Source organism: Muntiacus reevesi, chromosome 1 (genome assembly GCF_963930625.1).
Source record: "Muntiacus reevesi chromosome 1, mMunRee1.1, whole genome shotgun sequence".
Classification (NCBI taxonomy): domain Eukaryota; kingdom Metazoa; phylum Chordata; class Mammalia; order Artiodactyla; family Cervidae; genus Muntiacus; species Muntiacus reevesi.
The window spans coordinates 237,868,318-237,940,406 of record NC_089249.1 but is presented as its reverse complement, the minus strand read 5'-3'; positions in this window follow the sequence as shown (position 1 = coordinate 237,940,406).

Here is a 72,089-nt window from a genome sequence, read left to right as displayed (position 1 = left end):
TTTGTTCTCCTGGCCTCTGAATCATTAGGTTAAGTTCTATCAGCTTACCTTACCTGGAGCTGGGGAGGGAGAGACCCTGGATTTCAAATCTAGATGGGGCTGCAGCCAAGCCAGGTCCCGTCCCTGGTGTGTGACCATGAGTGTAACCTCTTCCTCCCTGGGCTGCCTAGCTGATGGGGCCGTTAGGAAGAGAACATGAGGCTAAGTATTTGGAGCTTGAAATGCCTGCCACTGAAGGGGCTGTTATGACCATTCATGCCCTCCCTATCAGTAGCAATGAGGCACGTGAGCAGTGACCATCAACCATCCCGGCCAACTGACTCCAGAGCACTACCCAGAGCTGACCCTGCTCTGATACGCTGACATTTACTCAACAACCAGACTGCTTTCTAGGGACTCCCTCATGGCTTAGACGGTAAAGAATCTGGCTGCAATGCGGGAGACCTGGGTTTGATCCCTGGGTCAGGAAGATCCCCTGGAGAAGGGAATGGCTATCCACTCCAGTATTCTTGCCTGGAGAATTTCATATACAGAGGAGCCTGGTGGGCTACAGTTCATGGGGTCACATGGACTCGAAGTCACATGGGGTCTCGAACACAACAGAATGACTAACACACGGGCTGCTTTCTGAGAGAGAAAATCTGCTCTTCATGAAATAGTGTCACAAATAGGATTTCATGTTGATTTCTGCAGTCACCCTCAGGTTAATCATTATCACTACTGTTGTGGTAAGGAGGAAACTAAAGTCGGGACCTGTGAAAGGATCTGTCCCAGGTGACCAGGCTGGTGAGTGGTGACCTTGGGCCCAGCCCACGGAATTTCTGGCTGCCGGACAGGGGCTCTTTCTTCAGCACCTGCACTGACAGTCCCTCTCCCCACACTGAGCTTGGGGGGCAGGGGAGAAGGCAAAGGAAGGACCTGACCTTTCAGTGGGCTTGCCTGTTCATTTCTGCAGTCGTCATTTTATTGATGGAAAAGAGGCCTGGAGGGAGGAGAGAATGAGAAGAGTTACCATTAATCTCTAATTAATTTCTAACCAAATTAGAAAAACCAGCTTTTCACATAAGTGGAGACGATTGTGACTATTGTAGGCTGTATTCTTCATTAGGAGCTAGATTTCTAGAAGAATTTGGGCAGTTTGAATTCTTTGCCTCTCATATAGACCTTTCCAGATTGTATCTGCTTATCTGATTATTTCATTATTTTATATATCTCTGGGCTTCTCTGGTGGCTGAGATGAAGAATCTGCCTGCAATGCAGGACACCCGGGTTCAATCCCTGGGTCAGGAAGATCCCCCAGAGAAGGAAATGGGAATCCCCTCCAGTATAGTAGTCAAAATTTCTCCAGAGAAATAGAAACAGTAGTATATACATCATGGATATATATATATATATATATATATAGACAAATATTGATTGATTTTAAGGGATTAGCTCATGTGATTGTGGAGGTTGCCAAGTCCAAAATCTTCAGGATAGGTCAGCAGGATGAAGACCTAGGGAAGAGTTGACATTGCAGCTTGAGTCTGAACTCTGTCTGGAGGTAGAATTTGCTCTTCCTTTGGGGAGGACAGTCTTTTTCCTTCACGTTCTTCAAGTGATTAGATGAAGCCCATCCACATTATGGGGGGTCGTTAATCTGCTTTACTCAAAGTGAACAGATTTATATGTTAACTTAATCTAGAAATGCCTTCACAGCAATATCCAGCTGTGTCTGGTCAAATATCTGGGCACTGTGGCTTTGCCAAGTTGACACATAAAATTAACCATCACAGTGTATAAACATATAATATGTAGGATAACATAAGCTAATATTTACTGACCATTTATTATGAACCAGGCAACATTATCTCCTTGAATGATTTTTTTCTGATGATTACAGTACAGTACCTCACACATAGACAGAAATAAATGGTGGTTTTAACAATCAGAAGACAATTCAGAGTAGAGGTGAAGAAAGACGATTTTAGCACTGGGCAGACCTGAGTTCAAGTTCTAATATCCAACTTGGATAATTTTTTCAAGTCTCTTTTTCCTCATCTGTAAAAGAGAATTAACGAGTACTTACTTCCTCAACATAAGCAGTGACTTGAGAAACAGTTATTTACAAAATGAAGGTTGAAGTTACCTCCCGAGTTATTAAGAGAATTAAAGGAGATAATTTATCTAAAGCCCCTGCCTCACACCTGGCAAATGGCAAGAACATGATGGATTTCATTGCCTTATACTATGATTATTTTTCTTCTTGACATCGGCAGCTGTTGGGATCCACCTCACAGGACTCAGTAAGGTGTGGCTTCCAGGAAGGTCTTGCCTGTAAAGGCCAGGTCAGAACAGAACAGAAATCTCCCTGGCCTGACTCAGAAGCTGGTTTCTCTTACTTTCTTGGCATAGTCCTTGGGGCAGTCAGTTTTCAGCTGCTCCCAAAACTCCTTTCTCGGAGCTCTGGCTGTGACTGGGTTTGGCAGGGAGCGTCCTCCAGGTAACGTGGTCTGGAGCCCAGTGAGCTTCCCACGTCTCTGCCAGCACACCCTTCTCCTTGTCTGCAGCCCAACCATCAGACCTGTCTCATGAAGCTTGAATTACTGCCTCTTAATGGAAAACAGCTGCCTGTCCTCTTAACGTCTACGACCTCCCTGCACATACTCACTCTATTGATTAGGCTAATCATTCTCATTTATTCTAAGGCAAATTGCACTACTTGTACTTGGAATATAAGGACATCAGGAAGACCACAAACCATTATCGTGTTAACGAATGCATTCATCATTCAATAAAATATTTGTGGTGCACTAAAGAACAGAATCTCAGCTCTGACACTTACCAGCTGTGTGAACTTAGTCAAATTTCTTAATCTCGCTTATGTCTCAGTTTCTTCACCTGTAAAATGAGGGCAATGTTAATGCCTACTCAAAATGATTATTAGAACATTTAAATGAGTTAGTACGTGTAAAACGTGTAAATATATGCCTGATGTATAGTAAGTGCTCAATAAATAGTAGCTATTATGATTATTATTATTACATTGCTACTTCTAACTCTGCTTTGTGCCAGCAACTCCACTGGGTGTTGAGGGAACAGTAGTGAACACAAACACTCTGTCCTTGCCTTGTGAAGTTTATATACTTGGGAGTAGAGGAGAAAAAGAATAAACACGTAATACAAACAGAACTCCCCATTGATGTGATTACAAACTGTGATGTGTCCTAAAGAAAACCAACAGGCTGCTTTGACAAACACACAGTGGACTGGGGGAAACAACTTAGAGAGGCAGGTATGGTAGATGTTACTGAATTGCTACTATTTAGGCAGAACTCCCTGGTAGCTCAGCTGGCAAAGAATCTACCTGCAATGCAGGAGACCCCAGTTTGATTCTTGGGTGGGGAAAATTCCCTGGAAAAGGAGAGGCTACCCACTCCTGTATTCTTGTCTGGAGAGTCCCATGGACAGAGGAGCCTGGCGGGCTACAGTCCTTAGGGTTGCAAAGACTCGGACGTGACTGAGTGACTAACACTTTTCACTAGAGAGTATATGAAAATGTAGAAAATACATAGAATAGTTTTGTGTTTTAATAAATAGGACAATCTGTTGAATTTGTTTCATTGAATGCTTGAATCATTCCTCCGCAGTCCATTGGCCAGAACCACCAGGAGGCTCCACCCACATCAGGGGACTGAAGGATGGGGAGGTGCTGGGATTACCATCTTCCTGCAGGCCTGCAAAGAGGAGCAGTGAAAAGGGTGAGTTCCGGAGGGTTTTACCACAGAGAGTGATTTTTTAAATGTCCTTTAAAAAGTAAATTTCCTGAAGGAAAAAAAGAAGTCATTTTAAAAAATTAAAGAATGGTATAGAAGACATAGACTTACAGCAAAAATGGAGAATGTGGTGTGAGAACGGACCTTGCAGCCTGGAAGGTCTGTCATCCCCGTGCTCCTGTGGAACTGTCAGATTTAGTGACAAGGCTACAGGCATCATCCTGCGGAGATCTTCAAGCCCACTGCAGCTGCCAGGTGCCCCAACCAAGCTTTCCAGAATGCCCGGCCTGGAAGGATGCTGGCCTCATGTCCCTTCCCCTCTCTGCTCAGAAACCTCAGTAGCCCAGCACCCTGCCTGCAGCCCTCCTCCAGTTATTCATCTTAAGACCCACCACTCCTCTCTAAAATGTCTGGAGACCTTGGCCCCAGAAAATGGCCTCTTGCTAGTCACCAACATCGTCCACACGTGCTGACTCCTTCTCACGTAGATCCCTACGGTTCCTGAAAACAGCGTATGGGACCATGCTCTGAGGAGGACTATGTGTTGTTTGGCAGGGTTCTGTTTTAAGAAGTTTTGGGATGTAGCCAGAATGTGGAACAGCTGCAGGTGAAGGGGAGAGAGAGAAAGCAGAAGGTAGGGGGTGGGGAATAGGGGATGGCAAAGGTGGGGTCGTGGTGGTGACAGAACCCCTGCCTCTCACTCTCAATTCTTCATATTTCTTTTCATTCTTCATCTTTTAAAATAAGTGGCCACTTTGGACTGATGTCTGTCAAGCAGCACAAACAAGTCAGTTTTGCAGGGACTAAAGGTGTGAGGACCAAAGCATTGATTTTAGCACCCAGCTTCCAATAAAAGCTATCCTTTAGTATGATTTAGAATATAATGTCATACTTGATTCTCATAAGACCCTGTGAGCAGAACGTGTCAGGTACTCTCATGGACATTTTACAGGCATGGAAACTGAAGCTGAGAGAGTTAAAATGACTAGAGTGTGGTCCTTTAGCGAGTCTGTGATGGTAGCTAGGCTCAGGAACAAGGTCTTTAGACTTCACATCCTACGCTCTTTAAGCTGATACCCTACTACTATGCTTTGTTGTTGTTTAGTTGCTAAGTTGTATCCGATTCTTTTGCAATCTCGTGGACTGTAGCCCGCCAGGCACCCTCTGTCCATGGGATTTCCCAGGCGAGAACACTGAAGTGGATTTCCATTTCATCCTCCAGGGGATCTTCCCAACCCAGGCATTGAACCTGTGTCTCCTGCATTGCGGGCGGATTCTTTATTGCTGAGCCACCAGGGAAGCCCACCACGCTGCTTACCTTTTAGTCATTGATCGGAAAAAGATGCTCATCTGATTTTGTTGCTTGTTTTTGCACATACTTTAGAGGAATAGACACTTTAACCTTTTTAGAAAGTTCTGTGGTCCTCACACTCAGAATATTTGGCCAAATTCCTAACACAAAATACTCTGAAGTTTTCATTGGCTTGTCCCTTATGTAAGTATGCTGTGGCTCACCACTAAGGCAATATTATGCAATTGGAAGCAGAATTTAAATTGAAGCTTCTGTCCATCATCCCTGGTGTGTGCAGGTGGAGCCCTCCACTGACTTATACCATCACAATTCCTCTTGGTGGCAATGTATCTTTTAGGTAGATTAAAATGCATTTATTTGATCATTTATTTACTTTACATGGCAGTTATTGATATTCTTTGAGTGCCGAGAAACTAATACATTTTAAACCTTTGGATTAGGAGTGTTGGCGTATTTTAGAGGGCTTGGAAAATAGCATCCCTCTTCCCTGCCTGAGCTGAGAACTGTCAGGAAGATGAAGATTGCGATGTCAGCATTATTACTGACTGAAGCTGGGTTGGGGGTTCTCCTTAGCTGTGGAGTCAAATAGGTGTGCTGTTGTGTCTCACCAGTGCCTGGCAGGATAGGACCACCAAAGGCTTTCCAGCAGGTGCAGAACTGGCCCCAAGCTTCCTGCATGGCATCAGGCACAGACTGATAGCAGTCTCCTTTCTGCTAGAACCTGTCCCAGAAGTAAGGGTGTACCCAGAACCCTGAATCTCTTCTACACTGAGCAGTCAGATAAATCCCCTTTTCCTTCTGTAAGGAGGGCTGTGGGAAGAAAGATGGCAGAAGTGTTTTCAAGATGAAGTTCTTTTACATGGAAATATGAGTGACGAGGGCTTCCCAGGTGGCACTAGTGGTACAGAACCTGCCTCTCAGTGCAGGAGACATAAGAGACGCAGGTTCCATCCCTGGGTCAGGAAGATCCTCTGGAGAGGGGGATGGCAGCCCACTCCAGTATTCTCACCTGAAGAATCCCATGGACAGAGGAGCCTGGTGGACTATAGTCCATACGGTTGTGCTGCAAAGAGTTGGACATGACTGAGTTGAATTAGCATGCATGCATGCATGGGTGATGAGGAAGATTTCCACCTTAACAGTGAGAAAGGAGTGAAGGAATTTATAACTAGTTCCAGCCAATTCTCCGGGAATTCTTCACAAGTTATGAACCAGGTATCCTATATACAGTGAAGAATGTTAGAATCTGTGTAAACCTCTACCTGGATTGTCTGTGTTTCAAAGGAAAAATGATTGAATGCTATGGTGGTGGAATATTGTCCAATCTCTAGTTTGTCATTGTAGGCTAAAGCAGGCTGTGTTTCCTGGAACCAGATGTGGGGATGGAGTTTGGGGTGTGAGATGTTGATACAGGATCAATACCTGTGAAAAGAAAGGGGAGGACGTAGGAGTGGGCAGAGGAAGAAGTCAAAGCAGGCCTGACAAAACCTGAGACAACTGGGTAGGGAGCTTGGGAGTGAAAGTCACCCTTCAGTGTCACCCCACAGTGGGCCAAAACGCTCCTGCCTCCCTCTGTTGCTGGCTGGGACTCAGGCGTCATGGCTCTCTGTGACCATGGAGGCAGACCCTGCAGGAGCTGTGGACTGGGAAGCAGGATCTGGGCAGCTTGTGTGCATGTCCACCACGAGGGCCCTTCATTTCCCAGTCCTGACTCTGAGTGCTGTCTCATTCTCTCCTGCTGCTGCTGCTAAGTCGCTTCAGTCGTCTCCGACTCTGTGTGACCCCATAGACGGGCCCACTAGGCTCCTCTGTCCCTGGGATTCTCCAGGCAAGAATACTGGAGTGGGTTGCCATTTCCTTCGCCAATGCATGAAAGTGAAAAGTGAAAGTGAAGTCACCCGACTCTTAGCGATCCCATGGACTGCAGCCTACGTCCATGGGATTTTCCAGGCAAGAGTACTGGATTGGGTCGCCATTGCCTTCTCTGCTACTACCTGCCTTTTTTCTTGACACTTTAGTGAAGCCCAGTTGCTTTACTTCCCACCAGCCCTCATGCCTCTGGTTGTCATCTAAAATATCTATTCTGTTCTATCATTTTCATTTCTCATGACTCAGTTTGGGTATCATTTCCTCCAGGAAGGTTTCTCTGACCCCCAGTCTTGGCCAAGCACTACTCCTCCAGTATTCGTAGCCTTCTCCTTTGCTGTTGTTCATCACTCGATCATGTCTGACTCTTTGTGACCTCATGAACTACAGCATGCCAGGCTTCCCTGTCCTTTACTACCTCCTGGAGTTTGCTGAAATTCATATCCATTAAATCAATGATGCCATCCAACTGTCTCATCCTCTGTTGCCCCCTCCTCCTGCTGCCCTCAATCTTACCCAGCATCAGTCTTTTCTAGCGAGTCGGCTCTTTGCATCAGGTGGCCAAAGTATTGGAGCTTCAGCTTCAGCATCAGCCTTTCCAATGAAAATTCAGGGTTGATTTCCTTTAGGATTGACTGATTTGATCTCCTTGCTGTCCAAGAGACTGTCACGAGTCTTCTCCAGCCCTAGCACTTACCAAATGATATTACATTTGCTGTGGACCGACCTGTCTCTGGCAGGTCTAAGTTTGTTTCCAGGATTGTCTCTTGTCTGCCTTCGGAGCAAGAGTGCCCAGAAAGGCCCTGGTATATGGCAGGTGTGTCACGAGTCTTCTCCAGCCCTAGCACTTACCAAATGATATTACATTTGCTGTGGACCAACCTGTCTCTGGCAGGTCTAAGTTTGTTTCCAGGATTGTCTCTTGTCTGCCTTCGGAGCAAGAGTGCCCAGAAAGGCCCTGGTATATGGCAGGTGTTCAACAGGCACCCGTCCTCTTATCCCCGCTGCCCCCTTGAGAGAGCCACGCCCTCACCCAACGAACATTCATTGAGCACTTTTGTGCAGCCATAACAGGGCATCGCAGAGCGCTGGGCTGAACTCATTGCTGTAACCACCACAGTGCTCAGAATAGAATCTTGTATATTATCGTTTTTCGGGAAACACTGTTTTTTTTTTTTTAATCAGGCCCTATTTTCTCTTGCCAAAATTGCTTCAACACAGGATCTGGAAGCTGTGAAGGACTTGAGCAAGCATTGCCAAGCACAGGGACAAGCAAGGCCTCGGAGCATATTTGAAATAATTTCTTAGGGGATGAAACTGCTAAGATAAATGCACTTGTTTTTCTTTTGTTGTTATTGGAGCATAACTGCTTTATAATGTTGTGTTGATTTCTACTGTGCAAACAAGTGAATCAGCTATACGTATCCATCTATCCCCTCGTTCTTGGACCTCCCTCCCACCTCCACTCCCATCCCACACCTGTAGGTCACCACAGAGCGCTGAGCTGAGCTCTCTTTGTTATGCAGCAGCTTCCCACTGCCTATCTGTTTTACACATGGTAGCGTATATATGTCAATCCCAATCTCCCAATTCATCTCACTCCCTTCTCCCCTCTTCATATCCGCCTGTCCGTTCTCTGTCTGTGTCTCATTGCTGCCTTGCAAATACGATCATCTGTACTATTTTTCTAGATTCCCCACGTATGCATTAATATATGATATTTGCTTTTCTTTTTCTGACTTACTTCACTCTGTAAATGCCCTTCTTGATTTGCTTTTATCTATGTCAAGGAGGAGGGCTTCCCTGATGATTCAGTGGTAAAGAATCCTCCTGCCAATGCAGGAGATGTGGGTTCCATCCCTGGGTTGGGAAGGTCCCCTGGAGGAGGGCATGGCACCCCACTCCAGTATTCTTGCCTGGAGAATCCCGTGAACAGAGGAGCTTGGCATGCTACGGTCCATGGGGTCGCAAAGAGTTGGACACGACTGAGTGACTAACACTATGAAGATGAATGAATCCTGGATAATTAGATCTGTAAAGAGTTTCAGGATGATGAGGTGAGGATGGGTGTGAAGTTTGCACAAAGTGCCTGCAATCACACATTCCCCAACAAACAGGAAGAATGAGGAAGCTGAAGAAAGTTTGACCTTGTCCCTCCCCTCAAGTCCAGTTCTGTGAAATACTCAAGAAGAGCTGGAGAGGCCACAAGATGCCAGCCCGTTCACCCCAGATTGGCATGGAAGTCTGAAAACAAATGCTTTTCAGTCTGGCTGAGCCTCAAATCCTGCGCAGAGGCAAGATCTGACATGCAGAAATATATCAGGGGCTTCAAACCAGCCAAACGGGAAAAGGAAAGGGCCCCTTCAATTGTTTGAGGGAGAAGAGGAAGACCAGAGGCAATATTATCTTTCATCAGCCACTCCCCATGAGGGAATGAGCTTTCCAAAGTGTACAAACTACACTTAGCAGGGCAGGGAGGAGCCGCCTCTTTCTTCACTTAAAAAGCCTGATTCTGACCAGATATCAAATCATCGAGAAATGGGACTACCGGGGGTCCAATCAGAGCCAGTCACTGGGTTGGCATTGATTATCTCTTCTGTCCTATGTATGTGGGTGGGTGGGAGGGGGGACTGTGAGATTTATGATCCAGAGGTTCACCAGGTTTGTCAGGAGTCCTGACTTCTGACCTGTGGGCTGGGGACACAGACAGGGTTGTGAGCCAATTCCTGTCCCCCAGGGGCCAGAGGCCAGTCGGAGAGACACACACGCAATGTTAGTGATGGCAGGAGCAACTGCTACGTTACTGAGGGCTTTCTGTGGACTGTTAACCTCATTTCTTGCTCATAAAGGTGCTAAGAGACGTCACTCCTCACAGCAACTCTCCATTACATGCACAAGGAAACAGACTCACCGAGCTTAGTTACCTATCCCAAGTAACCGTGGCAAATAGATGGTAGAAGAAAGACTCAAAGACTCAAGCCTGCGTGACTCATACGTTAAGCCCCGGTTCTCAGCTGGGAGTAATTTTGGTCCCTTTCTTCCGCTCCCCAGGGGAGCGGCAATGTCTGGGGGGGGGGGGGCATTTTTGTGGTCACAATGTGAGAGATGGCTACTGGCATCTAGTGGGTAGAGGCCACCAACGCTGTTTTTAAGCATCCCACGGTGCTCAGGTCAGCCTCACCCCCACCCCAACAAGGACGTATTGGGCCCAAAATTGTTAATAGCGCTGAGGCTGAGAACTGCTGCCCTAGACCGTCTCTGTCCACTTCATTAAAACAGGGCTTGCCTGATGGTTCAGATGGTAAAGAATCCACCTGCGTTGCGGGAGACCTGGGTTGGAAAGATCCCCTGGAGGAGGGCATGGCAACCCACTCCAGTATTCTTGCCTGGAGAATGCCCATGGACAGAAGTGCCTGGCAGACTATATTCCACGGGGTTGCAAAGAGTCGGACACGACTGAGCGACTAAGCACACCACCCTTCCCACCCAGTTATGTTTCGCTTAGTTCCTCAATGTTTTATTTATGGGACTCATCCCAGTGTGTTATTTTTACTGTTGGTGATTTCTGTTGCATCTGTCTCTCTCACTGTGGGCTGCTTGAAGGCAAAGACTGCCTTCCTCCTTCAGTCCTCTGTCTCCAACATCTGGTACAGTGCCTGGGACATAGTAGGTGCTCAATGAATATTTGTTGAATGAGTAAATGAGCAAATAGAGAATTTAACACTCGGTACAAGGTCATAAGAACAAACTGGCAAACATGGTGTTAAATCCTAGGTCTGTCCGATTCCAAATGTGCTCCTCACCCACATGCACAAGACTAAAACAATTTAGTGTCACAGGACAGAGGATTGTGCTCTAGGAGCTCTGAGTCTCATAGAGGAGAGAGGACAAGTCAGCAGGTGTCAGAGTCTGATGCCAAATTCAAACTGGGAGATAAATAAGGGGTGGAAGGAGATGGGAAGAGGCGCAGGGCTCAGCCAAGGGCCCTGGCATTTACAGATGGAGAGAGGACTTAGTGGAGAGTTTCCCAGATATTAAAAGAATGGTTTAAAATGACCAGAATCATTCATTCTCCCCTTTAAGCAAAGATGGGTGATACAACATTTCTCTTCTCCCAGGCTTCAGGGACTCTGGTCCTCTTTCAGTCCCCCCAGATAATGGCTGGTGGCACCACAGATGCTTGTGCACGTCCTAGAATGTCCCTAAAGTCAAGTTCCAGGCTGGCTCCACCTGGCGAATGCGAGCCTGGCAGCAGTTGTCTCCTGCCCCAGGCTTGTGTCTCCTCTGCAGCCTGCCAGTGACAGCCTCTTGGGAGCCAGTGTGGGGCAAACTCCCATGACTCATGGCTGGGGAAGCTGTCAGGGTGAGGGGAGGCAAGGACACTCGGGGCAAGGGCAGGCAGACGGGGAAGGCAGGAGGACGTGGGGAGTGCAGGGGGAGGAGGGACCCAAGTTAGTGACAGAACAGGGAAGAAGGAGGCAAGAGAGGGATGGAAGGAGGGAAGGAAACACTACCAGTAATAGTAATGATAGCAAACACTTTGAGTATTGACAGGAGTCTCAAACTGTGTAAAATCCTCACAATGCATGATCGCCTTTAATCCTGAAAACAATTCATGGGGTAGTATTCCTTTATCTGTCCTTTTTATGGATAAAAAACAACAACCAAAAAACCCCTAAAAATCATAGAGACCTTAACCAGTGTAAGAACACACAGGTTGTTTTTTGGTAGATTCAGATGGGACAAAAAGAGTTGATATTGTAGATGGTGACGAATAAACTCAAGGTTGCATGGTGTGTGTGGGGGCAGATAGCAGAGTCCTGGAAGCTGTACTCTGGCTCAGAATCTTAATGAACGTCTGTCTTTAACAGTCCTACTTGTGTAGTATTTTAGGATCAGCCTCAGAAGGTTCTTTGCTTGAATGGGCTTCACTGACAGATCATATTGGAGAATGCTTGGTGACATGTGAGCCCAAGACAATTTCAATGCCATTGTTAGATAATGATTCTTCCTTCCTAACACAAAGCAATCAGGGGTCACAAAAATAATCTGATCTTATGATGCTTGTGGCAAGGAAAACAAAGGAAGTTAAAGTAAAATAAATACAAATAGCTTTTATATGCTTTAACATCTATGGGTCACTTTCACATCTGTTATCTCTTGTGTTATTTTCATTCTGTGGTAGCTGTCAGGCTCCACATTTCACCAAAGAGGAAATAGGTTCAGAGAGAAGAATTCAATTAGTAAAAATTGAGGATTCAAATTTGGGTCTTCTTCAGATTTCTAGCTCCTTCCTGAATACAAATCTTGGGCACTGCATTGAAAGTCATGCTCAATGTCTCTTAAATGAAGTTATTTACTTTCTTTTCAAACTAACTTCCCAGAATGAAAAGTTCTGTGAAACAAGACCTTAGCCAATTTCTCATGAAAACAAGACTAATGCTAGGTTCTAATTAAAATCATATTTCTTGTATCAAATGTCCTTTCAATAATTGTTTATAAAAGAGCTCATTTAAAATAAAAACGTTAGTTCCCCCAAAACTAATATGTGTCCTTCTAGGAACAAATTAATAGAAGCAAACAGTAGTGTTCTTGGAAATTCCTTGGATAAATAATTTTGTACACACTCTTCCCTTTAGCCCCGCCTTATCTGGGGCTACACCCTTGCTCCTCTCTTGAATCAACGCAGCCAAAGTCCTCTTCTTCTCTGCACTCAGGTTGCCTTTCCTTCCCTCCATGCCACCTCCCACACCCTATGGCTCTTTCTTTCCATGTAATTTCTTAGCCCTTGCTATCCACACCCCTTAGAAATGAAAACCCCACAGGGCTGAGTCCTGATTTTTCGTCACTGTCACTGTGTCCTCAGCGTGCTGCTTGGCTTATAGTAGTTGCACAATAAATATTTGTTGGGTGAATGAATGCATGGGTCACAAGCCATTTGACACAGCCTGGCTAGCATTGTTAATGTGATTCTCTCTTTCTTTACCTGTCTCTTCTATCTATATCCCTAATACCAATCCTGGCACATGAAATGGGAGCTTTGTAAATGTTTGTCAAATGAATCAAGGAATGAAAGAAATATTGAAATATTGTTTTATAAAAGCTACTTTCAATAGAAACAGAATTTATCCATTTTGTGAAATAATATCATATCTCTCCTATGTCTTGAAAAGAGTGGAGATTGTAGGTTGGGTGGTGGCAGCCAACTCACTTCAGTATTCTTGCCTGGAGAATCCTATGGACAGAGCAGCCTGGTAGGCTACAGTCCATGGGGTTGCAAAGAGTCGGATATAACTGAAGTGACTTAGCATGCACGAATAGGTATGTGAGTGCATGTTTATGGTGCATCTGCATGATCACAGATTCCTAATGCTTCTGGTTGATGGAGACCTTAATCAAGTGGCAGTAATGATAATACTGATGTTTAACAGTTACTGGATACTTTAGTCCAGGCTCTGTGCCAAGACTTTTTTGTATTAACTTACTTAGAAAAGGCAGAGGAACAAGAGGTCAAATTGCCAACATCTGCTGGATCATTGAAAAAGCAAGAGAGTTCCAGAAAAACATCTATTTCTGCTTTATCAACTATGCCACAGCCTTTGACTATGTGGATCACAATAAACTGTGGAAAATTCTGAAAGAGATGGGAATACCAGACCACCTGACCTGCCTCTTGAGAAACCTGTATGCAGGTCAGGAAGCAACAGTTAGAACTGGACATGGAACAAGAGACTGGTTCCAAATAGGAAAAGGAGTACATCAAGGCTGTATATTGTCACCCTGCTTATTTAACTTATATGCAGAGTACATCATGAGAAACACTGGGCTAGAGGAAGCACAAGCTGGAATCAAGATTGCCAGGTGAAATATCAATAACTACAGATATGCAGATGACACCACCCTTATGGCAGAAAGTGAAGAAGAACTAAAGAGCCTCTTGATGAAAGTGAAAAAGGAGAATGAAAAAGTTGACTTAGAGCTCAACATTCAGAAAACGAAGATCATGGCATCCAGCCCCATCACTTCATAGCAAATAGATGGGGAAACAGTGGAAACAGTGGCTGAGTTTATTTTTCTGGGCTCCAAAAGCACTGCAGATGGTGATTGCAGCCATGAAATTAAAAGATGCTTACTCCTTGGAAGGAAAGTTATGACCAACCTCGGCAGCATATTAAAAAGTAGAGACATTACTTTGTCAACAAAATTCCGTCTGGTCAAGGCTATGGTTTTTCCAGTGGTTATGTATAGATGTGAGAGTTGGACTATAAAGAAAGCTGAGTGCCCAAGAATTGATGCTTTTTAACTGTGTTGTTGGAGAAGACTCTTGAGAGTCCCTTGGACTGCAAGGAGATCCAACCAGTCCATCCTAAAGGAGATCAGTCCTGGGTGTTCATTGGAAGGACTGATGTTGACGCTGAAACTCCAACACTTTGGCCACCTGATGCAAAGAGCTGACTCATTTGAAAAGACCCTGATGCTGGGAAGGATTGAGGGCAGGAGGAGAAGGGGATGACAGAGGATGAGATGGTTGGATGGCATCAGCAACTCAATGGACATGGGTTTGGGTGGACTCCAGGAGTTGGTGATGGACAGGGAGGCCTGGAGTGCTGCAGTTCATGGGGTCACAAAGAGTCAGATATCACTGAGTGACTGAACTGAACTGAATTGAACTAAATTCTTATAACCTATGCTGTGGGGGTATTTATTATTCCCATTCAACAGCTGAGGAAACTGAGGTACAAATAGCTACATCAATAGGGCTCTCTGAAGCCTTCTGGGTATATACATGGGTGCTTCAAGGCTGCTCTGGGAATGAGGGAAGGTGCAAGACCATGTGAAGGCAAGGAAGGTCATCAGGCAAGAGCCCGCCCTCCCCTCCTGTATCCAGAGCTGTTGTTCTGTTAAATGTTTTACATATCAGGCTTCTGCAAAAATGTTTCTTAGAGAAACAAGCTTTTATATAGCTAGGGGAAAAAGATAGATATTTTAGTTTTACAGATAGAATACAAAGATTTTAGGGATGTTAAATCCCTTGGCATTTGTCATCAGTGGCTAAGCCTGGTCTAAAAATCTCAACTCCAAACAGCCTAGAATCTAATTCCTAGGCCAAGTTACTTGGGTGGCTGGGTGTTTCCACAATGGCCCTTAAATTTGGTATAACTCATTGACCACGACTTCTTTGTCCAAACTTTCCAGATGTATGTTCTGAGCAATACTGAGTAAAATAAGGTCAGTTACAAGGTAAATTCAGAAGTATTTGTCTTGAAAAGTTGTTAGAGGAAAACAGGTAGGACGAGGCAAAACTAGACAAGGCAGGAAGTAGAAAGAGTACTCAGGACATTTGGAGAAGACGAATGTGTGTGTGGGTGTGCATAGGTGTCTGTGGGTGGGTGGAGTACTGTGTATACCAAAGTAGGCAGGCTTCTGACCCTGGAATAAAAATGGCAACAGCAATAACAATAGCAACAATGCTATATTTTGAATGGCCAACATGTGACATGTTCACAAGCTCAATGCTTTACATGTGGCATCATTTTTAATATTGAGGTCAATCAGCTCTTCTCATTTCCTTGAAGAGGAAACAGAAACTTATAGAGCTGGTAAGTGGCAGAGAGGAAACCAGTGTCTGTTAGGCATCAAAGTGCATGCTCTGAATCCTTCAGCTACACTGTGACTTCAGAGTCCCCAGAATCACTGAGACTCAGGCATTTCTGTACCCACTGACAGCTTTTGGGGCTGGGTCTGCCTCAGAGTAAGGGCCCCTGACCTCGACTCAGGGACACCACAAGAAGCTTGAATTAGATCTCCCTTTACAGCAAGCTAAGCCAGTTCAGGGTGATTCAACCACCTGCTACTTGGGTGCCTGAGATTCTTTGACCTGGGGACCAAGTCTTCCAATCCCCAGTTAGAGATAAAATACTGAGATTCTTGGTGGCTGCCTTTTAGTCAATGAGTAAGTCAGAAAAAAATGGCCAAAAGTAATCCCTGAATTTTTATAGCCTTTCAAGATTTTCAAAGCATTTCCCCGCTGTGTGTTTTAAAGGTCGTTAGGACCTTGTGTCAACTCCTATTTGACAGAACAGATCAGAATGAAGGAAAAATTTATGGAGAGTTAAACACATCTCAGAAGTGGTTGACCAAGAACTCAATCCCTTATCTTTTTAGGTCCCTTCCTCTTTGCCAGGAACTAGAACAGTGAAGGTCCTAGAAGGAGTGAGAAGCCTTAAGTTCGGGAGAGAAGCTCTGCTTAGGGGCCCAGTGTGGAAAAAACCCGGTAAGTGACTCTTCAGAGGGTACAGCGCTGGCTGGCCCTGCTTCCCTTTAGCTGGGTGGGGGCCCAGAAGAGCTGTGCCCGGAGGTATTTTTGTCTTGTTGCTTCAGCTCAGAAAGCTCCACTTGGAATGATTTATGATGATTTCTTGGGTTTGTTTTGTAAACACAGCCCATACCACAGGAGGAAGTTACATTCCCAGGGTCTTCCTTCATGAGTGGTATTGCTCTAAAATTATTTTGCTTTGGGCTGATGTTCTCAAGTTTTTGAATCTAGAACATAAGGATGGTGAGAAGCCTCAGAGGTTATTCAGCCCATCTGTCTTACTTTATTGTTGGTGAAACTGAGGCCTAGAGATGGGGAGGGAGTTTCCTGAAGCATACAGCCAGCTATAGGCAACAGCTGGGCTAGAACACCTGCATACCTTTAGATGTTTCTTCCATGATTACTGTGGCTCTGGGGGGAGAAATGTGAGCACAACGGATACAGTCTCCTGCTTCATGGAGCTCAGACTTTATAGGGGATATCGACTAAACAGGTCATTAAAAACCACTTTTGTATATCACTTCACATTTGTCAGAATGACTGTTATCAAAAAGACAAAAAATAAAATGTTGGAGGGGTATGGAGAAAAGGGAATCCTTGTACATTGTTGGTAGGAATGTAAATTGGTACAACCACTATGGAAAACAGTATGGAGGTTCCTCAAAAAATTTAAACTATAATTACCATATGACTTAGAAATTTTATTTCTGGGTATTGTCTGAATACCCAGAAACTAGAAAAGATATGTGCACTCAGTGTTCATTGCAACATTATCTACAATAGGCAAGATATAGAAGCAACCTAAGTGTCCCTCAATAGATGAATGGATAAAGAAGATGTGGGACATATAACTAGTGGAATATTACTTAATCATAAAGAAGAATGAAATCCTGCTATTATGACAAAATTAAAGGACCTAGAGAGTATTATGCTAAGTAGAAATAAGTCACAGAAAGACAAATACCAAATGATTTCCCTTATATGTGAAATTAAAAAAAAAAAGAAATTGAACAAACATAAAAAAACAGAAATAGACTTCCAGATACAGAAAACAGACGGTGGTTGCCAAAGTAGAGGAAATAGGGGGATGGGTGAAACAGATTGTGAAGGGGATTAAAAAGTACAAACTTCTAGTTATAAAATAAACAAAGTCACAGGGATGTAATATAGGGAATACAACCAATAATATTATAATAATTTTCTATGGTGACAGATGGTAACTAGACTTGTTATGGTGATCATAATGTATAAAGATACTGAATCACTATGTTGTACCCCTGGAACTGATATAATCCTTTTAGCTAATTATACTACAAACACACACACACACACACACACAAGATAATTAAAAGTGTTGCAGGAAAGGAGTATAGGTACTCTGAGGCCTTATAACAAGAGGGCCTAACCTGGCCTAGGGTTGAGTGATGGTTACCTTGAGGGCATGAGATTTAGAAGGAGAAGGAAGAGTTGATCTATGAGACAGTAGGAGTGAATTCGTTCTGGGAAGAGGGAACAGCACGAACTCTAGGCAGGTGGAAACATGAATCTGAGGCTCTGAAAACTGGTTAGTGCCTGAGCCAGGGGCCACAAGGCAAGGTTAGGAACAGGGGCAGGGGAATCTAGCGGGTCTTATGGGAATTTAATTTGTACTCTAAACACAGTGGAGAGCCACAGGAGTTTCAAGCAAAGGAGCAGGAAAGTGATGAGGTTTGGCTTGATTTTCCAGTCAGGCTGCATTGAGAGGAATGGACTGGGGAGCGCTGATACAAAGACTGGCTCCTTCCCCTGTGCACAGTGGCTCTTAAGCCTCAGAATTCCCCATCAGCCTATGCTCTGCTAGGAGAGTGGACTTCAGTTGTGTGGTTGGTTTTTTTTTTTATTTTTTTTTTTTTAGGGCAGGTGTTAAGCACAAAACTGGGCACAGGACACATTCCTTGTAAAACCTTTGTGGCCTGAGTTGGGGCAAAAGCCAGATAATGGGGTTTTTGCTGGCATTTGAGGGACACAGTAGAAGCTGGCAGGGCCTGGAGGAAATGCCTGGGGTAGAGGAAGTGATGCCAAGGGGCCAGGGTGCAAGCTGATGGACCTTGATGGCAGGCCTGGCCTCAGCCTCTTGACTTGGATGGGACCCAAGCCATTCTTGCCAACTTGCAGCTAGAGAAGGAAATGCATGTCTTCAAGGGTCTGTGAATGCAGGGAGCTCCAGAGCTATGGAAACAGCCCCACAACAGCCTCTGCATGCCAGGCAGGGCCATCAGAATTTGGAATTTTCCACCTCTGATTTCCAGTTTAGAAAAACCTGGATATGATGGATCTAGAAAGCAACCTTCTCTCACACATGTCTCAAAGCTCCCTCTTACAGAGAGTTTTATAGTTCAAAAGCTAATTTCAATGCTCTTCCCTTTTCCTGTCTCTCTGTTGTTCTGCTTCTCCATCTTTCTTTCATTTTTGTCTTAGGAGGGTATTAGGTGGTTAAAAGCAACAGGCTTTAGAGATCAGCAGGTCTGGGTTTGAACTGTGGCTTTTCCACTTGCTGGGTGAGTCACTTTGGGTACGTTTCTTAACCTCTTGGATTCTCAGTTTCCTCATTAGCCAAATGGGTATATTACTTTATTAAAATGGAGTTGCAAGTTTGAATCAGGTAATATACATAATATACATAAGAACTCAGCACATGGTAGGTGCATAATAATCTGCATTTGTTCGGTGTTTATCTGATAGTTACTGTGGGCCAGGCCCTGGGCTAGGCACCAGGATCATAATGCTGATCCCTAAAATGCCCCTTTTAAGTGTTGGGCAGAGATCAGTGTTCCCAAAGCCCAGTGGCAGCGTGTGAAGAAAATGAACTCCCTAGGCAGGAGCTGGAAAATGGCCCCAGATCTAGAAATGGATCTATCTGTTGTCTGAATGACGCTGTCAAGGACCTAGGCTCTCACTTTTTACCATATTTTCCCTTTGCAGTTTCCTTGTTCCGTTTTGTTCAAATTAAAAATCACATTGTGTCTACTACCATCTGGCAGGCTCTGGGCTAGGTACTGCAAAGGACTCCAAGGTGAGTAAGCTGTGGCCTCAGTCAGTCTGATAGTGCCCACAGGATGGCAACTGGGATGGTCGTGGCACTAGAATTGCCCCATGAGGAATGTCTGCAGGGACCAGTCTCTTTAGCTTGATGGTGAAGGACTCAGTGAACCTTCTAATTTCTGAAAGCTATCATAGGAAAGGGAGGTGGGTACATGTTATTTTGGAGTCCCTCAGAGGCAGAACCAGGGCCCATGGCAGAAATCACCATAAGACATATTTTGTCTCATTAGAAGGCATGGGTTTTCTAATATCTTTGGGTGTCTAGCAATTGGAAAAGGCGGCCTGGTAAGCAGAGCAAGCTCCATCTCTAGGAATGCTTGGCATAAACACCCACCAGGTTGTTGTAAAGGCAACGCCTGATTTGGGTGGGAGCTTTGGCAGGGTGACCTCTAAGCTGCCTAGTAGCTCTTCTCCACGCAAGGATTCTAAGTTTCCATTGTCTAACTCACACTACCTTCCCCTGGATGCCTGCCAGCTTCCTCCCTCTGGGGCTCACCCTGCAGCTTACCTCACTCCTTCCTGAACCTAGCTCCGGAACCTTGCCATGGCAACTCATCAACCCGGGTCCAACGTGTCAGGCCACTGGGGCATATGTGAAATAGATTTCAGTCTGTGTTTTGGCTGGAAATTTTAGTTTTGTTATCATATCAGCCCCTTTTAGAAATCTTCCCCCTTTAGATATTTGGGTTTTATTTCCTAGATTTCTATTTTACACACATTTCACATAGAAAGATACACCAGCATCTGTTACTACATTTTTAAGCTTGATATTTTGGAAAAATCAACATCATAGTCACTCTAGAGTCAAGATGCTGAATTCAAATGTTATCTCTACTACTTACTATCAGTGTTATCCTGGCCAAGGCTTTTAATGTCTGTAAAAGATTAATATCTTAATATCTGTAAAACAAGGTAATGATGGCATATAACTCATAGGAATGTTATAAGTCTAAATATATAATAACATGCAAAAATAATAATAAAATAAAATAAATAAATATATAATAACATGCAAAAAACTTGGAACAATGCTAGTACATTGTTTTCAATAAATGTTTATGGTAAATAAATAATCATTCAATAATAATGTCGTCCATATACTTCAATTATTGTTTATGTATTATTTTTAGAACTATTTCCTGTGCATTCCAGAAGTCAGAATAATATCAGCTTTGAAAGTATTCTAGAAGTTACCGAATTCAACCCACCTTTTTACTGCTAAGGAAATTGAGCCTCAGAGGAGTGAAGCTACTTGCTTATCTAAGGCAGAGGCAGGAGGAGGGTGCAAAGGTCTTCACTCTTTTCTGACGTTTTTTCACATATCACTATCCCTTAATGAGAATTAATTAAGGGTTACCATATTTTCCTGGTAGTTGCTTTAAGAAAACAACATGTCCCAAGCATGTAGCTAACTAAATAGATATTAAAACTCTTCCAGGGAAATTTATAGTTTTAAGAACTGGAAACAGGAAAATGGGATTTATATACTACTTTCTGTCTCTGTGTTTGGGAGGACCTTGGACCCTACCTCCCAGGGATCCAGCAGCCCGGCATCCCCCCTCCAACCGCCCACGCCTCTTGAGGAGCGAGTGTTATCCTCGAGATAACCTTGCACAAATTCCTCTTTGCAACAGTCCTTCTAGTCTCTTCTTGGAATACCAGTTCCAGGGCTGGTGCTTTTGGCCTGTGTGGTTTAAATTATTTATGGATATGCTGCCAAACTTTTTTCAATGTGTGTAAAATTTATTTTTGCTTCAGCTGCACATCACACTGTTGCAAGGGTGCCTGCTGAGCTAAGTAGATGGAGTGATGTGCTGCAGAGCCAGGTCAACTGGCTGTAAAGAGGTGTTGTGAAAAGCTGAGGCATTCCAAGGAAGACTTTCGAAGACTTTACTGGAATAGGTGGCAACTTGGTTTTGGAGTTCATGAGAAAGCATGATCAGGGCAAAGCAAAGTTCAAGTCAGCCTTCAACTCAGGACTGAGGGGCACTGAGTGAACCATGCATTTCTGATGTCCCTGTGGAGACCTTAAACATTGGACCTGCGCCTGCCCATTGCCTGCATTACTGATTTCAAGTGTGCTGCCCCGAATTCCAGAATTTGAAAGTGTACTATGAACAAAACATCTGAAAACTATTGCCCTAAGCCTATTATGGAACAAAGTGTCCCCTGGTGACATAATTTTGTGCAATACTGGGTTGAACAAAATTCAACCTTATTCCTCACTACAGGATTTCTCAGTAACTTTGAGGTGCTAATGTATGGGGTCGCAAAGAGTCTGACATGATTGAGCACACACAGACGGAGTCCCTTATACACAACTCAGCAACCCACTTGGACACCTAACTCTACTTAAGGTACTTTTTAAACACATCTGAGGAGGTTTGAAGGACTGCTTACTCTCCTTGGAGGGAGATGGGTTCACTTCTTAATGCAAAAATGAAAGATGGTAACTTGGATACTCTACCTTAGGGGTAGAGTATCTTTGGAGGATCTGGCCTCCTTAGTCAGATACTCCTATAAATCACTTCTGTTTACAAGGCTGCTTCCATGAGGTGGCTGCCAGGCTGCCCCTGCTCAGGACACACTGTGTGTTGGAGCTGCTTTCTCTCCATCTTGCTGCACCCTGTAGAAAGCCTTCATGTTTTGGCCTGAATGCTACAGGCTGGAGCTAATCCTTTGGCCAGCATGTCATTAGCCTGCTCAAGTTAATAGCTTGGAATGTCTTTCCAGTTTTTTTGGACTCATTTTTTTCTCACCAATAAAAGCAGCAAGCACACACAAACGTTCGCTGAATCTACCTCAGGGTAGATACCATGGTTTGGCAATGCCACAGTGAATACAACAGGGTTTTTTGGATAGATGCATGACAATATATTAAAAATACAGCATGCATCGCTTCTCGGCCTTTTGGCTAAGATCAAGTGTAGTAAAAATACAGCATGCTACCTGCAAGAAGCACTGTAGAGACCTAGAGGAGGAAGTGATCACTTCTGTCTGGATGATCTTTAAGGTTCCTCCCAGCTTTTAAGGTACTCTTAGATACCATCTTCTTAGATATGGTATACCATATGGTATACCATATCTTAGATACCATATCTATCTCTGCTGCAGTTGGCCCAGAGCCTTCTGATCCTCAACACAGCAGAGGAGGTTGAGGAACTCTGTTGCTGAGTGCTAGATGACTGTTAGCTGATCTCCTCTGGACTAAACCTCACCTGGCACAGACCCTCACTCAGCCCAGGCCGGCAGGATCATCCTGTCCCACTCCCCCAAGCAGGGGTGTATGCCTGTCCTGAACCCAGTCTACCTTAGACATTTGGGCTAGAGTGGAGCAGGAACTGTGTGCATCTCATTCAGTCTCTGGAACAGCCTCCTAGTTTGAGAGGGGGAGGATGGGTTCCCACATGGAACAGCCCAAAGAAAACATCTAAAATTCTTCACCCAAGACCCCAAACCTCTCGGTTCAGTTGCAGGGCACCCATTTATCACCAACCCCTTTTTACTTCTTTCTGAGACATGGAGACTCACATTTTTCCCTGTTCCCATTTCTTTTCTCCTACTATTTTTCCTCTTTCTTCTCTCCTTCCACATTTCCAAGTACCATGAGCCGGGGGTGATTTCAGCAATAGTGAAATCGTCAGTGCTAATGAGTTGCTGGTTATAGTTTCAAGTAGAAAAATCAGGACACATGTCTGCTAATCCCCAGGTGACCCAGGGTGTGAGGAAAGACTTTGGCTCTGAGCACCTTCAGGCACTTCTAATATACTCTAGAGAGCTTGTCCCAGTCTCCTTTCCTTAACAACAACAACAAAAGTTTTATTCCACTAGGGACAAAATACCTGGAAGCAGCATTGTTAGTAGTTGTAGTCACAGGCCACCCACCCTCTGCCCTTCCTCATTATATCCCCAGGGGCACTACAGCAAACAAAGAGTTGTGTCTGGAGAAAGCCAACGGTGGGCTGGCACAAGGAAGCCTGGAAACCTGGAATGGGGAGTCCGGGAATGGAAATGCCTTAGCTGGGAGTAATGAGGAGGAGTTCCATCCCATCCCCTCTGAGTAGTCAGAAATCAGGTCCACTAATCTCAAGAGCTGACTCATTGGGAAAGAGTCTGATGCTGGGAAAGATAGAAGGCAGGAGGAGAAGGGGATGACAGAGCACGAGATGGTTGGATGGCATCACTAACTCAATGGACATGAGTTTGAACAAACTCCAGAAGATGGTGAAGGACAGGAAAGGACAGGTGTGCTGCAGTCCATGGGGTTGAAAAGGGTTTGACACAACTGAGCTACTGAACAGCAATCTCCTAAAGCCTCTAACCTAAGGTCACCGTCTCACCACCCCACCTACCTAATCAAGAAACCACCTCCCACCTACCTTACTGATAAGCCTGAGACTACCCTCCATTTTCTTGGAACTCAGGATTGTCAACCACCATCTCCCTCCCTCCAACCTTCCTTCTTTTCTTCCCCACTAAATGTATTCCTGTCACCTGTTTCATCTTATTCTTCCCTGGTCCCACTCTGGACCTTCCTTCAAGACTTCTGCAGCACCCCTACTTTCAGCTCTTCTCTGGCTGTTTGTCCTCTGTCTGACATGTGGGCAAAGAAGAGCTGCCACTACTGATTCCACTTTTCAACCCACTCCTCTGTTAATCTCTGTGTCACTACTCCACCACTGAACCTGCTTTTTGATGGGTAACAAATGACCTCTGAATAAATCCTTTTTTAAAAAAAAAATCTATTCAACTCTTTCAAGGTATTAAAATTTATATTAAAACATTTATTATAAAAATACCCCAAATAATGCTCATTTTATAAAGAATTCAAATACTGAAGAAGTATGTAGAGTAGAAAACGAACATCACCTTGGGAATTCCCTGGTAGTCCAGTGGTTAGGACTCTATGGCTAAGCCAACACTCCCCCACTCCCAACTCCAAGCCATTCCCCAGAAGCAACCATTATAAAATAGTTTGGTAAAACTTCCTCTATGCTATTGCTTACAAATTTGGGATTATTTTAGTACCCTTCTACAATTGGTATTTTCATTTAATGCTATGCTGGAGATGTCTTTCCATGGAAGTATATACAGACATATATAATTTTTAAAATGTACAAAGAGTGTTCCATTTCATAACTATATGAGACTTCATTTAGCCAATCTTCTTGTGATAAATACTGAGGTTTAGAAATACCATTTATTTATTTATTCATTCATTCATTCGTCTATTCACCAGTCTTCCTTTGATGGCTGTTGAGGTTGTTTCAGTTTATTTGTTTACTTATGTATTTGTGTATATTTGTGTGTTTACTCATCCATAATCCTGTTACAAAAAATTCCTTGTACCTGTGTCTTTGCACACTTGTGCCCAGAGTACTGGACACTGCTAACTGCTCTCCTTTTGGCCTTAGTAAACCACTCTTTTGCCTGAGCACACAATGTATGTTTACCCCTTTCGCTTCTTTCCAAAGTCTCTTCTCCTGAAATGACCACTTTCAACTCACTGTTCTTGCCCCAGGCTTATGTAGAATCATAACTGACTCCCTAGACGAGTCCTCCCTAATGGCTTCCATTTATATAGCATGTACTATGTGCTAGGTCGTGTGCTGGAGCAGACGTTGTATCATTTCATCGTGTAACAGTGGGATGAGGCACGAATTATACTGCTGTCAGCATTTAAAGGTGATTAAAAACTGAAGCTCAGAAAGTTACGGAACTTGTCCAGGTCATTCAACTCACTACGTGGAGGAGCCAGGATTCAGTCTCAGGCTTCTCCTGCTGTGTATCCATGAATTCACATAAAGCACTACATTCACTGCATCTTCTGTTCTGCTATTCATAGGACCTCACACATGCACTGGCTACAGCGCTTACCAGATGGAATGGTGGTAACTGACTCACAGGTTTGCTTCCCTTCGCTAGACTGGGAACTCCCCGAGGGCAGACCCTGTGTCTCTTCTTCCAGCATTTCCCATATTGAATACAGAACCTGGTTTTATCTTAGGTGCAGATATGGATTTGAATGAATGAACCTAGATTTGCTGAATGAGGAGCTCCAACACTCACTCCCAGGTCAAGAGTCACACTTCAGCGCTCAATAGCACATGCTGATCTTGAAGTTTATTTTCTGCTAATTAATGAAAATAAAATACCCTACTCCTAGGGCCCTAATTAACGAAATTACAAAAGGTTCTGTAGATTGGCAGGTGGTAGAACATAATGATTTAAGACACAGGCTCTGAAATGAGATGACCTGTGTTCTGATTCCAGCTCTGCCATGTATTAGACAAGTTATTCAACTTCCATAATCCTAAGTTACCCAACCAGTAAAAAGGATATAATGACAGTTATTTAGAGCTAGATGAAGAAGTTGATAGGAAACACTATGTTAGTGCCTGGCATGGAGAAGGCACTCAATAAGTGTTAGTTGTGACATTGTTATCAGGACCAGTATTAACCCTGGTCAGTCTTTGCTCAAAATGAAATAGATCAAGCTTTCATTTCTCTTACCACTCTCCAAAGTAAAAAAAATTTTTTTACTTCCAACCTATAAAAATTCTCTTTCTGGCTCTTACTTATAAAACAAACATTTATTGAGTGCCTTCTGTTTACCAGACTCCTCTCTGATTGGTCCTTCAATTATTAGGGAGACTCTGCAGTCTACAGAGAGACAATAAGCCTCGCCAGGGCTAGAGGCCCCAAGGAGGATAAAATTTTCCTGCTTTTTACTGTTGAGAACATTACTTGATTCTCTGGAAAACACACCTTTTTCTTCTCAAATTTCAGGGATTGTTTTAAAGTATTTTCTCATCAAAGTCTGAAGGTATTATACAGTGATACATGAAGGAACAGATACTTTTTAAGGTCTGATTCATAGAGGTACCTGTGCTGTCTTTGTTCTCTTAGGCAAAAAGCTTTCAGAAGGTCTCAAAGATGACTTTAGGAATCAACATTTGTTTTCTGATTCTGTGCATAGTTCTTACCTGTGACCTAGTATTTGTTTTTCAGAGGGATTGTTGTTAACTTGCTTGGGCTTAACTGGGTCTTTCTAAGTACTATATTTGAGAACGACCCCACCCCTGGCAACCAAAAATAAATGTGAATGAAAATCCCCAGCCCTAAACTCACATCTCATCAAAAACTGACTCTGGACAAGCAAGCTTTCTAGATTATTCAGTTCTAGAACTACATATTCCCAGAGAACCATGCCTACTGTTTTAATTAAATTACCTCAAAAGGAGGAAATATCTCTTAGGAATGTGGCTTAGCTTTGAAACTAGGGATTATCTTTCCTTGCATGTAAAGTACACATCTCTTACCACAAACGAAGGGGGTCCCTTTTCCAAGTGATGCTTGTTTAGGAAATCCAGCTTTAGGGATGAAAGGAGACGTGAAAGGGAAAAGCTTCCTTTTCTTTGGTCTGAAGGAGGCGTGACTTCACGTTATGCAAGTACCTGGCTGCTTACTCTGGAATACCTGTGCAGTAAGGAACAGGCTTCCTGGACTGCCAAGTGCTCCTAGAAGTTACTAGGGCTGGGTGCTTCTTCTTGCTCCTTGCTTCCCTGGAGCCCTGGCTTATTGGTAAAATACTCAGTTATCTGAACTGCTCAGGCTACCACGCAGGAAGGAAATTGTGGGACAAACGGCCAAAGCGCTCACCTTGAGCCCAAAGTGTGACTCTTTTCTGAGCCTCAGTTCCCTTAGCTGAGAGCTAAGGAATTTCCTCTTAGTGTTGCTGAACTCTAATATTCTGGGGTTCCAGAATCTTTTCCCCTGCCAGGCCAGTGACCTAGTTGTGAAGGACAGTGAGAACGAAGCCGTTGTTTGGATTTCATGGGTGGGGTGGGTGGGGCACCTCCTAATAAACTTGACAAGGAATTGGAGCAACCTGTTTCCCCAAGACTCCGGTGAGGGCTGAACGAGGCGTGTCCCTGCTTTGGCATCACTGCAGAGACATTTGGAATGCACTTATCAGAGTGCATCGGGCTCACAAACCTGACACTTCACCTTCTGAAATACTGAAAAGGTAAAATTGCACAAGACGTGGAGCCCAGGTGACCTGTGAATCGAATCAATATTTCAGCTAAATTTCTCTTCAGACCCCCTGTCTGAGGGAACACCTCCTCTGCCATCTCAAAAGGCTTTTTAATACTGTTTACCCGTGAGTGATTTTGTCCTGAGGAGGAACTGTGGGAGGGCCCATGGGGATTTCGAAAGCTTAGTGCTGGACTGATTCTGTGCCCTAATGATTTTGAAAGACTGTGTGTTTAGGGAGGTGGTGGCAGGGAGTCTGGGGCGAGAAGCTTGAACTCCAGTCCTGGTTTTGCCACAGCATGGCTGTGCAGTCTTGATCAAGCTGCTTCATCTTTCTGGGCCTCCATGTTCTAACCAAACAGCATCTCTCTCTGGTCCCTTCCTGCCCTGGCACACCACGACTCTAAGCCCTAAGGCAGAAACGGCCCATCTTGGGTGTAGAATGAGGCCAGATCTACCCAACTATTTTTGCTCGTCCACTGTGGGGACATACCTCTGGTATGGAGGTTATACTCCCTTCCCAAACTCCTCCTTTTGGAAGGTCTTTGTAATGTATCCAAGGAAACAGGTGAGAGGTATGGATGTTTGAGGCCAGGAAGGGGCTTCAAGGAGAACTACCCAACTCTTTCAAGAGTGCCTCCTACCCTTGCTGTCTGGTGGGAGGTGTTTGGCAAGTTTGGGCATCAACATTTCATAAAAAGTTAAAAGACCTGGCTGCAGAGTCAGCCAGCTCTTTTTTTCATATCCCAGCCTTGCCAATCATTTCAGCTCATTATTCAGCAAATATTTATCAAGTGCCCATTTTTTGCAATGGCAGCCCACTCCAGTACTCTTGCCTGGAAAATCCCATGGATGGAGGAGCCTGGTAGGCTGCAGTCCGTGGAGTCACCAAGGATCATACACGACTGAGTGACTTCACTTTCCCTTTTCACTTTCATGCATTGGAGAAGGAAATGGCAACCCACTCCAGTGTTCTTGCCTGGAGAATCCCAAGGATGGTGGAGCCTGGTGGACTGCCTTCTGTGGGGTCGCACAGAGTTGGACACGACTGAAGCAACTTAGCAGCAGCAGCAGCATCTTTTGCTAAGCTATTTTGCATACATTCTCACATTTAATCCTCACAGCCCTATGTAGCAGATACTGATTTTATCCACACTTCAGGAAAATGAAACTCACAGAGGTGATGTGACATATCCAAGGTCACACAGCTAGTAAGTGGCAAACCTGGGGCTTGAATCCAGGTCCAGAAGCTCTAGAGTGACGGCTCTCAGCCAGGACACTCTGCTGTTTTCCAAACCTTATTTTATTTAATCCTCGTTTAAATCCTCATTTGCTTTACTGCAAAACTTCCACCTCAATGCTTCAGAAAAGCCTCTGTGATTTTGCCAATCCACATAATGGATTAAAGAGCAGATCCACTTCTAAAAGGGGATGGAGTAGACAGACATTGGATGGTGCAGTGGGAAAAGCTCTGAAGCATGTTCACCTCCAATAACTCAGCTTCTAGACCTGCCTGGCCCTTACCAGTCATCTGATCTGATCCACCCTCTGAACTTCACCAGCCATGCTTTCCTCACCAAGATATTTTAAGAATCCACTGAGGGAGTGGCTATGAAGGGACTTTACAAATTAGAAAGTGATAGAAATGGACTCATTCTTATTGTGGTCCTACGTCTCTGTTTTTGTTACTCACTGAACTGGACAGCAAATTGCATGTTATCTTCAATAATCTTGAAATACACCACCCAGTGATCCAAGCCTTGGAGTCCCACGATGAAGCAGTATGAGGCAGGTTTACGCCAGGCACTCCTGCCTGACTCATTCAGAAGTACCACTTTCTGGACTATGTGGAATTACGATGGCTGCCACTGTGACTCATGGTCAGCCCAGAAAGACTGGAATGTGACATTACTGGACAAACTCAGGCATGAGAAGAGAGAAGAAGAAAACACAACATTTGTAAACAGACAGTCTGGGGCTCATTTTCTGTATGCTTGTTTTGAAAGCCTGTGGAAGTACAGCTATCCACCCATCCACGGATCTTACATCCCTTGGGAAGCATGCGCTGCCACACGTGTGCAGACTGCGTCACCCAGGGCCTCACACTCTCGGACCACTGATTCTGAGAGGGTTGGGCAGGGGAATCACTTTCTAACTTAACCACACAGCCCTCCAAGGAATAAGAAGAGATGAAAACTGAAGGTGCCATTTACAGCAGGTTGGAGACGTCCTGCACCATTGGTTGCTGAGTTTCCCCAGATGTGCATTTATTGACTGTCTGCCCTCTCCCCCAGCTGTGCTAAGGATGGCACAGGAAGAGGGTTTTATTTCTTTTGAGGCTTTCTGTATAATTTGGAGCCCAGGGGTGAAGAGCGAAGCAGAGTCAGTGGTCCAGGCTTGGGTAAGAGCATTTCTTTCATTAGAGGATAGAGGTTGCCAGAGAACAAGCCAGAGAGCTCCCAGGGCACATCAGTATCCCTCCTGTCCAACAATTAGCAGGTAATCAGCTGTCGAAATATACTCTGTTTGGGGTAGTACCAAGGAAAGAGCTGCCGTCATGGAAGTGAAAAAGTGAGGGTCCAGAGGATGCTGAAAGCAAACACCATTGAGGGAAAGGCCTGCAGGACTAGTTGGAGACCTGGGCTCCAGTCTCAACCCTGTTAATTAGCCTCTGTGTGAACTTGTCGACTAAAAAACAACTACAAGGCAATGATCTCTTAGGTAACTTCCAATCATCTCAGTTTGCCCGGGACTGTCCTGGTTTTACTACTGACTGTTTCTCATCCAGGAATCCCTGCTTCCAACTGAAAACTCCCTTTTCTGATTGTTCTAGTATCTTCCCTCCAGTGTCTCAATCCCTTTCCTCTTCTCTGGATCAGAAAATTTCTGGGATGATTGCTCCCACTGAAGGGATGTCAAAGCATACCACCTCCTATATGGCCAGGGCATCAACCCATCAGGAAAAACCTGACCATAAACTCCAGGCTATTCCCCGCCCCCCAAGCATGGGCAGCCTTGTATCTTTTTTTTTTTTTTTTTACAGCTTTTAGCTTTTAAAAAAAAATTTTTTTATTAGTTGGAGGCTAATTACTTCACAACATTTCAGTGGGTTTTGTCATACATTGATATGAATCAGCCACAGAGTTACACGTATTCCCCATCCCGATCCCCCCTCCCACCTCCCTCTCCACCCAATTCCTCTGTGTCCTCCCAGTGCACCAGGCCCAAGCACTTGTCTCATGCATCCCACCTGGGCTGGTGGTCTGTTTCACCATAGATAATATACATGCTGTTCTTTCAAAACATCCCACCCTCACCTTCTCCCACAGAGTTCAAAAGTCTGTTCTGTACATCTGTGTCTCTTTTTCTGTTTTGCATATAGGGTTATCGTTACCATCTTTCTAAATTCCATATATATGTGTTAGTATGCTGTAATGTTCTTTATCTTTCTGACTTACTTCACTCTGTATAATGGGCTCCAGTTTCATCCATCTCATTAGAATTGATTCAAATGAATTCTTTTTAACGGCTGAGTAATATTCCATGGTGTATATGTACCACAGCTTCCTTATCCATTCATCTGCTGATGGGCATCTAGGTTGCTTCCATGTCCTGGCTATTATAAACAGTGGGGCAGCCTTGTATCAAAAGGGGGCTTCCATCTCCAGATCTGTGATAATTCCACCTCTTTGTATAGTCACACCAGTGACTTCAGGATCGTAGAGTTAAAGGGTGACCCAGTTTCTCTCTTTCATATTTACTTAAATATTTTTATTTATTTATTTGGCTGCATCGGGGTCTTGGTTGCTGCATTCAGAATCTTTCATTGCCACATGCCCACAGCATGTGGAATCTCAGTTCCCTGATCAGGGATCAAACTCATATGCCTTGCATTGCAAGATGGATTCTTAACCACTGGACCACCAAGGAAGTCCTAGCCCAGCTTCTCTTTTGATCTTTGTTCTCAGACTGAAGGTGTGACTCCCCAGTTTACTGGTCAGATCAGCTTCAGCCCAGCTTCTTACGGTCTTTGAAGCAGAGACTGCTCTGGGCACTGCTGACTAAATCCAGAGTATAGTTTATACCTAGGCTGCCAGGTTTTTTTTTTTTTTTCCTTCATTCAGAGAGGAGCCCCTAAAGTATTTGGGGTTGAAGAAGTTTCACGTTTCAGAAAATGGTTGCCATACCTCTATCAAGAGCAGAGGAAAGAAATCTCATGTGACTTCTGGCCCTTGTTCACCTCCACGCTTGTTGAGCACATTTCACATGACCTCCCTGCCTATTCTGTTCCTTCCTCTGGTGTCTCCCTCATCCATTTATGTTTCATCTTGAGTGCAGTCATCTGCATCAGGCATTGTGCTACAGGTTGGTGAAGCTTAAGTTGGATGTGACCCTTACAGTGACGCTGCAACGGGGCAGGGCAGCCTGACACCAGCAGCTGTGCTGGGATGTGGTTTTTGTGCTCTGACACATTGGAGAGCCATAGCAGCTTAACTGAGGGTGAGTCATTCAGCCCCAGGGTGACATCTGGGTGGGGCCTAGAAGATGAGGAGAAGCTGGGAGTGGGCATGTTGTTGTTTAGTCGCTAAGTCGTGTCTGACTGTTTGTGACCCCCTGGATGGTAGTCCACCAGCCTCCTCTGTCCATGGATTTCTTAGGCAAGAATACTGGAGTAGGTTGCCATTTTCTTCTCCAGGGGATCTTCCCGACCCAGAGATCGAAACTGCATCTCCTGCATCTCCTCCTTTGCAGGCAGATTCTTTTTCACTGAGCCACCTGGGAAGCAGGCATGCCAGGCATGAAAAGTGGCATACATAAAGGCTCTCTCCCACCCCCTCTGATGGTCTCCCCTTGTCACTCACTGTGAGTAGTACTGTGGGTGGCAGTGGGTCAGGGATTGTTGGGCCAGAAGCCAAGACAAACAGATCAGCCCTCAGGAAACTACTGGGCCTAGGGAGCCCCTGCATACCCAGGAGCCTCGTTCTTATTTCCCAGAGCAAGTGGAGGCTGCAGACACAAATTTGTTCCCCTCCCTTCTCATTCCTCAGACTCCCAGCGTCCTCCTGTATCAAAGGACCTCCTCTGACCCGGCTTCACCCCGAGGCCCCTCTCCACTCCATCACCAGTTGCTGTGAACCCCTTCCTAGCCCTCTGGCCTACACTCGATCCTGTCCAGTCCCCCAACCACCACCAAGGTTCAAATCCCAGTCATCTCCCACTTAGTTACTTGCAACAACGGCCACGTCAGTCCTGTGATTAAGGCCTCTCCGTTGCTTACTGTCCTGTGTGTGCTGCCAGATGAAACTTTCCAAAGCAGTGTTTTGTTGACCTTGTGCACCTGTTTTGAAATCTTTGTGAGCACATTTCCTCAGACCTCACTGTCCGCTGTGTACAAACAAGGCCACATTCATATTCACAACACAGTTGTCTTTGGCTTCTGCCTCTCTGCTGATATGGGACCTGACCCCAGGCAATTCTGGGAAGCCCCCAGCTAGTGCTCTGAGCATCCAGACCAGTCTGTGCATGTTTGCTAATGGTCTGCGCACAGGCCAGACATCACTGGGTAGATGTGTTTAGAGACACATGCTGTGACCTCTAGAATATATGACTTTTTATTTTACAAAACGAACAAGCCACTGACCCAGCATAAAGCACCTGGTCCTTTACCACAGATGATTTGAGAAGCTCTGCCCTAGGGAAGGCTCATGCATGAGTAAGTCTGGTCCCTCTGTGCATCCCCTCATTTGCTCTCTGTTACCTGCTGGCAGCCCCAGAGTTGCTTTTTCATGAAATCAATGCTTTCAGCTTCTCTTAGAGCACAGCTATCCAGAATCTTCATGCAAGAAGTAGCTTGCTTCAAAAAGAAAGAAAGAAAGAAAGAAAGAAACAAAGAAAAAATACTGGCAATTCAGAGCATTTGCCCCTTTAACATTAAATTTGGGATTTCCATTTCAAATCACAATTTGCCTTCTTTCTCCAAGGCATTTCTTTCTCCCCCATTTAGCACAGTACCTTAAAAAACACTTTAAAATCAACTTTATTGAAAGTGAAGTTCTATATCATAAAGTGTGCTTATTTTCAGTGTACAGTTTGGTGAATTTTGACCAGTGAATATACTTATTAGATCACTACCCTAGTTAAGATATAAAATGATCTCATCACCTTAGAAAATTCACTTGCATTCCTTTGCACTTCTACCTTCAGTCAGAGGCAATAACTCATCTGATGTCTGTTACTTCTTTTTTTTCTTTTTTATTTTTTTCTTTATTATTTTTATTAATGTCTGTTACTTCTATGGCTAGCCTGGTTTCTGCTAGAATATCATGTAAATGGGATCGTCCAGAATGTGGTCTTTGATGTCTGACTACTTTCACTCACCATAATAATTTTGAGATCATCTATGATGTTGTATGTATCATGGTTGCTGAGAAGCATTCCATTGTATGTATCACATTGGGTTTATCTATTCTGTTGTTAGGGCTTCCCTGGTGGCTCAGAGGTTAAAGCATCTGCCTGCAATGCGGGAAACCTGGGTTTGATCCTTGGGTTGGGAAGATCCCCTGGAGAAGGAAATGGCAACCCACTCTAGTATTCTTGCCTGGAGAATCCCAAGGACGGAGGAGCCTGGTGGGCTACAGTCTACGGGGTTGCAAAGAGTCAGATAGACTGAGTGACTTCACTTCATTCTGTTGTTAATGGACATTTTCAGTTTTTGGCTATTTGCATAAGTTCTGAACATTCATATGCAAGTCTTTACTTGGACAATTGTTTTCATTTCCCTCAGGCAAATACCTACTTGTGGGATTGCTGGGTCATATGGTAAGATCTCTGTTTAACTTTGAGAGAAACCAGCACTAATCCACAGGTTATGTCTGTCTCTTTTGATGGGAATTGTGTGATTTCTAATGAGACCCCAGCTCCAGCTGTTCTTTTGTGAGTGTAACACAGAAGATGTCATTTGTGCCCTGCTCCAAGGACTCATCAAATCAAATTTCATTTGGAGTTCTCTATCTTAGTGTCATGAGGCTAATGCTGTTATGATCCTTTGTGAGTCGTTTTGCAAATACTAACCTGTGATAAAAAAATATTTAAAAGTACTGGTATTTTTTAAAGATTTGTCTTAAGAAATATAATGAATATATAGACTCTATGTATATGTGGAATATATCTAGGGTTCCAGGTTTTCTTTGTAATACCCAGATTTTCATTCACTTGCATATTATGCTTGCTACAACTTGGTCTATGTTATCCACTGCTACAACCTATAGTCAGTGGCTATATTAGTTAGCATCCAGCCTGAGTTGTATATAACAAAGACCCACAAAAACAGCAGCTAAATTAAATGAGTGTGTGTGTGTACATGTGCTCAGTTACTAAGTTGTGTCCAACTCTTTGGGACCCCATGAACTGCAGCCCCCAAGCTTCCCTCTCCATGGATTTTCCAGGCAAGAATACTGGAGTGGGTAACCATTTCCTTCTCCAGGGGATCTTCCTGACCCAGGGATTGAAGGCATGTACCCTGCATTGGTAGGTGGATTCTTCATCACTGAGCAACCTAGGAAGCCTGGGCCACCTGGGAAGCCCTAAATTAAACAACAGAGAAGTCTATTTCTCAGTCATGTAAAACACCAAAGGGACAGCCTAGTCATTTGGGGCCCAGGCTTCTTTCTGCTCACCACCCCCAGGGGTGAACCCTGTCCTCAAGATCCAGGATGGAAACCCAGCTGTCATATCTTCAATCCATACAGCAGGGGGAGAGGGAAGGGAAGGACACACTCTGTCTCCTAGGGACACATTTCCAGAGCCTGACTTATCTACTTGGGCTTACATCCCATTGGCCAGTATTTAATCACATGGCCAGGCCTCACTTCAAGGAATCCTGGGAAGTGTAGTGTTACTCCTACCTAAAACTGGGTGGCTATATTAGAGGTTGTTCAGTGGTAAAGAATCCACCTGCCAATCAGGAGATGCAGGTTCAATCTCATGGATAGAGGTGCCTGGTGGACTGCAGTCTATGGGGGTCACAAAAGAATTGCACACAACTGAACACTCTCAGACAGACATATTACCTTAAACTGGTTTTAATCTTGTAAAATTCCACATTTAGGCAAATACTGTCCCACAGTTTTGTAAACTCCTTGGAAACAAGAACCAGTGACCTTTTTATACCTCTTCACCCCAGCAGTCTGGGTTTCCTTAGACCAATTTTCCTGACTATTCTATTCTAGGAATATTAATAAGCATTACAAGAAAACTGGATTCTGTAATTCAGATTCCTTAAAGTTTGGTTAGGACTAAGACAAACTTTAAAAGTTTTTTTTTTTTTTTTAATTGCAGAACTTTACAAGGATTTTAACATGCTAAGTCATGCTATGAATTTCCATGAGGGGAAATAAAATAGTCAGCATTGTTTAAACTTATTTGGACATTGAACCCTCCATGGTCTTTAATTCAACATCTCATATGCCCTAAGATGGTAAAGAATCTGCCTGCAATGCAGGAGACCTGGGTTCAACCCCTGAGTTGGGAAGATCTTCTGGAGAAGGGAATGGCAACCCACTCCAGTATTCTTGCCTGGAGAATCCCATGGACAAAGAAGCTGGGTGGTGGACTACAGTCCATAGGGTCACAAAAGGTCGGACATGACTGAGCAACTAACACACAAGTGTTTAATCGTACAGACTTCCTTTTCCTCTAGTTTTCTTTCTGTTCTTCTCTTCTGCCTCCTTACTTCCTTACCTACTTTTTCTCCAGTCAATGTCTGTGTTAAAACTCCCTTACAAGTAGCCTTGACACTGAACTCTCATTAGTGGTATGCAGAGCACAGGTATAATTGCTCAGCCAAACAAAGACCCACAGATCTCTGGATCTTATTTTCCACCCAGAGGATTTAGAAATTGAGACAACAATGGATGCTTTTCTGATAAATGATTTTGGGGGGATGCCATTTACATCTCAGACCATTGGCAGGGTCCATTTCCAGATTGGGAGATGGAACTGGTGATCAATCATGATCTGTGAGCAGGGTGTGAACTTGCTCCATCCTGTTGGTGTAAGCAACAGGGTCTCAGACAGCTCTGGGAGCCTTCTTCAGCACTGAACACTTTAATAGAAGTAAGTGTCTGACACTCTTGAGATGTGAGCGGCTGATCTGACTAATAAGAAATGTGTCCTGGGTTACTAGCTGCATGAGGTATGGACTACACTGGTAGTAACGAGATAAACAAATTAACAACAACAATAACAACCACAAACTGAACAAACAAATAAAAGACCACTCACATTTACCAGGGAATGCCCATACAGCTTTCAGAGGACTTATTCTACATGACGGAATCCCATGATAGCAGAGTCAAGAATTTAGAGAAAGCATTGTATGCATGGCAAAACTGAGGTCAAGTTGAAGTGTCTGCCCAAGGTCACACGATTCAGACTGTGACTGAGCAGAGATCAGCATCTGGAACTCTTGATTCTTAAGCTGGTGCCCTTTTAATTTTCTCCAGTGTCTTAGTAAAGGATATTTTTAGCACACTGTACTTATTAAACAAAGTTTTATACTCTCTGATGCTCTCTTACAAGCCTGGGAGCCAAATGTTTTATAAGAAACACAAACTAAATTGTTTATTCTATATACCCATTAATTGATTTCACAGGACTATTTGGGGGCTCAACTCAGTGGAGAAAGAGTGCTGTAAAATAACTATAAAGCACTCTGAAGAAGGAAGCATTGCTGTTGTCAAGTTCCTTTGAGCTTTGTTTTGAAGGTAGTCAGGGACCACCTTCAAAGTTGTCATAGGATCTGAGATCGTTAGAGCCAGAGAACTGTGGGAAAGCACCCCCATTTCATAAATAAGGAAACTGAGGCCCAGCAATAGTATCAAGAGGTTAGATTAAATGAGCTAATTCATGTAAAATGATTATCACAGTGCCTGACATAGTCAAGCTTCAATAAATGCTAGCTAGCTGCTGTTACTGTAATCATTTTCCTTATCATCATTATCAACATCATCACGTTTTCAGAGGACCCTTTCTGCTCTGATGATCTATGTTCTTTCTGCGCTTGGTTTCAATCTCAGCAGGAGAAGGAAGCCTTCCTAACTATATTCCTAGCAGCAGGGGTGGGTTTCCTGCTAATTGGGTCTCCTGGCCTGTTCCAGCCTGGATGCCAGAAATAAACCAACCCAGGTTTAAATGCCTGGGAATGGTCATGCTGTTTCCTAGCCTGACTCCATTCCTTGAGAAGAAGGAAGGAAAAGAGAATACTCTATCTCAGTTAAGCTCCTCAAGTACATTATGAACCTGACACTCTTAAGGTATTCAGGTTCTGAACCCAGTGGGATTCTCCATAAAGGGCAGTAGACAGATACCAAGCTTCAGTTTCATTTCTAAGTCCATCACAACTTGGCCAGATTTTTTCATCATCACAGGGATACACTGACCTCCCCTGTCCTTGCTTAGAGTTTCCTGGGTGGAGTGAAGTGGTGTCATATGTCCATAGGCGGGGGGCGGGGCGGGGGGTGGGGGAGCTGGCTGAAAAAGCGCCTGATATAGATACAGATGTTAGGTGCAAAGGTGGGCTTTGTTTGGTATTACTCTTGAGGCACTGAGGTCCACAGGGCAGTCTCAAGGCATGAAGGGAGCATGCTAGGATACAGAGAGCAATCCAGGACCCGCGCCCCGGGCTGCTGGAGAAGCAGGTAGAGCCATTGTCAGCTGCTCTGGTGCTTGTCTTGCTACCTGCCTTGGAAAATCTTTCACCCTCTCTGCTTTCTCTCAGTTGCTGGCTTCAAGTAAACAATTTGGTGAGGCCGTGCCATCAGAAGACAAGACACACTGGTTTACTGTGCTCACTTAAAACACTGATGTACTTACTACTTAGGACTTTGGGCTTCTTGCCATGATGCAGGTGGTGGTGGGACAGTGGTGGTGAAGAATTAAACTGTTTATTATAAGAGCAGTATCCCTTTGGTACTGTGAGGCATACAACATCCATCAGAAATGCAGGATCCCGTGTGCATCATGTTTTATTTGCCTCTGCCTGGGAGGGCCGCTATAGGATTTGGACTAGACATTAAAACAATGTGTCACGTATCTCTAAGTAGACACAATACTGTTGTACAGCCCCCCTAAAAAATGACTAAGTCTGTATTTGAATCCAGAACTACCCCGTCAGCTCTACATGCTTATTCAAGGAACTCCTGAATGGCTTAGGGCTAAATCTTGGCTCTGCCGCCCGTAGCTCTTGAGCAAGTTCTTACACTTTAGTTTCTTCATTTGCAAATCAGGGATAATAGTGTCTACCTCAGGGTTTTTTTTAAGAGTTTTAAGTGAGATGACATGTAAGAATGTTTAATACAGTGTCTGGCACAGAGCAAGCACTCACTGCATGTTAATTAGTCCTGCTGCCACTACTAGTAGTTGGGAAAGAGGAATAGGAAAAATGGGGAGATGGGAATTGAGTTCAAGCATTTAACCCAGCCAGAAATTTGTCACCAAACTATGAAATTCACACCCTGCAACATGGCTGGCAGATCACATCCCATTCCTTGCTCAAGTGCTCTAACATGGAGACCACAGTACCTAACACAATGTCTCAAACCTTTTTGATCATGCCCTCTATCAGTAAGATAATTTTGAGCACTCTTACATAATATGAGCATTTTCACCAATATATATACCAATATATTATCAGGTATACTACAAAAGAGGCAAAATAAAAAAAGCTAAAACTGAGGTTAAAATGAGTATCAAGAGAATCTCTAATATTTTCTCCCTCTTTCAAGACTTCTGTGCTGCTAGTCTGTGGGTAGGACTGGGGACTTGAGAGAGGATGTTCTATCAAGCTCCCTGTTGCAAGGATCAGATGAAATAGCCTCCTTCATAAAGCAGTTATAGGATTTTAGTTTGCTTATCCTTAACCCATGTATGCACATAAGCAATAATAATGATAAAGTCTTCCTGAAGTTATGGTTCAATGATAGCAATAGAGCTGTAATTTGAAGGGTCCTCAAAACCTTACTGAAAAATGCCATACCACATACCAAATGCCATTGCAAGAACTGGGGGTAAAGACGATGAGTAAGACCAAATCCTGGCCACCCATCATCTGGACTTTTAGGAATACAAACACAGTGAGTAAACACAGCAGCATGTAACATATACAGTGGAAGAAAGTGCAAACTCAGAATGAGAAGGAGTAGGGGCTGTCAAGGAAAGCTTCCTAGAAGAAGTCATGCCTGGCTATGATTTTAAAAGGTAAATAAATATTTAACAGATAGACAGAGAAGGAAGGTGTTTGGGCTGAAGGCAATAGATGTGAAATAGCCTCCACATTCAGCATCTTGATTGGACTGTGGCGAGTGTGGGGGCTGTGCAAAAAGGTGGCCAGAGATGACACTGGACAGGTGATCAAGTACCAGGTCCTTGTGCCTCTTGATGAAGTTTGGGTTGAAACCAAAGAAGAGGGGATCCATTAAAGGCCAAAGACAGGGGAATGACATGGTTGGATTTGCATGTTAGAAGGATCTTTCTGAAGACTCTGTGAATGGAGAGCTATAACATGAAACTGGAAGTCTCCTGGAGCTCCAGAAGAGAAGGTAAGGGAGCCTGAACTGACTCTACAGGGGAGACAGTGAGGTTGATGAAGGTGTGAAGAAATTGGAATTGAGGAATTCAGAGCTGGAATCTGCATCACCCTCTCAGCAACTTCAGTCAATCATTTCTAGGAGATCAAAGGAGGCCCTTCATTCTTGAGAGGCAGTGAAACTTGAGTAGAAAGCTTCCAAGCCTCAGGTCTAGGGACCCCAATGCCTTAGACTTATTCCCAGTAAGACTCTCTTAAGTTCACTGAAACAAGTCCTACAAGGCAATCTACAATCCTAGCAGGTATCCTAACTGATCAGACCACCAAGGCTACAGTGATACCATTCCAACCCCTATGGTTTCCAACTACAGACCCCAGCATAGCATGGGGTCTCACCTTTAGAGAGGTCAGGGGGCTACTTCACTAGACTGGTCTGGCTTTGCTCTAGTCAGGGAAGCCGCAACATTGAGTTTCTCAGTGCTAAGAACTGGCACAGCTTAATAAGTGAAGACTGAAGACCACCCTGTTCTAGGTTAATTTAGTCCCTCCCTTTTCTGGGATTCTTGTTATGCCCAATGTCCGAATCCCCGAGCGGGAAGGGAGAAGGCTTCCAAGACAATGCAACTCGCAAAAAGGGAAGTTTATTGCTGACTCGAGTCAGGGCTACTGCCGCATCCAACACAGTGGTGCGGGGTCAGAGAGCCCTGAACCCGAGCTGTTACACAGATTTATAGGGTGGGCATAAGCAGTTGGTAGCTGGCTTAAGCGGATTGGTTACATGTTTGCAAAGCAATTTTATTGGTCCAAACTTTCGCGGGCCTTTTTTCAAACTTGGGCATTCGTGGGCTTTTCAGCTTTCCCTTGATAGATTCTCTTTTTCTTACTGGGCGTATGTTGACTGGCTGGATCCAGGCGGCCTGATGGGGGTAGGGAATCTTACCATTTTAGGGGAAACTGAAACTTAAGTCCAGGTCGCCTGTCATGGTGTTAACCCTGGCAGCTTCACAGTTCTAAGACTTGGAGACACTAGACATGAAACCAATTATGTCACCCACTTTCAGATCTCCAGCCTCCTTTCCAACTTGACTGGAAATATACTCCATCATTTATGACTCCTTGTATCTACACTTTTTTTTAACTTTTTTTTAAAACTTTTAAGCAGAGTATAGCAAATATAGAGAAAAGTGCATACATTGTTAAGTGAATTTTCACAAAGTGAAAGGTTACACAAGGTTACACAACCTTGTGTAACCAGCATCCAGATGAAGAAATAGAAAATTGCCAGCATCCCAGAAGGCCCCCCTTGCTCCTTGCAGTCATTACCCTCCATTCTGACTTTCAGCGTGCCATAAATTTGTTCTGCCTGGTTTTGAGCTTTGTGGTTCACTTATTTCCCTTATGGTATAGTGTTTTATTGAGAAGATATACCATGGTATTTTCTATGGTTAAAGGGGATCGAGTCGTTTCTGGTTTAAAGCTATTATAAGCAGAGAGTATGACCATTCCTTTACATGCTCTATGGTGAGATAAGCATTCATTTTTGTTAATTTTCAAAGTGGTTCCATAGATTTACATCCCCACTAGCTGTGTATGAGAGTTCCAATGGTTACACATCCTTGTCAATACTTGAAATTGCCTATTTTTAAAATTTTAGTCATTCTGGTGTGTGTGTGTGTGTGTGTGTGTTTGTGATGGCATCACATTGGTTCTAATTTGATTTCTCTGATGACTAGTAAAGTTGGGAATGACCACACTGTTTCACCAGTCTAGGTTTTAATGTATCAGTTTGGGCTCCTTCAGATGTAACCGTCAATAAACCCAAAGCAAAGTGGCTTATGTGAAAGAAAAAAGAAGGAAATTCTTAGGTTTACATAACTGAAAGGTATTGTCATGTACCTCAGGTACAGTTTGATTCAGCACTCAGATACTCTCATCTCTGGCTCTGCCACCACTGTGTTGGCTCTTCATGAGGGAAACAGCTGCAGTAGTTCCAGTTTATACAGTTACAAGTTCAATGTCCAAAGTAAAGATACAACTCCTCCAAAGACAAAGAAACCAGGAGCCCTAAAATTGAGTCTCAGTGCATATGCAAATCCTGGAACTACTTACATGGGAAATGAGCTTAGGCCTAGGTAACATGTCTAATCTGGGGGAGGTGGAGTAGATCAGCCCTGCTCAAAATAAATGGGTTGAGAGTGGAGGCAGGTTGATTTCTCAGAAGGAAGTTAGGGTAAAATTACCTGGATAGGGAAAAGATTCTGAAAAATAAATTCAGCAGTTGTCTGCTACACTTGTTGATCTGGTTCTAAGGCCAGAAACCTTGGAACTATTCTTGAGGTTTTTTTCCTTCTTCATCCTTTACATACATCAATTATGACTGTCCATCAATTCTACATCCTAAATAGTTTTCTAGTCTACCTACTTTATCCCTCCTGTCACCATTTTAAATTAAGTAAACATTAACACGAACCTTCATTGGAAGGACTGATGTTGAAGCTGAAACTCCAATACTTTGACCACCTGATACGAAGAACTGACTTTGAAAAGACCCTGATGCTGGGAAACATTGAAGGCAGGAGGAGAAGGGGACGACAGAGAATGAGATGGTTGGATGGCATCACGACTCAATGGACATGAGTTTGAGTAAACTCCAGGAGTTTGTGATGGACAGGGAGGCCTGGTGTGCTGCAGTCCATAGGGTCACAAAGAGTTGGACATGACTGAGCGACTGAAATGAACTGAACTGAACACGAATCTTTGATTCGTGTAATAGTTTTTATTACATTCTCTTTATTTTCTCTGAACTCAAAAAATGACAACAATAATAAACTAACACTTGTTTAGGGTTTATTAAATATGCAACTCAGTAAAACACTTTACTTTCACTGTCTCATTCAGTTCTCAGAGCAACTCTATGAAGTAAATAATTGTGATGTGGTGTGTGTGTGTGTGTGTGTGTGTGTGTGTGTGTGTGTGTGTGTGTGTGTGTGTATGCATGAGTGCGTGCCTGCACTTGCACTTAGTTGTGTCTGACTCTTTGCAGTCCCATGGACTGTAGCCCATCAGGCTCCTCTGTCCATGGAATTTCCCAGGCAAGAATACTGGAATGGGTTGCCATTTCCTTCTAAAGGGGATCTTCCCGACCCAGGGATTGAATCTGCGTCTCTTGCTCTCCTGTATCGGCAGGTGGATTCTTTACCACTGGTGCCAGCTGGGAAGCCTCAATAACTGTGATATGCCCCAGCAAATGGAAGGGGAAGCTTTAATTAGAAGCAAAATTCTTAATACTCAAATTTCTTCAATGGCTTCCCATTTCCCAACACTCCTGATATCTATTATTATGTAATGAAGTACTCCAAACTTTACTGTCTTGAAAACAATACTGATTATTTATTTACATTAAGAATCTACCATTTGAAAAAAAAAAAAGAATCTACCATTTGGGCAGAGCTCAGTAAGAGAGGTTCATCTCTCTTCCTTTCAGCATCAACTGAAGTGGCTTGAAGGGGGTTGGGAAATGGCTGGCAAGTTATTGCTGGCTGTTGTCTATAAGCTCAGCCAGGGCCAAGGGTCAGGGTCCTCAGTTCCTGTCCTCATGGTCTCTCTATGTGAGCCTCCCTATAATCTGCTTGGGCTTCCTTGCAACATGGTGGCTGGATTTCAAGTGTCCAAAAAGACAGGAAGTAGAAGTTGCCATTTCTTAAGACCTGAAGGAAGAATCTGGCATAGCGTTGCAGAACCCAGTGGGAGGAATATCAAAAGAATTTGGGGGCTAAGTTTTAACTTGCCACAGCAACTATAAAAATCTATAAAATAAACTAAAGGACTTTTATGATTTGGTACTTGTTAACCAACCCATTACTCATTTCATGATAATATGTCTTTGTGAACAATAAATAGCCTTCTTTTAGTTTCTCTGATGTCTTAGGATTCTCTTTCACCTTCTTATACCTGCTATTTTCACCTACCTGGAATGTTTTCCCTGACTTTATCCAGTCTCCTAGCTTCAGATCTTAGCACAAATATCCTCGTTCAGTACTGTTCTAGATTAGGTTCCTTTATTTTAAGCTCTCATACCATTCCTGGCTCACAGCAAGTGCATCTTAAATATATATTAAAAGCAAAATGATTGAATGAATGAGAAAATTCACTTCCCCTTAAGTCTGAGACACTTTCCCATCTCCATGTCTTCTCGTGATGCACCTGTGCTCCACCAATTGTTCAGTTTCTGGTTGGATGGACTCCATATCTTGAAGTATTTCAACTTTTCTTAAAATTCCATCTCCTTCAGAAAGGTGAGAATTTCCACATGCAGCCTTCAGAACTCATTGACTCCGTTGCTTGTATGAATGGAAAGTTTTAAGTGTTTGTTTTCATGGAACCTTTGTCTACTGCTCGCAGTATTCCTATCAATATTGTCGCTATTTATTTTGAAGCTCCTGGAAGGCAGGCATGCTATCTTTCTGACTCACACTTCTCTGTATTCTTAGTAAACAGGAAACAGATGGCTTGAGGACCAGCATAGTAAAGCTGAATTCTAGTAGGCAGAAGGTACAGAATGAGCAAAGGCTAAGTGTGCTGGTTGTTCTTCCTGTCTTCCAGTAGGGAGGACATGGTTCTCATCATTCCACAGTCTAGGATCAATTTCTAGTCAGGGAAGGAGACAATTCTTATAATGGAAAGCAACTGATAGCAAGCCAGAGGTCCAGTTTACTGCCATCAGGGGCTGTCTTTAACCTTCCTGGGAATTACCTCCTTACCTGTAAAGCAAAGGCCCTTACACAGTAGGATAACTAAGGGCTGCTCCAGCTACAGTGATGGTGATTCTGGCAATGGTTAGCTGGATAAGAAAATAGTTATTGAGAACCACCTAGAGGAGGATGTGGTGCAGTGGAGTGCTTATAATTTTTAAAAATTAGTTTATTTATTTAATTTTGGCTGTGCTGGGTCTTTGTTCCTGCATGCAGGTTTTCTGTAGCTGCAGTGAGTGGGGGCTACTCTCTAGTTGTGGTTGCAGGCTTCTAAGTGTGGCGGCTTCTTTGGTTGCAGAGCGTGGGCTCTAGGCACACCGGCTTCAGTAGTTGCAGCCTGCAGGCTCTAGAATGCAGGTTCAGTAGTGATGGTTCACAGGCTTAGTTGCCACATGAGATGTTGTATCTTCCTGGACCAGGAATTGGACCCATGTCCCCTGCATTGGCAGTTGGATTCTTAACCACTGGACCATCTGGGAGGTACAGAGTACTTATAATCTTGATTTTGGAGCAAGATAATATGTTAGCTTAAATACTGGTTTCATCATTTGCTAGCTATGTGACCTGGGCAAGAACCAGGGCGATGGCTGTGGTAACAGAGAAGAGGGGATAAATGAGTGTGTCATTGCATAGATAAAAGCTACAGAATATGACAACAAACTGGGGTGACTGTAATATGGATGACAGTGACTGTAATATGATAACCCTTCCCATGTTGGTGAACCCTTAACTTGGTTTGCTTTTTACTTTTCAAGTGTGCTGGATTTGGTTATGTCAACTTAATTCAGTTGGAAACTATGTATGTTTCCCTTTTTGGTCCCAGACCAGAGTTGTGCAAAAGAGGAAGTTGTATAAGATTCGGAAGGAGGAAGTGAGGCAGCAGCCGTTGATACTGTCTGGAGGTCACTGTGATCAGATGTGGTGACAGGCACAGAGGTACCTAGTAGGGTTCAGCTCAGTCAACTCTTCCTCTCGATAACTAGCAGCTCCAGGATCACTACCTTACCTTGGTACCCCCCAAAGTAGTAGCCTCTGAGAGATAACGGTCTTTCAGACCTCTTCATGCATTATCCCTTTGTGAGCCTACTTTGGTGGTTAGACATGCTTGATTTTTAAAATTTACTATGGCTCCCTTTTTAATCCTTCAAATATGCTTTCAAGATTTTCACTTTCCCCAGCATCACTCACAGTTGTGTAAGGTCTAATTTTTATAGTAATTCTCTTATTCTGTAGCACTCATAATGAATATACTCCTAACTGAATACTGACTGATTCAACCCAACCTAAGTATCTTGGGTTTTACTTATCCTTCAGTATTTCTGGTGTAACCAGGCTGCCAAGGGTGGACTGATATTGATATTTCTTCTCTTTAAGAAGAGACATACATAGACAATAATCTCATTTGGTTCAGAACCAAAGACAATTATCCCCTCATTTGGTTCAATAAACCAAGGCATAGAAAATAGGCTAAAAGACCAAGCAATAACATGAGAAAAGGGGAGAGGAGAAAGAATGTTCTAAGAGGGGACAGGATGTGCAAAGGCCCAGAGGTCACAACTGCTCTTTATCTACTTTGGGCTTGTTGTGAAAATTAAATGAGTTGATGAGTGTAAAGGTTAGCAGATATGGAATCAAACTGGGTTTTCTAAGAAAACCTTTTTGCTTTTGCTCTTTAGTAGTCCTCTGGAATCTTCAATTCACCTATGTGCTCCAGCCATCTGACAACTAGAATTTCAAATAACCTAATTTTGTGGTTAGAGCCAGCAGGGCCTAAAGCAGTTGGCTCAGGGAAAAACCATTGTCTGCTCCTGAGCCACTAGGAAAAAGGAACTGAGAGTGTCTAAAGGCCAGTTTGTTCTCCTTTCATGCCTGGACTTTTCTGGAATGGAAGTGTACTGGCAACCTCAGAATTACTTCACTTTTCTTGCCCAGGGCTCTTTCAGTTTATTTTTTCTCCTCTGTCCCTGGGACAAGTAAGGGAAAAACACCCTTAAAGAATCTTGACTCCAACACTTGCTTGTTGTGTGAATGTGAACAGGTTACTTTAACTGCCTCTCAGTTTCTGCATCTGGCAAATGGGGATAATTACTTATCTCATGGGATTGTAGTGAAGACTAAATTACTTATATGTGTCTAGTCTTTAAAACAATGCACAACACATAATGAGTGATCAACAAATGTTAACTAATATTATATTAAAATAATTTTTATTATTAGTACAGAATCAAAAGGTCAGGTATAACCTCCTCCATGTCCGAATTAAATATTATGATATTCTCTATAATTTTATTTCAGGCTTCCCAGGTGGCTCAGTGGTAAAGAATCCACCTGGCAATGCAGAGGCTCAAGTTTGGTCCCTTGGTTGGGAAGATTCCTCTGGAGGAGGAAATGGCGACCCACTCCAGTACTCTTGCTGGGAGAATCCCATGGACATTGGAGTTTGGTGGGCTATAGTCCAAGGGGTCACATAGAGTTGGACATGCCAGAGCATGCAGGCATAATTTTATTTCTGGCATTTTCTACCTTTATTTCTACCATTATTCTCCTTGCAGAATTCCAGGACACCACCCTTCTCCTTTGCAGGCATTTTCCTTATTACCTTTCTGTGTGCTACTCACTCTCCAGGCATTTTTATTCTTTTCATTCTTTTGCCCAACCCTTACATGTTGGTATTCTTTACGTTCTCTCCTAGTCCTTCCTGTCTTCTCACTACACACTCCTCCCAAGAAAATCTCATCCATTCCCCAGGTTCAATCATTAGATATACAGAACTCTAGCCCAGCTCCTCCTGAGCTTCACACTCAATCTTCTCACTGGGCATTGCCACCTAGATGTCACAAATGTGCTTCAAACTTGGCTTGCCCTAAAGTGAACTCATTACCTCCTCCCACAAAATGGCGTCCTCCCGCTCCTGTGTTCTATCAGCAAATGGTACCTCAATTGGCAGATTACTTGATCTGCCTACACTTGAGAATCATCCTTGCATCCCACTTCTGCCTTTCTGTCTTACCTCTGCATACTCAATTAGTATCTGTATCTGTCAACTTTCCTTTCAATGTATTTCTGGGAACAGACATCTTTTCTTTCCTTTTGGTTCTCTCTCTCTCTCTCTCTTTTTTTTTTTTAATAAAGGTATATGCATTTTTATTTATGTTTTTGACCACACTGTGCAGTGTGTGGAACTTTCCTGGCCAGGGATTGAGCTCGAACTCCCTGCAATGGAAGTGTGGAGTCTTAACCACTGGACTGCCAGGGATGTCCTCTCCTTGATCCTTTTCTTCTTAGTTCTTATCATCATCATCTGTCTACAGATTGATTGCTATAGCCTCCTAATTGGCCTCTGGGTCTTTGCTTTTTCTTTTTTTTCAGAAGCAAAGGTAAGCTGTATTCTTTTTTTTTTTTTTTTTTTTTGTCATTTTTGAGTTTGTTGCAATAGTGCCTCTGTTTCATGTTTTGGTTTTTTGGCTGAGAGGCATGTGAGATCTTAGCTCCCCAACAGGGGTCAAACCCGCATCCTCCTGCATTGAAAGGCCAAGTCTTAACCAGCAGACTGCCAGGGAAGTCCTGAAAGCTGTATTCTTTGATGAAAGAATGGAGAGGTGCGAGCTCTTGCTCTAGAGCACACGTTTTCGTACTGGCAAAGGCCATACATAGGGCACAGCTGCTTTGTAGGGCACTTGTAAGTTCTAGTGGGTTTGGTGAAGTTGGGCCACTCGTGGCTCTGGGTGGTTGTGGTGCCTGGCGCAGTGTCTCTGCACACAGCCTACCACTGCCGCTGCCTTGCTTTGCAGTGTTCTGCACAGACCTGTGCACGGCCCACCACCGCCACCTTGAATTGAGGTGCTGTGGGCAGTGCTTCCACACACGGCCCGCCAGGCAGGCTGAGGTGTCCAGCCACCACTTCACACTAAGATCTCTGGTCTGAGGTGCTGGGCGTGAGGCAACTCTACATAGCCCTCCAAGAGTGAGTGAAACTAGACCAAGCATAAAGGAGAAAAGGTTAGATTTCATTTTTATTGCCCAGACTGTATTTTTATTTCCCAAGAATTGTTAATGAGCTTTGTAGGTTGGGCCTTTGTTCTTGACTCATTCGAATTATTCTCCATCAAGTTGCTAGAATTCTGTTTTGTGAATGGAAAACTGACCCTGATGCTTTTCTATTTAGAAAACTATCAATAGTTTTAAGGATAAATTTAAATGTTTTAACTGAGCTTTCCTCAGTTCCCTGCTTACCCTTCTGGCCTCATTCCTACCTCCCCTAGCCCCATCAGGATTACACACACAGTTTTCCCGGTCTTTCAGTTCTCAGACTGTCTGCAGGTCCTTGTCTGGAAGCCTCTTCATGAATAACTATAGCCCATTCTTGAGGTTGCTTCGTCCGGAAAGTTTTTCCTTATATACAGGTCCTCTCCCTGGTGGGGCCTCGGATGGCTCTTCTCGTAGCTCTGTCCCCTCCCTGTGATTTATTTACAGTTTGGGCTTTGGAGTCATGTCATAAGAGTCTGAATTCTAGCTCTGCCATCTACTAGCTTCTATTTAACCCAGCAAGCCTCATTTTTAAAATCTGTGAGTGAGTGAGTGAAAGTCGCTCAGTCATGTCTGACTTTTTGTGACCCCATGGACAGTATGGTCCATTGGAATTCTCCAGACCAGAATACTAGAGTGGGTAAGCTTTCCCTTCTCCAGGGTTTTAAATAGAAACTGTTTTATACATTTGCATGTTTATTGAAATAGGGCTTAAATGACATTTAATTAATTGTGTAATTAATTGTTTAAAATCTATATTTTTAATTTAGATTTAAGTTGTAAGGGCAGGGGCTATGCTACCACTGAATGCCCAGTATCTGCTATAGGGTAGCAGCTCAACAAAAAGAAATTTAATAAGTTGTTAAACATAACTTGATATTTTGATTATTTTAAAAAAATCTAACATAATATTGGTGACTTAATAGTCTATTCATAAGTGTTCCAGAAATTATTTACTCTGCACTTATTATTGGACATTTAGGGTATTTCAGTTCTTCATCATTTTAAGTAATATTGAGACAAATATTTTCATGCATAGTTTTTATGTCTTTATCTTTAAATTACCTTGCTAGAAGAGGAATCTTCTTATTATGTCTTATTTTGAAAATGTTTCAGAGCTCTCTATTCTATTTATTTTTTTATTGCCTATAAAAATACATTTTGTGACTTTTTCTTTCTCTTTGATAGCTTTGGGATAAATAGTACCCAAAACCCAGGCCTGAGCGTTCCTCAACTGTCCTGCTCTCCATGCTAGGGTGGATGTTCTTGCCCTTACACTGGAAGCTACCAACATTTAAACCTTTGACTTGTTAAATATATCAGGTTACAGAGGGGGGAATAAAAGCAGATTTTAAAAATTATTATTATTCTTTCTCTTCTTTCTCTTCCTACCCCTCTCCTTTGTCTTCCCCTCTTGCATCCTTCTCCTCCTTTTCTTCTTCTTTTTCTTCTTTTCATACTCACCATTTTGAAGAAGGAAACTGTTCAAAAAAGTTATGTTTGTCATATATTATTGGGTAATTAAGGGAGAAAACTAATCAAAAAAAGGGAGAGAAAGGAGAGAGTGTGAAAAAGAAGTAAAACTGGGAAAAGAAAGAAAAAAGAGAAGGGAATGAAAAGAGACCAGAAACAATATTTTAGGATAAAAAGAATAATAGAGAACAAGAGAGGAGACAACAGGGGAGAAAAATACTGATGCAGCAAAGTACACATTTGGGGGCGTTCTTTTACGTCCCTTTGATTTAAATTTTACCTGATACTGTTTCAGAGATTTGAGGAAGCTATTCAGATTCCATAGGATTCCTTTTATCTTTGTTTTTGCGTTTCTCCAGGGTAAATTTTCCTGCTTATTTCCTCCGTTCCTCTGGAGACATGGCTTTCATGCTCCTCTGTGGTCTACTTACCCTTTTTGGGTAGTAGTCAGTTGGTGAGCTTGCCTATTGCAGAGCTGGACAGGATATCCCCGGGTGTTCCTGGTGTGGGATGATGAACAGAGAGCTCGACAGGACAGTTACTCCCTGTGCTTGGCACACGGAGCTTCTATTTACTCTTCTGCTGTCTCTTTCTCAAACACTTACATAAGTGATTCTAAAACTTCTTGGTTTTAGATCATTTTACTCTCACGAAAAATGATTGAGGACCGCAGAGGGAGTTTGTTTATGCAGTTAATATCTACTAATATCTACCATGTAAGAAATTAATACACATAGTTTTAAAAATATTGATTTTATTAATTCGTTAAAAAATAACAGAAATAATGAAAATAAACCCATTACATGTTAACATAATTAACATATCTTTATGAAAAAATTTTAAACCAAGAAATAATATTGATAAAAATGGCATTTTATATTTTTGCATATCTTTTTAGCATCTAGCTTAGTAGACAACTTTATTTTTATATTTGATTCTGCATTTAATCTGTTGCAATGTGCTGTTTTGTTGAAGTGTTTAAATAAAGTCTGGCTTTGCTCGGAGGCATAGTTGGAAAATGGAGAAATATTTTAATTGTTTTTTAGATAATTATAGGTGTGCTTGATATTACATTAAAACTTGACATGTGGAATAGGGAAGCATATCAATGAACTTTTCATATTTTATTACATGTAACTCATTTGGTCTAACTTACATTAAATGGATCTTTTACCCATGCATGATTTTGTAGCATCATACATTGCTCCCTGGAAAAAAAATTAGGTCACTGAGTTATGCTGACCTTCTAAATGTTAGCACATTACATTCTATAATATAAAAGTTGCATTAATTAATGTTACCTCAACGCCTTTACAAAAATCTGTATGTATTGGGAAGCTGACGAGTTTGTGGTAGCTAATATAAGTCTTCCAAAATTCACTTGAAAGCTTGAATTTTATTATTAGCAACAAACAGTGGTGGTGATTTTCCTTGATGTGACAGACTCACTTCATTTATTTTTGAGAAAATGTCTGCCAAATGCCTTTGTTATCTTAATAACAAAGTTTGTTAGGCAGTCCATCCTTCTTTCAAGTAAAAATGTTCTTTTGTGACAAAAGCGGCTGATTCATACTGCAAATCCAACATCTGCAGTACTTTGCCTTGAGAGAGCTATTATATTGCACAGTCCAGCAGAAGTACTTTATGCCTGTCTTGATTTTATCACAGAAATATTAACAAGAAGTATACTCAAGGGTCAGGATTTAATAAAATCAACAATATTTATTGCTTAGTAAAACACAGTGTTAAGTGAAACAGCCTTTTTTCTTTCGTTCTGTTGCCTAGCAGCAAAGAATACAGTAATGAAATGTTCAATTGGGAATCTCTATTTCAATCCAGGCTAAGGCACCAGCAGTTTTGCCTGCCGTTGCTTTTGCATCATTGGTGTAAAAATCGCTGCAGTGAAAAAGGCTAGGTAGTATTACCCTAAAAATAGTTTTGGTGTTGGGGATCCCTTGAAAGTGTCTTGAGATTTCTCCAAGGTCTGTGAACCATGCTTTGTGAACTCACTATTTTCAGGATGCCTAGTATAGTAGTTCCATTAGTTAGGTCAGGTCTTACACTGATCCTATCTGTAATGACCACACTGTCATCAACAGTTTTTGGGAGGGGGGTGGTCGTTAAAGAGAGAACACCAACCACAACAGGAACTCACATATCTTGGGTGTTGCGTCAGATGCTTTTTTAATACACTGTCTCACAGCAACACTTGAGGTAGTTTCTATTTTATCCTCACTTTCAAATGAGGAAACTGGAGATCAGAGAGGTAAATTAATTTGCTGAAGATCACACAGATGGTAACAGGCGAGCTGGTATGAAAATCCAGGCAGTCTGACTCCAGAGCCCATGCTAAAATGGCATTGTTATTGCCGGAGAGACCAACAGGATGGGCACAGTGAGGGACTAGCACGTCAGAGGGCCAGAAGGTCAGAGCAGTGGCCGAGAGTCTTGGACCCAAGGGTCTAAGCAGCAATTCAAAGGCTTCCTCTGAATCTGTTTTTCCAACTGATTCTCACAAAACCCTCTGAGTTGGCTGGTCAGAGTTCTAATTCCCATTTCATAGTTCAGGAAATTGATGCTGCTTAGCAGAGCAGGAACCCCTTGAAGCCCCAGAGTCATACGCTGGGAGAGCTCCACCTTCTCACTCAAAACCAAGGACTCAGGGTCCTTTTTGGTTTTTTTTTTTCCCCTTGATATGTCCCACTGTCACAAGCAATGATGGGGAACATGGCAAAGCAGGTAGTGTTGCCACTGAGTCTAGAGAAAGAAAAAGGAAGGGCAAGCCTGTTAGTCCTGGTGCCATAAAGGAAAATTGGCCCAAGGCCAGGCAGCTGTGAGAGCTCACCTCACCCTGGGTGTCTGTGACTGAGACTCAGACTGGCTCTCCATTCTGGAGAGGCAATACCCCATCAAGCAGGAAGCAATTTATCTGCCAATGATAAAGGAGATATGGAGGGGTCGGGGGAAGAAGCAAGCCAGAGAAGTACACTGAAGGCTTTGAAACTACTAACAAGGAGGTTTGTAAGAACAGAGAAATAGTCGCCCAAATGCAGCCCAGATCTCTTTCTATATGGAAGGAGTAACTGAGTCCTGCAGAGAGGAGGGAATTTGCCAAAAGTCATACATACTGTAAAGTGACAAGGCTGTGCTGACCCCTAGGCTCCTGATGTTTGCTTCACAGTTCTCCCCGAAAGAGACCATGTTTGATAAATAAAGCAAGCCTTCCTGGATCTCCCTTCTGCTCTCTGAGAGCAGGCGGAGGCGCAGCTGGCAGGAGAAGCCCAAGCTCTGGGGGCACGTGCCTCTCCTGTGAAATTCTTGTGAACACAGACTGAGATCTAAGATAGAATTTTGTTGTTTTGTCTGGACCCCTCCCCGGTGGGGTGTGTGTGTTGTGCTGGTATTCCTTCTGCATGCCACTCTGAGTGGTGTTTCCATTCCAAGCATGTTTCATATTCCGTGTGCTCCGAGATTCCTTTCCTTCCAACGTGTCGATTTTGCCTTTGTTCTTTTGTTTATATTCCCTAGACAATCAGGTTCCTGAAAATTACAGGGCTCCTGGATACGGAAGGGGGGAAATTTCAGGACAGTTCCTGAGTGTCCAAACCTTCAAAGTCCCATGCAAGGCCAGCAAACAGTCTCCACAATCAAGGGGGAGAGCCTCCCCAAGTCAGGGTCTGCTCCAGGTGGAATGTCTGTTTTCAAGTCCGCATTCTCCTGAGGCCTCTCTTTCCTGGGGCAGTGCCTCCACTGCCCTCTACACGGGGCTCCATTGGCTCCATATAGAGAAACCTTTGTAGGAATGAGGGGGGTGATTGCTACCTGCCCAGTTCCTTTCCTCATTAGGAGGCTGAGTTCTGAATCTTAACAATTAGGAGTTAATTTAACTTCAGATTTTGTTCACCTGGACGAAAGAGAATGTTATATGTAGAATTACTTTCCCTCTTATTCTTCTTCCTCCTCTTTTCCTGCTCCTCCTCCTTCTTTTCTATCCCTGAATATTTGTTGAGAATTTACTATGTTCAAGGCCTTGTTTTAAAATCTGGGGATTCAGCAATGAAAGAAGCAACCATTCTCTGCCCCAGTGGAGGTGGAGTTGATGGCCCTTTGAGGGAATCAGATGATATATAATGTAACGCACATTGTAGGTTAAGGGCCTTAAGGGTGACAGAAATGACACTTTAGACTGGGTAATTAGAAATAAACTTAGAGTCAGGAACAGAGTTAGGAGGAGACCCTGAGGAGGGGGCATTTGAGTCGAGATCAGAATGAAGTGAGAGACCATGACCTAAAGCCACCTGGGGGATGCCTCCTAGTTGTGAGAATGGTTCCCCAGGAAATGGGGCAGGGTCTGCTATCCACCTATGGACAGCACAGGACCATCTTATTCTTGTTTCTAGGTGTGATGTTCTCCTCTACATTCTTGAAGACTATCCCTGGGTCCTAATTAAATCATCTTATAACAGCAAAATTGGCTGTTATTTCAGCCTAATGTTACCTTTCAGAGTAAATTCCCCTTAAAAAACATCTGTTTCGGAATCTCAGGTTATTTGACTAAATCTCTGTTTTTTCTTCTTTCATTCTTGATCCTCACAAGATCCCAGTGTTTTAGAGTGGGGAGTGCTCTATGGGGTCATTTTAGAAATGGAGAAAGTGAGGCCGAGGCATAGGAAGGGACTTGCTTGTGGGTGGTCCCAAGGTTAGGCCCAGAGCAGGAGAGAGAGGCCCAGACACTGGTGTCCCGGTGCAGTGCCTCCCCCTTCCACCCACCCCCCACATCACATACAGATGCCCTCTGATCCACATTTATTTTCTATACTGCAGAATAGCAACAGAGGCTCATATTTCTGCAGAACTTGGGTTTTCTCTTGCAATATTGTTCTGTTCTTCTCTGAGAATGTTTTCTGAGAAGAGAAACTCTCTGTAGGTTTCTTTTTTTTCCCTTTTAAACTAAATATTATCTTTTGCTCTATGCCAGGCTCTGTGCTAAAGGCTTTACACTCAAGATTTTACTTAACCTTCACAAACCCTTTGTGAGGTACTATTATAATCCTTCTTATTGGAAAACTGGGAAACTCAAGTTTGGAGAGAGTGACTTACCCAAGGTCACACAGCTAGAGAATAGTGAAGCTGGAATAAGAACCCAAGTAGTATGACTCCGGAGACTGTGCCCTCTCCCACTAGGCTGGTCTCTGTTTGTGTGTAGTGTCTGGCACCAGCCAGTACTGAAAACACTCCTGTTGGAGCATCTGTCCCTCAGACTCATAGAGCCTCTATCTCTTTGGCCATTTTGAATGCTTTCCTCACCTGTATTATCAAAGTAGGTGGTCCAGGCAAGGAGCCTACTGCTCCCTAACATTCCTCTGGGAGGTTCCTGACACATTGGTTGGTGTTCTTAGCATCACCTGACCTTGGTACCCTGACTATAGGTGACAATATAGAATGGGGCAGTGACCCAAAGACATAATAGTGTGTATGCTCTGTCCAAAGGGGCACTGTGCCTTGGTTGGGGACTGGATGAACCCACCAGACCTTGTTTCTTAGAGAGCAGTAACGCAGGGATCAGGTACAGAACAGTGCTCCTACTCAGAGAGCAGTGTCAGATGCCCAGTGCTCATGGAGAGATGTTTTTACCAAGAGTGAAAACAGTTCAGGGGCTGAACAATATTTTTGCCTCCATCTGATTTGGCTTTGTGACTTAGATGGTTTCTTATCTTTCTTACTTCTCTGTGAATTCTTAAACACCCGGTGAATGAGTGAGTCTCTGTCCATGCTCCATGCAAGAGGCAGATAACTGTCCTTGGTCTGTGTCCCTTCAGTTATAGCAGTCAATTCATCTGCTCACCCTGCAGTGTCAAGTACCCATGTCAGCCAGGACTTCTACAGTTGTCCATTTTACTGGCCCCTGGCTGGACAAAGGGAGGTCTAGCCATCTTCCCAAAGGGAGGTCTAACTACCATCTATCTGGGCAGATTCCTGAGGCCCACCTCAGACCTGCTAAATCAGTTTGTGCAGGTGGTGCCTAAGGGATTCATGTATCCAAACTCCTAGGCTGCTTTTATTCCCAAGTGATTTTTATGAATCCTAAAGTTTGAAAACAATGGCCACAGAGAGCTGCTTTTCAATCAGAAGCTTTTCCTAGGTTCCACCATATGTAATGAGCATGCATTCTCTGGAGTACTTGCCCAAGTTCTGTTGGGGGACTGGAGATGAGGAGTATTGAACCACAGCAGCCAAAACCTGCTGTTATGTTTTAGAAACTGATTATACTTGAAATTGCAAAATGCCCTCCATGAGCTCAAGTGACAATGAAGAAGTATTGTATTTAAAAGATTTTTAATTGTTTGCCAACTGAAAATTTCACATAAAAACATACTGGTTTCCAACTTTTGAACATCTGGAGGCTCCAGTAGCACCAAACCTTCATTCTGTTTGGCAACAATTGACTGTTGCTAACAGATGCCACCTTAAGGTGGGGCTGAAGCCCCACCTTGATTTACTCTTCTTCCCCTCTAGTCTCTTCAAATTTGAGGCTGCATCAGTGGTTCAAGCTGTGTCAGCATCCCTGGTAAAGAATCCCCCTGCAATGCAGGAGACCCCAGTTCAATTCCTGGGTTGGGAAGATCCGCTGGAGAAGGGATAGGCTACCCACTCCAGTACTCTTAGGCTTCTCTGGTGGCTCAGCTGGTAAAGAATCCACCTGCAGTGCAGGAGACCTAGGTTTGATCTCTGGGTTGGGAAGATCCCCTGGAGAAAGGAATGGCTACATACTCCAATATGCTGGCCTGGAGAATTCCATGGACTGTATAGTCTGTGGGCTCACAAAGAGTTGGACACGACTGAGTGACTTTCACTTTTTTCAGTGGTTCAAGAGAAATGGGAGTGAGCACGTTTCTTGGTAGATGTGAAGAATATTCCTTTGTGTTTAATGGGTCAGTTTTGTGACTGCATGGAAAACAACATAATTCGCGATGGCTCATTTCACTCATGCCTAATGTGCACCTGATCCCAAAGGCATTTAGTTGGAACTGTGGACATTGACTCCTAGATTGTTTTGTGAGTCTGTAACTAGAAGCTGAAAGTCTATCAGAAACCTAGAGACTATTAGAATCCAGTTGTGGAGTGCAACACCCTCTTTGTACAGATGAACAGTAACCCAGAAAGAGGAAGAGCCCTTCTGGAGGTCACTCAGGAAGTAGGGTATGGCCAGTTTGCCAAGCTAGGTCCTCACTCCAGGGCATCTTCCAGTCTCTCCCATCTTCATCTATAGCTAGCACTATTTCCTCCAAATTTTCCTTACACTTAGTCATATCATTTTCCCCCCTGGATGTTTACTGTATTCTAAGTACTATGCTAATTATAGTGTTTTACAAACATGTCTGATTTGATTGTTATCTTTGTTTGACAAATCAGAAAGCTAAGGTTTACAGAGTCACTTTGCTTATCGGTAGAAGAGATGGAATCTGAACCCAGGTCTGGCTGCAATCTGAGCCCTCCCCACTGTACAGCCTCATACTGACCAGCCCAGCAATCCCGCCAGGGAGGCACCATGCTGTTCCCATTTTACAGATCAGGAAAGCAAGAGGGTGAGCATCTTGGCCAGGAACCTACAGAGAGTAACTAATGCAGTTATGGCTGACATCTAGGTCTGGCTTCAGGGCCGGGTGTGTAATTGCATCTTTCTTTGCTGTGCTTCTGCACCTCCTGGGACCACTTGAGATGGTCCAAAAGTTCATTTGCATTGCTTGGTCTGTGGTCACCCTACAGAGCTCATTGTCGTATGTAAATTTGGATGTATAGAGGAGCTACATCCATTCTGTGCCGAACTTAGTGTCCCTGTGTGGTTTTGCAATTGTGCAGCCTTCTGTGCCAAATGTGGTGAGTGGCAGCCACAGCCTAGACCCTCATGGAAAATGTCCTCCATGACTGGGGACTCAGAGTTCAAAGACAGGAAAGGACTTCTCAGGTGTCGCCCAGTGTATGCTAACTCTGCAAAGACGAGAGCCAAAACTCTTCAGGGCCCACAGTAAAACACAGGGCCCAGACCTTCCTTTTTCCAACACATAATGCTAGTTCCCTCCTATCCCAGTTTAACCATTGAAAATGCTGTGAGATGCTATTATTCCCTTGCGTTGTCTTTCTCTCTCTTTATGAGACATGATAGCAGTGACCTTGTGTTTTTAATTTCACTTCGTGAAAGATGAGATAGTGACTTTTGATCACCCCAGAAAAGGGAAGAGGACTTGATCAGTGGTTTTCACTCCATGCTTTAAAGAAGCTTACAATCTCCTGTAGGTTCTCCTGAAATTTTGAAAATAATATCTTTGCTACCAAAAAAATAAATATTCAAACTAAGGAACACATCAATCACCCATTTAAAAATATATTTTTTATATTGGGGTTTAGTGCAAGATGTCGTTTTGAAGAAAGAGTTCTGTTGCTAAAAAAGATTACAAATCTGTTTTTCTAAAGTATGGATCCCAGAGCTATGGGTTACATCTGCTCAGAGGTAGAAAGCAATCATGAAATAAAGTCAAGCACTGCCCCCCCCCCCAGCAAAGTGGAGGAAATGAAATCTTCACCTTGGGCTAACCAGACACTTTGATGAAAGGTGATCCTGCCTTCCCAGCATTCCCACCTCAGTCTGCTGGAACAACAGCAACATGTCCCCTGTCCCCGCTAGACATGCAGTGACCTGCCCTGTCTTTGCAATGCAAGCCCTGGGTTGCCCAGCTTTCCCTTGGTACAAGGATCAGAGCTTGTCAGAAGGCCTTGGTATGTAGGCTGACCTATAGGATTCTTCACTTTGGGTCCTACAACCCAGAGACCTGGCTGCAGATTCTGGTCTTGGAAACCTGGGGACAAGAGTGGCCAGGGAGAGGGGTGCTTTGAAGGTTTCTGGAAACAGAGCTACGGCTGATATTTCCTTCTCTGTGAGCCCAGGGATTAGAAAGGTCTGTTCACACAGGAACAAACTTGAGAAAAGTAAACAGATGAAGGACATATACACTCAGGCCTGTTCTCCCTGTGCCTCCCCAGCTCAGGCAGGTGAGTGCATACACACACACACACACACACACACACTCACACACACTCTCTCTCTCTCTCTCCCTCTGATTCAGACTTGGTTCAGTTCAGCAGTGGTTCTTAGTAAAGTGGTTTAACTAGTCAGGTCAGATCTCCTGCTTCTCTCCTCTCCATCCAGCCCCACCACATCTTCTGCTAGTCCTTATTGCACAGTGGGTAAATAAACATAGGCTTCTCCCCTGACATCCCTGGCAGCTCACCAAGCCCTGGCCCCTCCCAGTGCTTATCTTTTCAGCACCATCTAGACTCCCAGCCCCTTCTGCTGGTCCTCCTGACTTCTTTTTCTACTCCGGCTGCTCCCATTTCAACTCACCGCAAAGGCACTTAAACTTCATCTCAGACACTCCCTTCACTGCTCAGTCAACATTCAGTGTTCTCTGTCTCTGGCTTCAGGTCTTTGTTTTATGTCTCCCTCCCACCTCACATACACTCTGCAAGACACTCCCAAGTTATTCTTTTTAAAGTATTGGTCAGATCATATCACAGTTCAGTTCAGTTCAGTTGCTCAGTTGTGTCTGACTCTTTGCAACCCCATGGAATGCAGTATGACAGGCTTCCCTGTCCATCACCAATACCCGGAGCTTGCTCAAACTCATGTCCATTGAGTCAGTGATGCCATCCAACCATCTCATCCTCCGTTGTCACCTTCTCCTCCTGCCTTCAATCTTTCCCAGCATCAGGGTCCTTTCCAATCAGTCAGTTCTTTGCATCAGATGACCAAAGTATTGGAGTTTCAGCTTCAGCATCAGTCCTTTCAATGAATATTCAATGAATCAGTCCTTTCAATGAATATTTCCTTTAAGATGGACTGGTTAGATCTCCTTGCAGTCCAAGGGACTCTGAAGAGTCTTCTCCAACACCATAGTTCAAAAGCATCAATTCTTCAGCACTCAGCTTTCTTTATGGTCCAATTCTCACCGTAGTTTTGACTATATGGACCTTTGTTGGCAAAGTAATGTCTCTGCTTTTTAGTATGCTGTCTAGGTTGGTCATAGCTTTTCTTCCAAGGATCAAGTGTCTTTTAATTTCATGGCTACAGTCTTCATCTGCAGTGATTTGGAGCCCAAGAAAATAAAGTCTGTCACTGTTTCCGTTGTTTCCCCATCTTTTTGCTGTGAAGTGATGTGACTGGATGCCATCTTTGTTTTTTGAATGTTGAGTTTTAAGCCAGCTTTTTCACTCTCCTCTTTCACTTTCATCAAAAGTCTCTTTCGTTCGCCTTTGCTTTCTGCCATAATTGTGGTATCATCTGCATATCTGAGGTTATTGATATTTCTCCTGGCAATCTTGATTCCAGCTTGTGCTTCATCCAGCCCAGCATTTCACATGATGTACTTTGCATACAAGTTAAATAAGCAGGGTGGCAATATACAGCCTTAACGTACTCCTTTCCCAATTTGGAACTAGTCCGTTGTTCCATGTCCAGTTCTAACTGTTGCTTCCTGACCTGCATACAGATTTCTCAGGAGGCAGGTCAGGTGGTCTGGTATTCCCATCTCTTGCAGAATGTTTCACAGTTTGTCGTGATCCACACAGTCAAAGGCTTCAGCGTAGTCAGTAAAGCAGAAGTAGATGTTTTTCTGGAACTCTCTTGCTTTTTCAATGATCCAATGGATGTTGGCAATTCAATCTCTCGTTCCTCCGCCTTTTCTGAATCCAGCTTGAATATCTAGAAGTTCTCAGTTCATGTACTGTTGAAGCCTCACTTGGGTAATTTTGAGCATTACTTTGCTAGCGTGTGAGATGAGTGTTGTAGTTTGAACATTTATTGGCATTGTCTTTCTTTGAGATTGGAATGAAAACTGTTTCCAATCCTGTGGCCACTGCTGAGTTTTCCAAATTTGCTGGCATATTGAGTGTAGCATGTTCATAGCATCATCTTTTAGAACTTGAAATAGCTCACCTGGAATTCCATCACCTCCACTAGCTTTGTTCATAGTGATGTTTTCTAAGGCCCACTAGACTTCAGACCCCAGGATGTCTGGCTCTAGGTGAGTGATCACACCATTGTGGTTTTCTGGGTCATTAAGATCTATTTTGTATAGTTCTTCTGTGTATTCTTGCCACCTTTTCTTAATATCTTCTGCTTCTGTTAGGTTCATACCATTTCTGTCCTTTATTGTGCCCATCTTTGTGGGAGATGTTCCCTTGGTATCTCTAATATTCTTGAAATCTCTAGTTTTTCCCATTCTACAGTTAAAGACCATCACTGGCTTTCTATTGCCAGATGGAGATAGGCTCCTCTTCTTTAGCATGGTCTTTAAGATGCTCTATGGTACTGTGGAAACTTCTCCAAGTGTAGCTTCCTATAATTCCTTTTTACCTTTCTAGCCTTTCTGCCAAACCAAACTATTCCCAATTTCTCAAATGTCCCCAGTACTTATCCTGTCTAACTACTTCTACCTTTTGTTTGGAATGCTCTACTTCTCAGCCTTTCTTTTGGGCCTCTGTTCCATCTTTAAAGGTCTAGCTCAATAGCCACCTCTAAGAAGCCTTCTCTGAATAAAATTCTCTCCCTCCAATACCATCTTCGGGCTTCCCTTGTAGCTCAGTTGGTAAAGAATCTGCCGGCAGTGCAGGAGACCCGGGTTCAATCCCTGGGTTGGGAAGATCCCCTGGAGGAGGATATGGCAACCCACTCCAGTATCCTTGCCTGGAAAGTCTCATGGACAGAGGAGCTTGGTGGGCTGCAGTCCTTGGGATCGCAAAGAGTCAGGCACGATTGAGAGACTAACACTTACTTACTTAATACCATCTTCATTCTTGTTCCCCAGCCAGGGAGGCAAATTCTCACCATTTGATAACTGTTTATGGATCATCTACCATGTGCCAGGTACTGTGGATACTCATTCATTCATTCTTCCAAATTTTGGCAAATACTAACGGAGTGCTTAGTATGTGGCCAGCACTATCCTGATACAAGAGATATAACACTTCCTGCCATGATATAATATCAGTGTAATGAAGAGAAGAGAAAGCAGCTAGGTCGGATACATAGGAGATAATAATAAACATGTGAGTAATCAACAGGATCTACCAGGACCCAAGGCACCGAGAGACAGCTGCTCCAGACATGTGCAGGCCTAGTTGGACCTGCCTAACTCAAAGTTCAGCATCAGCATCTGGCAATTCTATGACTCTCCCTGCATCTTGACTCCTTTGATGCTGATTGACACTGTGGCTGCTGGGCCTACTTGTTTAGTTCCCTCCAAAGGAAATGCAACACAAGAAGGGTCTGTTTCTGAGGCCTTCAGGTGTAGAAGTCCCCATGGCTGGACCCTAGAGGTTCTGTCCTGCTGCCAAGCACCCTGTAGTCAGAAGAGGAAATGCATAGTAGACCACTGGACAGCATAGGGCAATGCAGCCCAATTGGAGCAAAGCCTGAAAAGAAGGGTGAGTGGGTTGATCATTCCTTCTATGTGCCCCTCTGAAGTCTTTGAGCAGATGGCAAGCTTCAGCCTAGAGTAGCTCAGGTGGGCTGATCACACTGGATATGATAGACATCATAGGCAAACTGGCTGCTTCCTCTGTGCTCCAATCAATTTCCACCCCATGGAATACCCACCCTGCTTTCCTCTGTGATGTGGGCTGCTGACAATGCTAACATTCGCTAAGGCTCTCTGCTAAGTGTGCTAGGTGGTTTTTCTCATTTCATGCTCAGGTAGTCCTTATCCCTGTTTTGTAAGTGAGAACTCTCAGAACTCTCTTAACCTCTTAGAGAGGTTAAGAAATTTGCACAAGGATACACAAGGCACATGGGAGCATCCGAATTCAAAACCAATCAGAGGCCAGATTCCAGAACCCCTTTGTTTAATCACATCATAGCATCTTCCTGTGCTATTAAAATTATACCCAACCCCAAGGCCTCATTCCAGTATCACCTCTACTATGAAGATTTCCTTAATAACCTTTTCCATCCTTGTATATGGCACATATAATCACCCTGAGTTGTAGCTGTCATTCATTCATTCAACGTTTATTGTACGTCCACTAGTTGCTCTTTGATGAGTAACTCTGACTCTCTTCTTGGGAAACTCCCTGTCCAGTGACTCCAGGGCAGGATCAAGGTTATTCTGTGATATATTTGGTCTGCTTGGAGCAGTACACTCACTTACAGAGCCTGAGAAAGTCATGGGTCTTTTCCTATAACCAGACCATCAAAGCCACTTAACAATTCAGGTCAGACATATGGAAATTTGGCAAGCTGCAAAACAAGCAGGTGGAGAAATAGCAGGGAGTTCCGCCAGGCAAAGCAGTGCTGGAGGGAGAGCCTTTTTAATTCTTGCTACTTTCCCTGCAACAAGCCATAGAACTGAACATCCTCCGAAAAGAAAAGAGTGATCTGCTGAAGCTGAGTCTGCTCAGTGTGATTCTGGTTTTGCAGGCTTTCACCAAGTGTTTACAGAGTCACTTTAAGCAAAGCCCTGCTTCTTTCTCCAGGGTGCTGTCACTCCAGCACCCACCCAGAACTTCGAAGGAGCCAGGATTAGGCTGCACTCTGTTGAATTCCCAGGCTCAGTCCCAAGAGAAGCCCTCCCTCTCCCACCACACCAAGCAACTGATTTGTATTTCCTCAATCAATTAGAAGATATCTAAAAGGGAGGATGGGAGGAAACTTGCTGAAAAGAGCTCCAGGCAGGCTATTTAGAAACTGCTGTCCTTTGGCCCAGTCCCTGCTCAAGAACTGACAGGTTCTTAGGGATCCAACTGGAGGCAATAGTTCTCAGCGTTTCTACAGAACAGACAGAACTTTGAGCATCACAGCAAATTTATGCAATCTCTCCCAACAAAAATCCCCCCTCTCCCACATACAGTGTAGTATGCGGTTTTTGGGTTTTCAAGGGATTCCTGAAGTATACTCATGAACCCAAAGTTTGATGTTCCCAGAGTGTTGTATGCAAATAAGATAATTTTAGGTGGTATGTAGACAAATCTTGTTTTAAGTTTTCGTTCCTGAGTATTCATTTTAATATACATTAGGATCATAGTTAACACATCACACCTGTGATATTGTAAATGCTCTAGGATGAGGATAAGCTAAAAAATTATGACTAGGGTTGAAGTCAGTTTTAAAGGGAGTGTTAAGTAAATGATCACCATTCCAGGAAAGTCCCCAAAGTAAGGCTAGTGTTTCTCCTACAAGCACCATTAGTCTTCTTGCTTCCTACCCAAGCAGCTTTAACCTCAGAGGGCAAAAGGAGTCTACCCAGGTTCTCTGAGAGTAGAGAGAACCAGCAGTAGCCTCAGATAGCCAGTCAGATCACTGTCATTTTACAAGGGCTTTTACAATTATTTTCCTTAGATTCTTCTCAGTGCTTATATTTATAAATGAAAAATTGTTTCAAGATGCTTGTCCTTCCTCCCACATTGTTCCAGATATGCCCACATAGCGTCTCAGGAAATGATTTGATGTTCTTCCCCCAGGGGTTTTTCTGTTTAGCTGAAGTCTTAAGAGAGAGTCAGCTTTGCTTGTTGAAGGCTACTTTCAACTCTTGCTGGTCTGTTTGCCAGAATAAAAATGAGTGGTATGTAATATAAAAAGTTCCTTTAAATCCTCTGCTTGGGTCAGCCCCACACCCTAGGGAGCATTGTTCTGAATGCATTCCTTTAAGAGAGACGCTGACCAAGGGAGTGTGGTCAGAGAGAGTAACAGGACAGGGAGGAGAATACTGCCAGAAGCAAAGGAGGGACAACTGAAGGAACTGGTGTTGAGAGTTTCAGGTGCGGGCAGAGGACTTGAGGGGCAATTCCAAGGTCACTGTCTGAAGATCTCTGAAGGGTTGTTGTGGGACTCTGCAGGGCAGGTTAGGGCAGGTGCATGGAGCTGCAGGTCAGCTGAGCTCGGGTCCGCAGAGTAGATGGATGGAACAAAGTGGCCAAGTGGTCACCTGCAGAAAGTGAGGAGGCGTATGCAGTAGTTCCAGGTAATTGTTGTCATGCAGGTTAAAAATCTGAATCTTATATGAAATCTAATTTTAAATGGTGGCAATATATTTCAAAAACATATGAAAGCATTTCTTGGCCAAACAAAATATACCTGTGAGTCAGATCCAGTTGTGGACACCTATTTTGTAACTTCTGCTTCTGTGTTCATGGGTTATTTAGGGGTTCCTGGTTCCTGATCCAGTCTTGAGCCCAAGCATGAACTTGTCTTTTGTTGGGTATCATTCCTGTGGCATGGTCCTGTGAACAGTGTTCAGGGTACACATGGACTTAGTCCAGCATCTTCACCACTCTTTAGGGCAAAGTGGGAAGTTCCAAGAGCTGCGGTACTCCTTCTGCCAGGGAACCTGAAGGAGATGTTATTGTACCTTGAAACATCATTGACTCAGAGGCAAGATATCTGAGTTCTCACATCACCTGTGTGATCACCCTAATTGTCCTGGAACAAGTTACTTTTCTGGGTCTGCTTCTTACTTTAGAAAATGGGAGGTGGTATTGCATGACGTTCTATGATTTTTATCACAGTCACTCCTCCTCACTCTCAATCCACCCTTATGGAACTTCCGAGTCCCTGCACCCTGTGTCCCTTTCTGCAGTGAGCTTCTGCCAACCCTGGGAAATCCCTCTGCAGAGCCACCCTGGGTCATGTTGCCCCTTCCTGTCACCTTAGGGATCTCTCTGCTTGTAACATTTTCCTTTTCACTTTACCCACTAACTATTACTCATCCACTCTACACAAGCTTATGCTGACCCCAGACCAGGTCTCCTCCCTAGTTAACATGCACCTTTTCATCTGAGTCCTCCCTATAGTTGTCCTACTCATTTATTTGCACAATTATCAGGTTACTATCTCATTAGATTTATTATCCTGATGGTCTGTTTCAACCCTGAAAGTCAGTGATTCTGGTAACAACAAGAGGAAGAAAACAGAGGAGGGCTTCTGAAGCTTTATTTCTGCTCCACTCACCTAAGAGATTACAGCATGCACCCAGCATGAACTGGACCCATTGGTTAGAAACACTTATATGAACGTGAAGAATACAAATCCGGTCTTGACATTTTCTCTGCTGCTTGTTTGCTGTGTGACTTTTTAGACAAGCTACACTGAGCCTCAATCTCTCCTTCTGTAATGGGGGGGGGGGGGGTGGTGGAATAACTGCTCCACAGGATTCTTGTGAAGATTGAGTGTGCTAACTCACTTGGCTTCTTTTGGGCACAACACATGCAACGCATGGAAGTCATAAGAATATTTTCATATTGCAGGTTAGAGCACAACGGTGTAAATCCTAGCTGAAGTTTTGGATAGTTGCTCTCTTCACCAGTTAGCATCCCTCTCTCTACCACAGGACTAAAGAAGGCAGGATACTAAATCAGTGGTTCTTAACCAGGGCACACTTTTCTGCCAGGGGACCTTTTGCAATGTCTGGTAATATTTCTGGTTGTCACAGTGGGGGGCAGGGAGACGCTATTGGCATCTCATGGACACAGGCCAGGGATGCTGTTAAACATCCTAGTGTGCAGGGCAATTCCCCCAACAAAGAGTTATCTGGTATAAAATGCCACTAGTGAGCTAAACAATAACCCAGGGACACAGACTACAGTGAAAGAAAATAATTTCATGAGGTTTTATATATGTGTGTTTTATATATATATATAGATACATATATAGAAAACATGTATACAGTCAAGCAGGAAATGGCAAGAGTGAATTTCGAATCTTTAGGAATCAGTGAACTAAAATGGACAGGAATGGGCGAGTTTAATTCAGTTGACCATTGTATCTACTACTGAGGGTGAGAATCCCATAGGAGAAGTGGAGTAGCCTTCTTAATCAACAAAAGAGTCTGAAATGCAGTACTTGTATGCAATCTTAAAAATGACAGGATATATGTATATAAAATATACATACATGCATATACACACATTATGTCTCAATATACACTATCTGTATATGGACTGTATACTGTATATAAAGTCCATATACATACAGTTATACATAAGGTTAATGACAGCCAACACAAAGACTGGGCATAGACTCCCGCCACAAACCAGACTGACTCACACTCTGGAGGCTGACTTACTGGAATGGGAAAATAAGCATTTGATCTACACACAACTTTTCAGGAAAATAAAGCTTCGGGGAGGCTGGGTGGTTTCCTATGCAGAGTGATCACAGGGCATGACATACCTTTGTGTCCACACCCTCTTCCTGCTTAAGTGTTCCAATACCAAGCAATTCCTGTACCCAGAAAACTCTTTAGGAAGGTAAGAGGCAGAGAAGTTGCAGGCAGCACGGGAAATGGCGAGTGCTGGCTATTGTGCTGTGCTACCAGCTGGCTGGCCGGGCCACCTCAGTTGACTGGCTTTACCCTCTTTGGCTTTAATTCCCTCATCAGTGAGTTGACAGTGAGGGTTCTTTCTGTTCAGACAATGCTGATTCTTAGAAAGGCGAGGTTGGAATTCCCTTGTTGAGGATCCATTTCCCCAACTATTCTGTTGGCAGAAAATTCTAAAAGTTGGGAAAGCCAGCTTGGGAATTAAAGAATTTAAGATAAATCTATGTTGAAAATCCTGGGTCTTCCTTTTACTTCTACGTAATCCTTGGTGCGTGTGTGCCTAGTTGCCTCAGTCGTGTCTGACTCTTTGCGACCCTATGGACTGTAGCCCTCCAGGCTTCTCTGTCCATGGGATTCTCCAGGCAAGAATAATGAAGTGGGTTGTCATGCCCTCCTCCAGGGGATCTTCCTGACCCAGGGATCGAACCAGCGTCTCTTGTGTCTCCTGCAGATTCTTTACCACTGAGTCACTTGGGAAGCCCCCATAATCCTTGAATAGTTACTTAAATGAGAATAGTAATATTACTTACCTCAGTAGGCTGATGCAAAATGAAATTAGAGATTATTTGACTAGTCTCAGACACAGAATAAGCATTTGATAAATAGAAGCTGGTATTATTATTATCAATATTTTTATTTTATTTATTTATTTTTTTTGGCTGTGCTGGATCTTCATTGCTGCACGGGCTTTTCTTTAGTTGCGGTGAGTGGAGTCTCCCCTCTAGTTGTGATACACAGGTTCCAGAGTGCTTGGGTTTCAATAGTTGCAGCACATGGGCTCAATGGTTGCGGCCCCCAGGTTTTAGAGCCCAGTCTCAATAGTCGTGGCACGTGGGCTTAGTTGTCTCATGGCCTGTGGGATGGTCCCGGACCAAGGATCAAACTCACATCTCCTGCACTGGCAGGTGGATTCTTTACCACTGGGTCACCAGGGAAGCCCTATCAATATTGTTATTAGGTATTGGGTAATGGTGCTGGTGGTAGTGTGATTAGGAAGTGGTCTTTATACTGCAAGAATTTATAATCTACCAAGAGAACCAGATAAGCGATACAGCGAATGATGAAGCGCTAAATAGAAGTCACGGTCACTAAGATTTTAGGTGGGGTTTGCATTTAGGATGAAGAAGTTTGTCCCAGCTAGAGAGGTCAGAGAAATCTTTATTTGGTGGAAAAAGCAGGATAGGGGTTAGGAATGTTTCAGGATATGCTGGGAAATTGCCTCAACTAAAAAATGTTTTTTGTATTCTAAGCACCCTCATCTTTACTCTCCTAAGTTGCAGTCACATGGGACAAACAAGCTAACTCTGTGGTCCACACTTAGCCCAGGTGTCTGTGGAACTGATGGATTTCACAAATACTTTACCTTCTCTCCACTCTGCCAAAATGAACTAGAAAGAAAGGAAACACATACACACATCCTGTGTCCCGAAAGAATGTTTGGTGGTAGGATACGCGTGCACAAAAGAGAAAAAAAAGAGCAGGAGAATTTGTGATGGCTCTTCTAACATGGGACTCAGATGCGGAGTTTAAAGGCTGAATGTCTCCTGCATAACTCTTTGGTTGCAATGCGAGGCTCACATCACACAAAGTGGGCATGCCCAGCCACACCAACGGCTCTCAGGTAGCAAAGCAGCTTCTCATAGAAGAGAGGGGCAGCAAGAAGTGGGGGAGAGGCCAAGGCAATGAAGCAGTCATGCCCAGTGGAACAGAGCCCTTGACTTGATGCCTCAGCCTAGCCTCCTCCTTTGAAAAAGCCATTTGCCACATCATGGACTGGATCTTGAGGGTATTATGCTAAGTCAAACAGAGAAGGACAGACACTATCAATCTCACTCATATGTAGACTATATAAAAAATAAATAAATAAATGAACAAACCAAACCAGACAAGAACAAGCATATAGATATGGAGCACAGAGTACTGGTTACCAGAGAAGGGGGAGGGGCTGGGAAGAGGGCGAAGTGGGTAAATGGTATCAATTGTTTGGTGATGAAAGGATGCTAAACTTTTGGTAGTGAGCACATTGGCATGTATACAGAAATTGAAATATAATATTGTATAAAAATAAAGTTTTAGTTTAAATAATAAAGTTTTATTTTCAAAAAGCCAGCTGGGAGTAGGGCAAAAATTCTGGACTTGGGGTCCAGACCTGGGGTGCAGTCCAGCCTCCCCAGTTGTCACAGGTCTCTCTGTCACAGGTTGCAGTGCAATTAAACAGGAAACCACAGGTAAAGAGACTGATGTAAAATGCACAATGTCCCGTGTGAAACCAAGACATCATTCTTCAGAGAGGGGGAAACTGAGGCACAGAGGGGAATGTCTTTGCCTGGGACCCAGAGCAGTAAATGAACAGCAGAACTGAGAGGAAGGTTCCATGTCCTCAGGCCAGAGGGGCAGATTGCAGGCAGACCAGGGTCACCTGAACAGCCAGGCCCTTTGCTCCAGCCACAGGGGCCAGGCTGGAGCTGATAAACAAAATACAGACGCATATCCGGTGCACATTACAGCAGCCCCAACCTTCGCCACCGCCCAAGCAAATAGGTTTGTTGTGGGAAGCCCTGGGGAGGCAAGAGGAAGAGCTTAGGAGAACATGTGGGAAATTAAGCCCGCCAAGAGAAATGGAAAACACCTTAGCTGGTGTGAAGGGAAGAGCATGCAGAGACATAATCCATAGCTTCAATGTTTTATCATCTGTAGCAGAATGGTGAAGGCGACTTTCTGCAGGGTCAGTCCCAGTCTAAAGCCCAGACGACTTAAGCAAAATGCCTTTGAACTTCTCTGTTAAAATTTTTGCGTATAAAGTGACAATGACAAAATCACTGCAATGCAAATATGCAAAATTTCCACAGCTTGGCTTCCAGGTTGGTCTATGGAAACCAACTTGTGCATACTTCGAGAATAGGAGTGGGGATGGGGAGACTGTAGTCTACTGACAAATTTCCAGACCTTTTGAGTCAAGAGGCAAGGATGCAGATGGCTTCCATGTCAATTGGCTGTGGTTTGCCGGGTGAAGCAACTGCCCTAGTTGAATCTTTTGTTCTCCAGCAAGACATCTATATGGGAAGAGTTATGGGGTCTTTTCTAGGTCTGAAAATGTGAGCCATATGGGAGAGGAAAGGTAGAGCATGAACATTCATTATCACTAGTTGCTGAGGAGCACTAGCTTATATTTTATATGTGTGTGTGTATATATATATATATATATATATATATATATATATATAATCTATATCTTATATCCTATAGCCTTTAAGGTTTCCCTATGAAGAATGTGTTATTGTTCCGAGTTTAGGTACGAGGAATCTGAGATCTGGAGAGGTTTCAGGCTCCTCCAGGGTCACACAGCCAATCACAAAATTGGGATTCAAAGTCATGTCTATTGTCCTTCAAAGACTGTGGTAAAATAGTGGGAGCGATATTCTTGCCACTGAAAATGATGCTGTTATTGAATATACATTCCTTGTTTTCCGCATGGACCTGTCCCAATAGCTCTAGATATTTTAGGGGAGATTCCCCAGCTTTGGAGATGGAACATAGAAATGTGTGCTGCAGCTGTCTCACACTGTCTCAAACAGTCGGTTGTGTGCATCTCTTTCTCAGCTCCACGTTCAGTGATGCCATGTTGGTAGCTAGAAACTGGCCATGGTAGGAGTATTTCCCCCTGGAAACAGGCGCATTACAAACCAAGGACTCTCCTCTCACCAAGAGTCAGCTTGCTAACACACCACTGGATGTTGTCTCATCTCCATCATCAGCTGACTAACTAAACATTTAGAAACCCACATAGTAATTGTGGTGTTGCTGTGACATTAAAGTACATGAAAAGTGAAATTGTCTCACTGAGCTGGCTTAGACTGGTTTGGTGTTGGTGAGTAGGTGTGCTGAGAGAGAGAACAGAGGCCCAAATTTCTAGAAATAGAATAGGGCTTACTGTGTTTTTACCAAGTTTCCCCATGATTCTGATACCCTTCACAGTTTGAAAACTTATGGTCTAAAGACTGGGAATAGGAATCCCTCCCCGACCTTCCCCACAAGACCGATTATTGGAGCATGAACAAACAAAATCATATTTTTAAAAAGAAGGCATCATATAAGCACCACTGAGGCACCCCATCTCCTTGGCTATAAAATGTGGGTAAGTCTGCCTTTACCATTTGTTTTTGAGAAGGTAATTCTGCAGTAATGATCTTATAAGTGGGAAAACTGTGTAACATGTGGCATTATGATGACAAAAATAGAGGATGAACTCTCTTTTGGCTCTACTTTCCTTGGAGTGCTGGGGAACACCCTTCTTTCACCTTCTGCTCCCACATCCTATTTTTGAACCTGGCATATTTTGGCCTAGGGATTAAATGACCACTGGGGCCAGCAAACCTGCATGACTGCCCTGCCTCCAGCATTTCCCGGCACCTCTGCTTCTTGCAGCAGCTGACCTGCCTCCTCCTAGTGGTGACCGCTGGCCTCCAGCCCAGATAGCTGCATCTCCTTTCCCAGAGTCAAAGTCTGACACTTAGCTTTTTATG